Genomic DNA, 72,089 nt, shown 5'->3' with positions numbered 1-72,089 from the left:
CATCATAAATTATTAGACTTTCTCTTCATGTACATTATAATCATAGCACATCAATTTACATTAATAATTAATAATGAAAAATAATGTAATGAAGAGAAGAATCTAATTCTATGTAGTGGGAGTGGGACAATTTCAAATGATTAATGGCATTGGTGTGTAATGGACATGACAAGCTTATTGATTGTTATAATAAAAACAATTCCATAACCACACTATATTCTGTTGTTGAAAATTAAACCCCACCCCTTTGTTTTAATTATTTATATATATTATATGGGCTCAAGTCTTTTGGGTTCGAATAAGTTCAAACCCTCACCCACCCAGCCATTCAACCTTATACATCCACATACATATGTATATAATATGCTACAAAATTAAGTGGAGTAGGTGCTCTAACAATTTCATATATGTGATATATAACAAAGGCGATACTCCAACCAACAGAATGTTATTATTTAATTTGTTATTTGACGACTCCTCATCAACCTAAGTAGAAGCACTGTCGCATCTTCAACAGCAACAACAATGACAGCACCACTCATTTTTTTTATGAAAGGAAGAATCTCACCTACTCTCTTGACTTGAGATTATCTCACGGTTCGGCGACTACCCTTTAAATTGATTCGAGCAACTACAATGAAATCTAAAGTATATGACACTAATTTACCTATTTTAATGGAGATATTTAATTATGAGTTTAAGCATGAATTTGGATTTTGTATGATCAAAATGGTTTACAGTTTAAGTTTTTCATATATGTAAAGAAGAATTTCCTTACTTTGATTATAATATTTTTTTAATATATATATTTTTTCAGTCATACAGAAAAAAATAATAATAATAAAACCCTCATTCTGTATAGTTTAGTTTAATATTTTGTTGTTAAATATATATGAATGTACTGCTTAACGGATGGAATTCTTTTATGTTGTTATATATTCAACTCCAATACCTTGTCAATTTTTTCAATGAGTTGAATATCGAGTTACTTCTATGTGTGGCAGATTTAAGTTCAAATGATTCATTTTTTACTTTTGACAAGAAGAAATTGATTCATCTTGCTCAATTTTGTTCAAGTGGCTTATCAATGGAGCTTCTTATGTTATATATAAACAATCAATTGTGTGATGATTTGACACATGATTTTCATGTCATATCAGTTGGGTTAAAAATTAATTCTTTGTATCTGTTCTTAACTCACCGTTTTCAAGAATTTGAACTGAAGAACTCTATTTGAAACATCTGAAAGCAGGTTGTTACATGTACGACTTTGCAAGGATGTGCACAGGAGGAAAAGCAAAAACTCGGGAGCACTTCAAACCAGTTGGAGTAGAGAGAATAAGACCGGCTAGCTCAAAGCTAAGAGAGAATGATTGTATTAAAGGTAGTATTAGGTATTTTTTGTATATATACTCTTGGGCTAAGAGGGATGGTATGAGAGTGATTTTGAGAGACATTAGTTAGAAAGAAAATCAACTATGAAATCGAATGGAAGATCAATTGTTGAGCGATTGTCTTATTCCATATATTAAGAGAGATATATTTGATATTATTATAAAGGTTAAATGACTATTTCTCAACCAAAGTTTGACGTAAACTCAATTTCTCATTAGTTAATTATCAAAAATCTAAATATCTATCCGTATATTAAATTTTGTTATCATTATCAAGAGTGAAATTATTATTTATCAAAATATTTAAAAAAACTAAAAATTTGTTATATTTTTCTCCCTAAATTGAAAAATCAAATAAATTTTTACTTATTTAAAGTTTGAAAAATCAATATTTCTCTTTAAGGTTTTTTCAACCACTATTACTGACGACTGGAGATGGCAACATTCTCCCTCTCTCCCAACTTCTCCCTCAGTCTCATTTTATGTTTGACCACACCAACCAACGAAACCAGTCAACTAAGACAACTCAGTGCGTGTACACACACACACACACACACTCTTTTGATAAAAATGAAATTTATTAAAATGTTTTAGTGTCAGGATAAAAGCCATTTTTTATTTTATTTGATCATCAAATAAAAGTTAGACCTAAAATATTCAAATCAATTAAAATTGGATTATGAGACTTTTAGTGGGCAATGTCATTATTCTATCTAATAGATTTTACTTTATGAATAAATTTCAAAATTATTCTATTATCTTCATCTCCATAAGGTCTCACAAAAAAAAAAAAAAAGAATTTTTAATTATGACATGAAAGAAACTCGAATGGCCATCATAAATTCAATTTAAAGAACCACCTGTGCCCGTGTTGTTGAGAAGAGAGGTTTCTTTCTTTGGTTGATAAGCCGAAAGGGCCCAAAATGATGTAATTAGATTATGTCCAATGTATGTAGGCCTAGGCATGGATCAAATTGCCTAATGCTCATTCATAAACTATTATGCAAATGAAATCATGCTTAAACCTTATAAAATTATAATTAATTAATTGCTATATAAAAATTAAAAAATATAAATATATAACATAAAATCTTTGAATGGTTTAGATTGGATCAATAAAGTAGTCGGGAACAATTACCACCCTATGATCAATGATTGTTAAAACGCACCCGCTTCATCAAAATATTCAGAGTGATGAATCAGGAAAAGGCAGCTGGACCAGTTTTATCCTATCGGATACATGCATGCATTATTATTGTTTTTTAATTTTTCGACCTCCCGAATTCCTCATACCATCAGACAACTGTAAAAGAAAGAGAATGGCTATCCTTTTGACAATCTTTGACATTCAAAGCATCAAGTCTCTTCTTTTTCAATTTGTTTCTTTCTCCACAAGCACAAGCATGTACCTCTGTTGCCATGGAATTAATGCATATGTGATGGTCCTCTGCGTATACATCACCTTCATATAAATTCAACAAATCTTTCCTTGACCTCATTTTATTTTAAGTTTTTTTTTTTTTCCGGTATAAGTGGAGCATGGGAAAAGTATACATTAATAGCTAAGAATTGTGTATCATCTATGGGTTTTTTTTAAATAGAGGAATCTCACATTGAGTAAGTTAAATTTCAAGTTCAGTGGTCAATTTCATAACGGTCATTTAAGAGTTTAATATTGAAATATCGTTAGATAAAACTTGCACTTATACTCTCTAATAGATAAAATATATATTGATATTTTTTTTAATTAAGAAATCTCATATCAAATAGGTTAAATCTTAAGTTTAACGATTGATTTTATCATAATTATTAAGTTTAATAAGTTAAAAGTTTAATATTAAAATATTATTAAAAAAAACTTAAACTTATACCTTTTTATACAAGAAACTGCTTTTAAGAGTTATCTATGTGTTTTTTGGCATTCATATATGGCCAGAAATGGAAAAGGCGAAGAAAGTGGAGCTGAAAGGACTGGAATAAAAGAGCATCTTCTCTTTTGTTGACGGAGTTGATAAATTTATGGTTCCTTTGAAATGAAGAGTGATGGCGTGAGAGTGTGTGAGAAGAGCAATCTTTGTCATATTAAAATGCCTTGGTTTGACTTGTTAACAAAGACGGGTGACCTTGGATATTTGATCTGGCAGTGGACCAACAATAGAAAGGAATTGGGCATCTTCAAAGCGAGAAATGCGAACCTACTGGGTACCTTTTTGGAGTCAAAAGTGAGTCTTCCTGAATCCTCCAACCTTCTGTGGTCAAACCTTTCTGCTTCGTCTTGTTGTTTTCTTTGCTATATGACTGCATCCAGCTCCTGTAGAGAGACATTCCTCACCGAGGTTCAGAAAATCCTTATCTGCAACTTTATATTCCTTTGCCGAAAGTAAAGCATGAGGATTAACATTAATTTTCATGAATTAACGATGAGATGAAAGCTCTACAAATATTAATCATCTCGCTAACCCCACATGCACATGCTTGACCCCTGAATATGTAGTCTAAATTTATTACCCATCTTGGCCTGATGATTGACACTTTCAGGAAAGTTAAGGTTATTTCCCTGATCAGAACTTTTTTAGAGGAATCGTGTAAACATGGGGAAGGGAAGTTTAGTAGATTCAAAGAAAAAATAACTAACATTAAAATCTTTGACTGGATATTGAGATAAAAAACGAGAGATAAGGTTCATCTTACAACTGGTTCATGATTCCAGCCGATGTAAGCGCTTGGTCCTTTACAGTACCAAAAAGAATCTGCAAATAATCGATGAAGATTAGCCACTGTTTTACTAGTATTGTTCAGCTGCACTGTGTTGCTTGAGTAATGATTCCAACGCCAAGGTAGCGTAAAGAAGGTTATTTAATGTTACGGATCAACCAAGTTTAAGAAATAACAAAGGCAGAAGGTAACAGACTGCTACTTACCAATTATTTGTATCGGCAGCATCTCTCAGTCTATTCCGGATGAATTAGGTAACACTTTTTAAGTCATGGCATAGAGTATCCTGGAATCTCAATGCACATCAATTACAGACTGGAAAATGACAAAGTTCTCAAGTTGACTAACTGAGTGGCATTCCCAATCCTAGCATGTTTCATATTTGCTCAATCTTCACCAATCACTGAGCAAAATTGTTCTTCACCATTAGAGATATCTGGGAAATTAAGGCTTTGATGCAGGAATCTTGACATTTATCATGGTGTGATATCCTATGTAACACAAAAACCTACTAACAGAAAATTAAGAGCTAGCATCAGCAGCAGGAGAAATATTCTGGCGGAACCGTGGACCCCCAAGCATCTGGATTACTACGAATGTAGTATATATGTTTGGATGATGGAGCCAGGTTCATACAAACTCAATTAATGGTCTCAAGGAATCAATCCTTCTTAAAGCTGGAGGCAATAATAATTAATTCCTTCTCCTTACTCTATAAATACTTACCACAATAACCCTAACTTCACCAGTATCTCTTCTCTTCTAGCTATTACCTGCATCTTGAGTGATAGTGTACTATCTTAAACTTAAGGTGATCAGCTCTCAATCTCAGTCATGGCCGACAGAATGGAGTCTTCAGAAACCCTCAGGTAAGGCAATCTTCTTTTGTTTTGACAAGAGTTTTAGGCAAATTTTCTCCCCTTTTAAGGCCTTGTCTTACCAAAATTAAGCAGGAACAAGTGTGCAGCATGCTTTAAACAATTTAACCGAATGGAACACCTTGTGGAGCACATGAGAACTTCATTTCACTCGGTTCATGAACCCATGTGTGCAATTTGTAAGAAACATTGCAGATCCTTTGAATCTCTAAGGGAACATCTTACAGGTAATCAAGCTTCAAATAATTCTCCATTTATAGAAGCAACTTCTCTCTCGTTAACTCTCAGGGCTCGATCTTTATACAGTTCATTCATATATATAACAGGGCCATTGCCTAAACTGGAGTGCAACAATATATTTAACGTCCGAGGATGTAGATTCTGCTTAGCCATCCTTGAGAGCCCACATGCTCGTAGGATTCACCAAGAAGGATGCCAACTCTCTAATGTAAATACTTTGCTCTTAATTACTGTTTATCTTTCAACTAATTTTTATTCTTCCGTCAGTAATTTTTACCATCAATTTCTTGTTTCAGGTACTTACCACTCGCTTAGCAAATTTAGGAACTGTGGATAACACTTACTCAAGAAATCCACATATAGTTGCGCTAGCTTGCAAAATGGTTGGTGCGGGCACTGATGGCTCTCTAGATTATTGTGGAAGGCTTTGCATCATTGATGAACGTGAAAACATTATCTTCCATGCTTATGTTAAACCACCAGTTCAAGTCACAAACTATAGGTATGAGACAACAGGCATTCGCCCAGAACAGCTGAGGGACGCAATCCCACTAAGGCAAGTGCAAAGGAGGATTCAAGATTTCCTCTGCAATGGTGAACCGATGTGGAGAATTCGAGCAAGAGGTGGGAATGCCAGGATTCTTGTGGGTCATGGTTTGGACCATGATCTTGATCGTTTGCAAGTTGAATATCCACCAACCATGATCAGGTAAATTAAAGTTCTTTCAATCTTATCACAAATTCACAATCCACTTGTGCACCAAAGCTATATATGAATGACGCAAGTCTTTTACCTATCAACTTTTCATCAGGGATACAGCCCAATATCCTCCATTGATGAAAAGTAGCAAGCTCAGCAACTCACTGAAATACTTAACCCAAGCATATCTAGGGTAAGTAACCCGGAAACAACATTATTTTATGGTCCTTCTTAACCAATATAAATGGTTTAAGTTTAATATGTATAATAATAATCCAAATTCTATATATATTTTATAGATACGATATTCAAACTGGTGTGCAAGATCCATACGAGGATTGCGTTGCAACAATGAGATTGTACATGAGAATGAGATCCCAAGTGCATAAAAGCGAGGAGTATCCACTTTCTTCTGACCCACAAAACCGAAACATTTTTGCAACAGCGCCATGGAGGCAGAACGAGCTCGAGAGGATGAGCCCAGAAGAACTGCTGGCAATCTCCAGGTCAGATTATTATTGTTGGTGCTTGGACTCATCTGCTTAAACAATGAAGGGCATAAATAACATCCCAGAGAAGGGGGTGAGGGCTTTTAAAGTATTATTCGTATTAATTACTAGAAATTAATTAAAATAAATAGGATGGAAGCATGGGATGATAAATTCCGCCATAAACTGAAATCTTATATTATGATAATGAAAGCATGAAGTTGTATTATGTACAATTATGCATTGTCGAATAAAAGATTGAGTTGATTCGGAAGAAATTAAATCGGTCACCTGTGTTGGCCATTAGAAACAGACATATAATTTAGTTCGACAATTATTTGAGCAACTTTTTTCTTTCTAGTGGTTTAACGGTGTTGATTAATTAATAATTTAGTTTTTCTTTGACTCAGACGGAGTCTTTAATTTTCATAAATTCGTATAAAGTTATTTTTAGCCACTGGAACACATAACTGAAGAAAACATAAACTACTATCAATCAGTTTTTGATTGATGATGAATCTGACTTGAAGATTGCTATAGGAAATTATAATTTAGAGACCCCATACAGAAGAAGTACGAGATCTTACAGATTTCGGTATATATATAAAAGTATGCATATGCATGGTTTCTCTCTCTCTCTCTCTTGGACATCATTGAGCTCAAATTAAGCTGGGAATTAATTAGAACTCTCTCTCTCTCTCTCTCTATATATATATATATATATGTATATATGCGAGGCCTAGATCCACATATTTAAACCAAAAACAGTGCAAAAGTCACCTAGAATAAAGTACCAAAACACAAAGAAATCATCAAGACTAAGAAAGAATAAAAAGAAAGCATTTGAAAACTTTAGGAACCCAATTTCACTGAATATACATCTTCATTGATTAAAAATTGAAAGAATACATTGGTTTATATGGTAGAAATCAGGCTCAATACAGTGGAAAACATGAAAAAAAAAAAAAACAATAGATCTGCACCATCAATCATCAATAAATTACAAATTTTCACCATTTATAAATAAGAGAATAAAATAAGTAAAATAACAGAGAAAATTAATACTAGCAAGCTGAACTTATCTAGATCTTTAGTCCTATGGCCATGTTGTCCATTTTTCTTCAACAGTGTAGCCCTAGCTCAACATTAGAAAGGTGTTATGGAGAAGAGACATTCGAGAAAGAGGTTAGAATTCTCTAGAATTCCTTTGATATTTTGTAAACAGGAAGTAGAATAAACGCCAAGAAACGCATCGTTTCGAAGCAAAGCTAAGTAACGTTTTCTTTTAACTCCGTTAGAGCTTACATTCTAACATCTCCTCTCAAACTAAAATGTGCAAATGTAAGTTTGATGGTTGTATACATCTCTTATTTTCTTCTAATAAAAACAATAGTCATTAAATTTTTTCTTTTAAATGAGTTTTCATAGCACCGTATCAACGAGAATCTTATCATAAAAAAAAAGGGGCCAAAAGACTTATTCCCACCCAAGATTTACTTTATTATTAAACTCTAATCTGCTAAGTTTCGAAAATCCAAATACCTATCCGTCAACTGTTAAAGTTAACAAAATCCATTAAAAATAAAAGTATAATTGTCATTTTACTAGTGACATTAAAAATTTTTTTACCTAATTTCTCCACCTTAGTTTTAAAAACTCGCAATTTTTTTTCAGCCTAAGTTTTGAAAAGGTACATTTTACCCCTCTCCCCCCATCTTCAGCCCAATCTCTTTCCCTGTGGATGTTGTCTCTCCCTTCTAGTATTGAGTGAAGCTTTCTCTCCCAGAAGATCAATTATCGTTGTCAACACATCTTTGTTTTCATCAAACGGGACAAAATTGAAGCTTCGATCCCTTCTTTAGAGACAAATCTCGAAAGATTGATCGAAGATCTATGCTATAACCTTCTACCTTTGGTAGATCTTCCGAGATTCATCTCTGAAGATGACTTTGACTTGACAAAAAAAGATGTATATCACGACGAAGATGACTGATCTTCTAGGAGAGAGAGCATCGCTCATCATCGGAGAGGGAGAGTGACTGGGTTGAAGACAGTGACTAGAGACAAAGACCATGGCTGGAAAATATAAAAAAGAAAAATAAATCCTAAAGAGAAAATGCCACTTTTCATAACTTAAACCCACGAAAAATTGTGAGTTTTTAAAATAATGTCATGGAGGATGAGCCCAGAAGAACTGCAGGCAATCTCCAGGTCAGATTACTATTGTTGGTGCTTGGACTCATCTGCTTAAACAATGAAGGGCATAAAATAACATCCCATCGAAGGGGGTGAAGGCTTTTAAAGTATTATTCATATTAATTACTAGAAATTAATTAAAATAAAAAAGATGGGAACATGGGATAATAAATTCCGCCATAAACTGAAATCTTATATTATGATAATGAAGGCATGAAGTTGTATTATGTATAATTATGCATTGCCGAATAAAAGATTGAGTTGATTTTGAAGAAATTAAATCGGTCATCTGTGTTGGCCATTAGAAACAGACATATAATTTAGTACGACAATTATCTGAGCAACTTTTCTCTTCTGGTGGTTTAACGGTGTTGATTAATTAATAATTTAGTTTTTCTTTGACTCAGACGGAGTCTTTAATTTTCATAACTTCGTATATAATTTATTTTTAGCCACTGAAACACATAACTGGAGAAAACATATATTTTTAGCCACAGTTACTACTGCAATTATGAGTCAACTACTATCAAACATTTTTGATTGATGACGAATCTGACTTGAAGATTCAGAGGCTATCTGGTTGTCTATATATATATATAGATATACATGTACATACACACACACACACACAACTAGTTAATTAGAGTGTACATGCGTGGTTTCTCTCTCTCTCTCTTGGACATCAGTACAAAAATCACATAAAAAAAAGTAGTAAAACACGAAGAAATCATTAAGAACAAAAAAGAATAACAAGAAAACAGTTCAAAACTTTGCAGACTTACTTTTACTGAATTTACATCTTCATAGCAGAAATCAAGCTCAATACACCAAAAAATATGGAAAAAAAAAACAGATTTACACCACCAATCATCAATAAATTATAAATTTTCACCATTCATGAATAACTTAATAAAAGAAGTAAAATAATAGTGAAAATTTTTTCAAGATGTACTTATCTAGATTTGGTGTCGTGTGGTTATATTGCCTGTTTTTCTTCAACAGTGTAACCCTAGCTCAACACAAGAAAGGTGTTATGGAAAGAAGTAGGGCTGGACTCGAACCCGAAACGAGTCAGCTCTATACGAGTTCAAGCTAATCGCTAAAATTTTTAATTAAAAATTTTGATTCAAAACAATGTTGTTTTGATTAATATGTATTAAAACGACGTTGTTTTGATCAATATGTATTAAAATAACGTCATTTTAATAACGAAAAATAAGTCGAATTGTATTCGAGCTGAATTCGAGCTTGGCTTTTACGAGTTCAAGCTCAAGTTCAGCTATATGTAAACTCAGCTGAACTCGAGCTCGGCTCAATTTAAATCCAACCTTAAAAAGAAGACATTCCAGAGAGAGGGTGGAATTCTCTAGAATTCCTTTGATATTTTGTAAATAGGGGGCAAAATAAACACCAAGAAGTGCATCATTTTAAAGAAAAGCCAACTAAACGTTTCTTTTAACTCTATTAATCTTCTATTAGAGCTTACATTCTAACATCTTCTCTCAAACTAAAATGTGTAACGTTTTAGTTTACCTTGAAAATATATGTTTGATTATTGTATACATCTCCTATTTTCTTCCTGTAAACACAATAAATATTAAACTTTTTCTTTTGCATGAGTTTTTATAACACTTTTTTTTTTTGTAACGAGGAACCTCATCCAAATCGTACTATTTCTTCCAATCAAAACCAGTCATACAGAGTAGGTCATACCCTAAGTCTAGTGGCTAGTTTTACAATCATTAAATCAACTAAGTTTCATAACACCGTATCAACTAGAATCCTATCACCTAAAAAAATTTTTTCCATCAACAACAATCACCATTTCAATCGAGAGCACAACATAACCACAACCACATTTAACAAACAAGTGGTACAACATACTTTTTAGATAACAAAAAAACAACAAGCATTTAAGCACAGCACATTCATTTTGCACTATTGTCTTTTTCTTTTCCCTCAACCAATAAACCAAAAACACTTAGTCAAGTCTACAAACTTCAATTTTTCTTTGAGCATATTAAACCTCACTGCTGACAAAGGCTTAGTTAGAATATCTGTTATTTGATACTCAGTGGATACATACTAAACTAGTTGATAACAACTTCGCTGCAATATGTTCTTTTACATAATACAAATCTAATTCAATATGTTTTGTTCTACTATAAGAAACAATCTTACAAGCAAGAGCATTAGCACTATGACTGTCACACCATACTACAATCATTTCAAAGGTAATCATTTCTATTTCAGAAAACAAGTTTCTGAATGATGACAATTTTGTTAACACTTGGCTTAAGACCTCATATTCTAATTCAGTTGAGGATAAGACTACACCTTTTTATTTCTTAGAGCTCTATTACACCAGGTTGCTCCCTAAATACACACAATAGCCACTGGTTGACTTCCTATCTTCAACACTTCTTGCCCAGTCAACATTTGTGTATGCTTCTAAGGTCAAGAACTTTACAGGTCCAAACCACAACCCATACTGAATTGTTTGTTTTATATACCTTAAAAGTCTTTTACATGCCTGCCATTGCAGTTTAGTGGGTGCTCTAAGGAATTGACTCAACCTATTAATTGTGAAACTTAGGTATGACAAGAGTTAAATAGTGAACTAATCCCATTACACTCCTATACAAAAAAGAATTCTCAAAAAAGTTCATTGTCCCAAACAAAAAAGTTTGCTCCAACAACCATAGGAGTTGAACAAGGATTGACATTGATCAGACTTGTTTAATTAGCAAGTCAGTGGCATACTTCTTCTGACACAAATGTAATCCTTCTGCTTTTCTATAGGCTTCCCAAAAAAAAACAGGTCAATTCTCCTAAATTTTTCGTGAGAATTCATTATTCAAATCACCAATCAATTCATGAATATACTTTTTGTCTATACCAGTATTTAAGATACCATCTACATAAATTAGAATATAGCTTGTTACATCCTCATTTTGCAATATAAAGAGACTTGTGCGTGATACAGAAATGACAAAACCTCTAGTTAATAGAGCTGTTCTAAGTTTGTCAAATCAAACTCTAGGAGTATGTTTCAATCCATGTAAAGTCTTGGTTAGCTTGCATACATGTGACACCTTTTTTGGATGCTTAAACCCTCCAGGTTGAGTCATGTACGCCTTCTCTTGCAAATTACCATTTAAGAATGTATTAATTATGTCTACTTGATGGATGACCCACCCAAAGGAGACAACCAAGGTAATGATTATTCTAATGGTTGTTGATTTTACCCTAGGGCTAAAGGTATCAGAATAGAGTATACCAAGATTTTGTTGAAAACCCTTTGCCACCAACATGGATTTTAGCTTATGAACAATCCCATTTGCATTGTGCTTAGTTCTAAAGACACATTTATCAACATTCATATCAAGGGTTTTTGGTACCAGTGTCTAGGTATGATTTTTAGTAAAAGTATTGTATTCTTCTTCCATTGATTTATACCAAAGAGGATTTCCATTTGATTTCTTAAAAAACTTTGGTTCATTCATTGCTACCAGTTCAGTTTGAGTGAGAAATATCCTAGGTTTGGATAAACTTCTTGTTTTTGACCTAGTAATTATCGGGAGTGTTGGTGCAATTAAAGGATGCTCTTCTATAGTTACTAGTTTGTCCTTTTCAATAAGAAAAATGACTTCCAAGTTTATTATGGAAAATGAATTAGTCTCTGTTTGTTTGAATTTGTTCTGTGTTTTGTGTTAAAGTGTGTTTGGATGAATTGTTTTGTTGATTAGGTTCTGCTAATTCTAATGGATGTTTGAGTTTGATTTAGAAAATAATTTTGGTAAGGCTATCCAAATTGACAGTCAATACAAAATGACAGTTTATTTAACTTGTAATCCAATCACAACATGATTTTAAGTACATTTGGCATAGCATTTGAACAAGGATGTCTTAATTTTTTATGCCAAGTAATTAAATCTATATTGTTTACATTAAAAACAAATCCTAAAACTTTATTTTCAACATTTTGTTTTCTAGAAACAGTAAAACAATTTTGATGCCAATCTTTTCCTACATGAGCAAGAAAAAATGGTTGTGAATTTAGTTGATATAGTACAACTCTAAATGTCTCTTGAAGAAAAGATCCATGTGTCATTGTCCTTGACAACACAAAAATGAAAAATGAATTTAACAATTACATTATTGCCCTTAGTGAATTTCAAAATACTAAGGAAATTGTTATTTTTGGTACACAAAGTATATTTTTAAAGTGCAGATATATGTTTGAATTAAATGAAGGAAAAGACGTGAAACTTATATGGGTTATACCTAGGCAACTTGCAATTGTTGTTTTCCACTGTACTCAGACTTGACAACAAGTTGTTGAAAATTTAAGGCCACATGATCTATGGTACCTGAATCTTAATACTAGTTGGGATCTTATAGAGTGTTTGGATTGGTTGTGTATGGGTTGTTATGGACAATGGGTGCCTTCACTGTGTTTGGGTTGGATGAGTTTGTGTTTTCAAAATTTGGTTCGAAGAAATAATAACCTATTTGAGCAGGAAAGGCTTGGTTTTCTCCTAAATTTGCTAGTTTATAATACCTAGAGTTTTCTACCTTAAATTGAAGAGGAGCATGTGACTCTAATCCATCTGAATAAAGTTACAAGTTTGTTATATTTTGTTGAAAATCATAAGAATCAATTAAGGTACTTCCAACCTTCAAAATGGATCTGTTATAGGTTATATCAAACCTATAATAGCAATTTAATGCTATATGACCATTTTTTGCACAAACTTGACACACTACTTTGGCCTACTCTACCTTGGCTAAACCTGAATTGCTCTGATTTTCATAAAAAACATCTACTTTGAAGTTATTCTCGCTCTATCTATCAAACATCAAATCAAAACTGTTAATACTCTATTAGTAAGCCCTCACATTATTTCTAGCCCCATCTTTACTTTGTCATATAAACTAGACTACCTTGAACTGAATATCCATAAAACTCACAAAATTTGTAACCAGTCTCTATTCATACTTTTGTAGAGCATATTTGGCCTACACCAAGGTTGTGTTCTTAGTGGAAAATTCTAGTTTTGCTGTAATATACACTTCTATGGGGTCAAACTTTGGTCTTACTCCATCAATTATGTATCTAATCAAATCATCTTTAGTAACAGACTACAATTCTTATTTTTAAATCTCTTTTATCTCTCAATTTTTATCTGTTTGACCACCATTGTAATTCCATCTCAAAATAAAACCCAATTTTTTAATATTATGTCAACTTGTTATTTTATTTATTTGTTTTTTAATTATAGTACTCTAACGTTATTATATTTCTTATTTTAAAGGCCAAAGAACTTATTCTCATCCAAGGTTTGGTGTATTTCTAAACTCCTATCCATGAGGTTTCAAAAATGAAAATACTTATCTTTTTATTAAAATTTTCTGTTATGATTAAGGGTAAAATTGTCATTTAACAAAAAATTTAAAAACTAAAATTTTATCTTATCCCCCCTCCCCCTCAGGTTAAAAAACTAACAATTTTTCCTCACATAATATTTGAAAAGTTATGATTTCACCTCAAGGTTTTTTCTTTTCTTTGGCCATCTCCTTTATCTTGGCCAACAACCAAAGCTTCCCACCTATCTTCCTACTCTAGTCGCTCAGAAAATGTTGTCAATAATTGAAGAAATGAAAGAAGACAATTCATCCAAGCATTGTCAAAGAAATAGACAAAGACACAAAACCCGTTGTCTTCATCAGCTTTTCCAAATTCGTAATCAACTCTAGATGAAGCTTCTGTCATGTGATTCGTCTTCTTCCAAAGCCAAATCAATGGAAAAAAAAGTCAATTCTTGTCATTCAGAGCTGGTTCAATGAAGACAAAAATGAATCTCTTCATCTTCGATTCGTTGCCTTTGTTCTTCATTGTCATTCTTCGATCTTCAGCTTTTGTTGTCTTCGTTCATCGAAGACAAAGAAAAAAGAGGAAGTCATGAGTTTAAACCCTAGTACTAAGGGAAAAAAGTCATTTTTTAAACCTAAAAAAGTTGAACTTGTGGTGAAATTGTTAATTTTTAAAACATTGAGAGAAAATGGAATTAAATTTTATTTATTTTAATATTATTGGTGAAATAACAGTTTTATCCTTACAACTAACAAAGAATTTTAACAGAAATTAAATGACAGATAAGTATTTGAGTTTTTAAAATCTTGTGAGTAAGAGTTCAAAAATACACTAAACTTTGGGTGAGAATAAGTCTTTTGACCTATTTTAAAATCTCATTGTCTCTCATTTTTGATATGATTGGATTCTTCTCAAATAAAACTCCATTTTTTAAATTTTATTTTAGTTTATTATTTTAGTTTTGTTTTTTTTAATGATAGTCTAATAGTATATATTGAAAAGGAAATTACTATAAAGTTTGGCATAAAATCCATCATTGATGGGTTTAATACTATAAAATCATGTCCATCAACGCAACTTATATACAAGAAGAAAGATTCAATCCTTTATATCCAATTTGAGATACAATATGCAATTTTTTTTACTTAAACTATACATCTATATATATGAATGATCTCATAACTAAGGAAGCACGAAGACTATCTATGTCTTGGTGAATTCAAAGTTAATTTTTACTCGTCTTCACAAGGCTTATCATCTTTTGTTTTTGGTCAAAAGACATTTTCCCATGCAAGGCTTAGTCTAGTGTGTAAGTCACAATAATTACATTCAAATAGAAATAATTAATCATGTCTGTTTTTCACATAGTTTGAAGATAAAAAAACATATATTGATCATTGTATTTTGAAACACACAAAACGTAAAGAGAATTCATTTCGATTTTAGAAGATGTTGGTTTCCTTCACTTGACCATTTGGTTTAATAATGAATAAAAAGAGCTTAAGTTTTTTCATCTATAAATTGTTACTCTTAGTGTATTGTAGCGTATTAGTGTAAGGGATAGAAAGAAAATTAACTCTTATTTATAGATGAAATTGTAACTTTTCATTAAAGGTTATATCCTTATAAAGTGACACATATTTTCTTTATAAAAAATCACATTTTACTATTAGCAAACAGTCACTTCTTTTTATCATAATGAATTACATTTTTTCATTATAATTTAATTTATTTACATTAAAATTTGACTACTTTGATGACTAACAAATCATCCTAATATAAATTTTGAATTATAATTAATTTCTTTTAATTCTTTCATATTTGCCATAACTAATATTTTATATGTCACTGTTAGAATAAAAACCGTTTATATATAAAAAAAAACCATAATGAAAAAAAAACTTTAATAACTAATAACAATAATCATTAGGAAACTATAATTCAAAAACTACAAAATGACATAAAACATTTTTCATTATTTTTCTTCAATGCAACAATTTGACTATGTGACTTTTCCTTTAGTATTGTGCAAATAGATGAGAAAATAATCTTACGACCTCAATGGAGACATTACTCAAAAAAATGTCTTTGGTCATGCATATATATGTCGTTTACATATGTCTTCAAATCTAAATATACTTTATTTATTTGTCCTGTTTAATAAATATATATACACTAATACACAATTCTCACAAAACAATTATAATGCATTTATTTGTGAAGTGTGATATACATTTTATGTATTCTTCAGAAAAGAAAAGGTGAAAAATATGTCATATTTGTCTATGTAATACCAAGACTTATTCTTTGTATTTACACACAAATTAATATTGTTATTTTTATATGCAACAACAAGCTTTAAGGGATAAACAATAGTTTTTAAACCATGCTTTGATATCATGTGTAAGTCATAATAATTACATTTAAATGGAAATAATTAAACATTAAACTATCAATCATGTAAATCATAATTACATTATATTCATAGAAAAAATTATTATGCCCATAATATAAATCAGTATTATATTCATAAAAAAAACAATTAATTATGTCTATGATGTAAGTCATTATTACATTCAAGGAGAAACAATTAAACATTAAACTATTATGTCTATAAATCTTAAATTTCATGTTTTTTACATAGTTTGAAATAGAAAACGTACCTTGATCATCATATTTTGAAATTGTTGGAATATTTAAACAGGATCAAACTGGCATAACCGAAATCTGTTCTAAGCAGATTTGATGATGATGTGATGTCTGACGATCATAATTTTACAACACAATTTGATTCTTAATATACTGTAATATTCTATGTTTATTTTCTTCTGTAAAATTGAAGTATAGAGAGCAAAAGAAAAAAGAGTTTAGTGTTTTTTTAAATTCTTTGTGTAAAATACTACATTCAAAGAGTTATGTGACAGTTTTTGATCTTTTAAATTAAAGTAACTGCTCTTAGCTTTCCACAACTGCCATAGGCAGCATTATAAATTGATATCATATTGGGCATGAGTCAAGTTAACCTACTATGAGTGGATCAAACCCAATATTTTTCACTCACACCTGATAGGTGATATGAACCAAAAAACTCATACACAGAAATTGCATATGACAGTACATTTCATGCTTATAAATATGTTGTACAATCTTACGAGCAACCTACACTTAGAAGCTAATTACTATACATATGTTAGGAATAACATAATCATTTCAATTTGAATAAAGATATATAATAAAATGTTAGTCTCGCAGTACCTTAGACTTGATAATACTAGCTCTCTTTAACCCCTCAAATATTATTGTGTTATTTTCTTAGGTATTCATAATCAAGTCATATCTCACATATGATTGATAAGATTGGTCTGTCAATGGATACACATAATATATAAGTTTTCCTACTATACTTGAAATTCTTAATTTAAATTTAATTACTTTCTAAGTCATGTTTCATAGATCAAATTGTGTGTAATCATAGATGTTAAGTTAAGATAACAAACACTAAGAATAAATATCAAATAATAATAAAAGCCTAAGGGTACTAACACGAGGCAAACCTAAAAAAGTCTCACACAGTGAGAAAACAAGAATTCATTCACTTATTACTTTTATTGGTTGATTAACTTATGCACATATGGTATGAAACATATGTTACAGTGAATATTCTCCACAAATGTCATTACATCAACACTATACAGATCTTAGTTCAGTCGCTACACTCAGTGCATAACTTGAGTTCTTAAACATTTCCAAACTTGTAGGTATTCATTTAGAATTTACAACTGACATTCACAAATTATTTACACATGGAGAATCCAAACTAGTCATTATTGAATGTATTTACCATGACCTCATCTTGATTGATCATCAAGGCAACATTTTTTACTCTAAAAATTATTTTCTCAAGAAACATATCTCTTCTTTGCGCACACTCTCAATGCCACTTTTCTTAAGAAATATGTCTCATCGTTGTACGCTCTCTTAGCACCAAAAGTGATTACTCATGTGAGTGAGCTAATCTCTAACTTGTGTGACATTATAATCTTATTGAGTTTCCAAATAAAATGATGTATATATATTGAAACACTAAGAATTCAGACATGCAAATTCAAAAATAAAATAAACTTGAATTTCATGGTTTTCAATGGTGTGTTACAGTACAATATGTATGCTCAAGAACTCATCTATCCTAGTCAACCCAAATTTAGAGATTTAACATGTGCAAGATATACATATCTCAGAATTGGTTTGGTTAAAGGATCAACAACCATGTGATGCATAGAAATATATTATACACTCACTTCCTTTCTTTAAAATGATGTCTCTCACGAAATTGTATCTAGTGTTGATATGTTTTGGTCTATTATAAATTTGAGATCTTTTGTAAAAGTTATCGTAGCTTGATTATCATAATGGACAACTATTGGACCAACGATATCATCCTACATGCCCAAATTCATAAAAAACTCTTCTTAACCAAACCGTTTCTTACACAATCGCTAAACAATTTACAAACTCGATCTCTATTATGGATTAGAATATGCACGTCTATTCCTTACGCAAATAATACACAATCGATATCTGAATAGCTAATAATACGCAAATCTAATCTTTGATAACATAAACAGTAATCCACAATGTCTTTCATATATCTTAGTATCTTTTTGATAGCCTTCTAGTATTCCTTTTCAAGGTTTGATTGATATCGATTAACTAACTTGAAAACAAAACAAATTTCGGGACATGTACACATTAAGCATATAAGAGTCTTCTAACTATATTCAAATAAAGTACTAAGGACATTTCATTTTTCTCATTTTGAGTCTTGGGACACATTTCATTTCACAAAAGATATAATGACATTTTATTTCAGTTTTATATTTAGTTTGGAGACATCTTTTGTATGTTTCTAGTTATATTTTTATGACAAGGGTATTTTTATCCTTTTAATTATTAATAAATGATGTTTGTTCAAAAATTTTTTTATAAAAATTTATTTATGAAGTTTTAAATGTTTTGAAAAGTCAAATATACTCAAATAGTTAAATAGGTGATATCTCCCTCCTGAGGGCAGTATCTCTAAAGAGAAGCATTACATCATATCCATAAAAATAGACAAAAAATAAATTACACATACATAACAGTACAAACAAACATATGCTCACATGTTATGTAACAAAATATAATTTAAAACATATCTTGGAAACACCATTACGTGTTTGTTTAAGATTAAAAAAGGTCATACAAGCTTTTACATGCAATGGGACCCACTAGATTTGAGTTACGCACCCATCTGAGTAAGAACACACTACCATGTGTCGGTGGGAAGGGTCCATATGTACTCACATGCTAGAACAGTGTTACATGCATTGAAAAAAGGCTATTCACTTGGTGCTACATGCCAAGACATGCCATTATGCACCAATACCAAATTTTGACTAGTGATCAATCAATCATTGACTATTGATTGGTTAACTAACCCCCAAGTGTTGACCCAAGTTAGGTCATTTGACTGACTAAGTGGGTTGATCTATTGACTGATGGTTTTGAACAACCCATTGACCAATGTGTTGGACAATTGGGGTTTTTCCAACTTAACTACAACCTACATGCCATATGGACCCTAATCTCTTGACTAATTCAATTAGCCATCTTTCAACCATCCAATGTCGATATAAGTTTAGGGCTTTTGAGGTGATCTGACTAGCGATCCTATTCAAACTAATATCTAGTTGAAACTCATCGAAATTCAACAAAATGAGAGCAATAACAGTAATAGTTTTCCAATGCATTTTGGTCTCTGATTTCATCAATTCATGGTTCAATTTAACATAATTCAACATGCAAATCATGTAAAAGGTATTCAAGATTCATCCTAACATGATTTTGGGCACCATTTCATCTAATTGTATCAATTTAATATAAACCCTAAATTCCATCATTAATAAAACTGAGCAAAAAATTAACATAACACAGATTCAATTTCACATAAATAAATAGGCATGATTTTAATTCAATCATAAACCTAATTTTCAAGCTCTAATACTAATGTTAGAATATTTAAATAGGATCAAATTGGTGTACCCGAAATCTATTTTGAGCAGATTTGATGATAATGTAATGTTTGATGATTATAATCCCACAACACAATTTGCTTCTTGATATAATGTAATATTTTGTGTTTATTTTCTTTAAATGAAGTACAAAGAGCAAAAGAGAAGAGTTGTGGTCTTTTTTGGTTCTTTGCATTATGCTGCATTTTAAGAGTCATGCAACAGTTTTTAGTCTTTTAAATTAAGGTAACTGTTTTTAACTTCCCACAACTACCATGGTCATAGATCAAGTTAAGTCATCATAGGTGAAACAAACCCAATAGAAATATATAAAACATAAAGAGAATTCATTATTAATTTAGAGGATATTAATTTCTCTCACTTAATCCTTTGACTTAATAACAGGTAAAAAACACTTAAGTTTCTCTATTTGTCTGTTATTCTTCTTAGTGTGTTGTAGTGTATTGGTGTAAAAGATAAAGAAATGATCAACTCTTATTTATAGAATTAATTGTAACTTTTTATTAAAAGTTATATTCTTATATAGTGACATACTTTTTCATTATAAAGAGTCACCATACCATTAGCAAAAAATCTTTTTTTTCAATTGTAGAGAAGTACATCTTTATATTAACTAATATAATTTAGATATAGAAAATTTTATTAATTATCAATTATTTTTAATATCATATGAGTCATAAATCTTACACATCGATGATTTTCATTCGTTAATTTTGGAAAAAGAATTCAAGTATATACTTATCATCTAATTCTTTTATTGTTTTTTGTTAATATAATTTTAAAATACTAATTTACCCTTTTTTTTCATCTTCATGAATAATCTAAATGCATCAGCCTCTATGCATCATTTTATCAAACAGTTCAGTGTGTGTTGAGTTTTACCGCTTTTAGACAATCCATCAATCAAAATGCTAAACGTTGTTCTAATAGATGTACAATTTAGTTTCAACATCTGATTATAAACAGTATAAAACTTATGCTTTTGGATTTGCCTACTTTTTATCACATATTGTCATGGGAATTATCACGAAGGAGATAATAATTATACAGGCCAAATGAGTTACTTCCACCCAAGGTCTGGTGTAAAGCCATTAAAGAAACTTTAAATATTCACTTATTTATTAAAATTCTTTATTAAAATTAAAATTAGTATTTATAAAAAAATTTAACAAATTAAAATTTTTCACATTTTCATCTCATAGTTTTAAAAAATAACAGTTTCCTTGAAATTTAAGTTTTAAAAAATTATCATTTTCCCCTAAAACCCTACACTCAAAAATCAACCCATTTTTCGGAGACGAATCCACTCTGACCACCTTTTCTAAGATCGATGACCTATCTCTGATTCTCTCTATCACCCCTAACGATGGAAGGATTAGAGGAATCGATCTAATCTCAACAAATTTTATTCATTCTAACAAAAGATCTTGTTTGACCGAATCTCCAAATTTGTGAATCAACTCTAGATCTCATTCATTCCGATAGAAGATAGGATAAAGACAATTCTCTCAATGTCGATCTTTAGTTGGACGAAAACAATTCTTCTTCATCAATCGTCTTCGTCCAATGAAAGTGTTCACTAATCTTTGTGCATTAGCCAGAGAAGAAGATAGTAGGGTTTTCGACCAGAGTGGATTTTATCACCAAAAAATTGATTGGTTTTTGAGTTTAAGATTTTAGAGAGAAAATGGTAACTTTTTAAAACTTATGTTTTGGGGGGAACTGTTTTTTTTTTAAAACTGAGGAGGTGAAAATAAGATGAAATTTTAGTTTGTTAAATATTTTTTTATAAATAACAATTTTACCCTTAATTCTAATAAAATATTTTAGCAGAATAGTAGATATTTGAGTTTTCAAAACTTAACAAGTGGGAGTTAAAGGTTACACTAAACCTTGGGTGGGAAAAAGTCTATTGGCCTTATTATACATGTAGCATTGCCTTTTCATCAATGTCAAGTGCATAACTTTCTGTTTTTATTTGATATATAATCTACAAATGTGCAATTTAATTTACAATAAAAGCTTTTTGGTACATTTTCTGAAAACTTTCTAATTCATCTCAAGGAAGGTGAAATTATATATGAAAACACTAATGTTCCCATTCATCTACTGGAAGAAATGAAAATAAATTCGAGTGACAACTCTTGCATGCCTTTTGATGCTGAATGAGATATAACTAAAACATTAATAAGCAAATAACAAATAAAAAATGAATGAAAAATGATGAAGGAGATTGTGTTAATTCTTATAAAGCTAAAATGTAATAACACACATGATAATTATATTATTACAAATTATATTAACTGTTTCAAACAAATTTAAACAAAATGTTATATGAACATCTGATAAATTTATTGTTTCAAACAAACTGATTGCAGCTGATAATTGATTGTTACTTTGATAAATTGTTTCAAACAAATTAGCTTGATTGTTTTAAGTGAATTGATTGCATTTCACAAGATGTCGTCTTTGTCTAAGATGAAGTCATCCAATGAAGATGGCAAGGCTAGAATGGAGGGAGACTAAGAGGAAGAGAAAAGCTAGGAAAGAGAGAGAATGCAGCCAAAGATGGTGACGGCAGCTGGTAGTGGTGACGGATAAAAATTCTACGGGGAATGATTGTTTTTCAAACTTTATGTAAGGGGAAATTGTTATATTTTAAACCTACAAGAAAAATATAATAAATTTTTATTTTTTAAATCTTTTTAACTAAATGAGAATTTTGCGCTTAACTCTACTAGTGAATTTTAATAAAAAAAAATAGATATATGAGTTTTTTTAAAGCAAATAAGTATGAGTTTAAGATTTCATCAAACATTAGGTGAGAATAGGTCTTTTGATGTATAATTAATAAATAAAAATAAGGCGAATGTAAATATATAACATAAAATCTTTGAATGGTTTAGATTGGATTAATAAAGCAGTTGGGAACAATTTGCACCCTACGATCAATGACTGTTATAACGCACCCTCATCAACATGGAGAGAAGGAATTGGAAAAAGGCATGCATTATTATTTTTATTTTTCATTTTTTTGATCTTCTGAAGTCCTCATGCAGACAAAGGAGTGTAAAAGAAAGAGAATGGCAAACCTTTTGACCATCTGTGACGTTCAAAGCATCAAATTTTTTATATTTCAGTTTTTTTCTTTCTCCACAAACATAAACATATATCTCTGCTGTCATAGAATTCATGAATATGTGATGGCCCTTTGCGTAATCATCAAATTCAGAAAATCATTCCTTTACCTCGTTAATTCTTTAAAGTTTTTTTTTTTCCTGGTATGAGTGGAGCATGGGAAAAGTATACATTATTAGCTAAGAATTGTGTATCATCTATCAGCATTCTTTCTTTTTTTAAATGAAGAATCCCACATTGAACAAATCAAATCTCGAGTCCAATGACAAATTCCACAAAGGTAAGTCAAGAGTTTGATTTTGAAATATTATCTCACACTTGTTATACATTGTTGAGTTGTAGATGAGTTGTATAAACTATATTAGGATTAGAATCAAAACTATATTATTATTAGGATCTATAAAATAGGAAATTAGTTTATTGTATTTTCAATTATAGTTTATTGTAACAACATATATAGATGTATCCTATTCACTATCAATATATACAAAAATTATTCAATTCAATATTTTACATGGTATCAGAGCTAGAAAATCAGAAACCCTAACTGTGCATTTTTTAGTAACATTTTCTAGTAAAGCTCAAATTGTCCTCCTGCCAATATAGGATCAAAAATTTGACAACACCGGTCTACTCATCTCTCCCTCACTAGAAAAACCCTAGAAACACATCACCATTTGTCGTCACATGCGCCTCCACATGCTATTCCATTCTCTGACAACTTCATTCATTGATCTCTGTCTCCTGTGAGCGTGACACCTTCTTGTCGGCACCAATGGACTCATATGACATTAGCGAGCAAAACCCTAGAGCCTTATTGTCATTTATTATCAGACGTGTCATCATTGCCACTGAAAAAGTAAATCTCGCTAGATTTTCTTCCTTGTTTGGATTTTGATCTTCTCTAAGTCAACAAGAGCACTTTTCAGACTTATTGATTTTGATTTTTCTCAAGTTCATGTACTATCACGACTTAACCATTTCTTTTGAGGGATTCAACTCTAAATCAAGTTTTTTTTTCTTTTTTTTTCTCTTCATGCAATCACAACAGATAAATTAATAGGGAGTGCAAAATATACCTCATAGGTCACCTATGTCAAATTATGATGCATTTTATAAAGCCTTAAGGATCACTTGACCACTAAGGCTGAAGATATAAAAACAGATAAGACTACATGGGCTAAAACTGATGCGTTGTTATGTAGTTTATTATGGCAAACAATTGACTCTCAACTTCATCCTATTTATAAAACTTATAAAACCTGTGTTGAGATAAAAAGTTAGGAAAATTTGCTTTATACTAATGATATTCAATGGCTATATTATATTGTATTAAATCTAGTTCATCTAAAACAATAGGGTATGAGCATGTCAGAATTTCTTAGTAGAATAGTCTCTTAAGGCAGAATTTAACTTATTATTACCCATAATTAGTCTGCAACAAAAGATTTGGCACAACGACATAAGTTCTTCATAGTTCTAACCCTTGCCATTGTAAGCCCTGATTTTACTCCGATATGAGATCAAATTCTGGCTAGTGCTACTATGCCTTCTCTCCATGAAGTGTTTACTTGATTACTTTATGTTTCCTCCCTTAGTGTTATGACAAGATCTCCCATTATTGACTCTTCTGTTTTGGCTTCTTAATCTCAAAACTAGAAGAGAGCAAAGAGATCACGGTGGCAAGGGAAGTTGACCCAAGTGTAGTCATTGTCATCAGTGAGGGCATACTAGTGAGAAATGCTATAAATTGCATGGACGACCTACTCAGGTTATCAATGTTGTTTATATTGATCACTCTGATCTTTGTTCTGAATCATCTGACAAATACACTTAGCCATCCTTGACTCTTATAGGTGATGATTATAAAGAATATCTTAAGTATTAGACAAATAAACAGTTTTTCTCATATGTTGTTGCTTTCATTACTTACACAGATAATTTAGTTGTATATCTTACTCAGTCCTTTCTTCTAGGGCCTTGTGTCCTTTTATTATAGTGTTTTTGATCATATTTCTGATAACCCTCGTTTGCTTTCTCATTTTATGAATGCTTCAATTTTCTTATTAGTCACTTTAGCTAATGGGTCCAAAATAGACGTTAAAGAAGTGGGTCATGTGCATCTATTTCCTTCCTTTTCTTTAGACTCTATTATTTATATTCCCCATTGTCCTTTTAATCTTGTGTCCATTAGTAAACTTACACATTTTTTTAAATTGTTCTATCACTTTTACTAATGAATATGTTGTAATTTAGGATCGAGGCATGAGATTGATGATTAGCGCAAGTCATGAGTCATAGGGCCTTTATTATCTCAATTTATCTTGTACTCCTATATAGCATTGTCTCTAGGTCTCTAGCTATCCTTCATAATCATTTGTGTTATCCCAATTTATTGAAGCTTTAAAAGATTGTTTTAGGTCTATCGAATTTAGAGTCTTTAAGTTATGAGTTAGGTCAACTTGAAAAACATTCTCATAGTTGATTTCCAAAATATGTCAATAAACAAGTTGTGTCCCTTTTTGAGTTGGTTCATTCAAATGTGTGAGGTCTTATTGTGTCTCTTCTATATTGGTTTTCAATACTTTGTCATATTTATTGATGATTATTCTCATTGCACTTGTTTATTTTTAATGAAATCTCGCTCAGAATCATATTTCATATTTGAATCATTTTGTGATGAAATTAAAACACTATTTAAATTGTTATTTGTGTGTTGCAAGGTGATAACACTTGTGAATATTTTTCTTCTCCCATTATTAAATTCATATCTTCCCACGAAATCATTCATCAATCCTCTTGTGCTTATACCCCATAATAAAATGGGGTTGTTAAGCGTAAGAATAAATATCTCATTAAAACTGCCCACATTCTACTTTTGCATAATTAAGTCCCTCTTTAGTTTTGGGTATACGTTGTGCTAACTGCTTGTCTCTTGATTAATCAAATGCCTTCTTCAATCCTAAAAAGCAAGGTACCTTATTTTATTTTGTTCTCTGATCAACAGTTATACTCTCTTCCTCTAAGGGTTTTTGGTTGCACTTGTTTTGTTCATATTTGTTCCTCTAATCAAGATAAATTATCTACCAAGTCTATTAAGTGTATTTCTCTATGATACTTGCATCTTCAAAAAATGTATAAGTGTTATTCTCCAACAACACATCGATATTTTATATCTACTGATATTACATTTTTTTTAATCTAATTTATTCCTCTTTTCATCTCCACTAGAAAGCAACTCTATAACCAAAGTCCTTATTGTCCCTTACATTGCTTCTCTTCCTGAGTTTGTACCTATACCATAGTCTCCCTCTCTTGTAGGAGATTTTCCTTCTCTTATAGATTATGTTTATGCTCCTTTTACAAGAACTAACATTGTTCCTGATAATGTTCTTAAGGCTTTTATTGATACATTTCCTACTCCAAATTTCTCGCCTGTTGCAGTCTTGCCTCCTGATAATAAGTTTTCTATTGTCATTCATAAAGGTATGTGGTCCACTTGCAACCCTCATCTAGACATATCAACTAGGTCAAGTCAAATGGAGGCCTACTCAAAGCCCAAAAATAAGACCCATTCAAACAGGGTTGACCCAATACTATAATGTGTCGGGCTCAACCCATGGGCCTTCTGAGCTAGGATATGAGCTTAGTATTAGGCTTATGGGTCGACCTAGCCCATTACAATTGAAATATAAAAAAAAATTATATTCTACACTATGTAGTTACTTCTGCCATAAGCAAAAGCCAATAACCTTTGCCACACAGTTAGAAGTTGTTTAGCCAGTAGCCATTGTTTTAATTTTTTTTTTAATTTTTTTCTATATAAACAACCCAAATATTCTGCATTTTCTAATTTTATTTACAAATTTTTTAATCTCAATTCTTTCATTATATTTTTAATGTTATTTTCTCTTATTAACTTTCTTATGAAAACTGTCTGAATTCGCTAATAATAATTCTATGTATTTATAATTTCATTTTCATTTTAATTTTATTATTACAAATGAATCCAATGTCAAATGAATTCAATTTATTTGAATATTATTATGTTGACGTTGATGATATTATTGATGATGCAAAAGATAGAATAGGTGGACCACTAATAGATGAAAGTGGTACAAGCACTGCTTCACATTCATCAGAGAGAAAAAAAAAACAAATGTCAATAGTGTGGGAGCAATTCGATCAAATAGAGGAAACAATCAAAGAAAAATTAATTTGTCAAGTAAAATGTAAACACTGTGGTTCTTGTTTGACATATGCAAGTATGAATGGCACGAGACATATTCTGCAACATCCCTCCCTAGAAGTACTACCCATCAAAGGAAAAATGTTACGAATTAATATCTGGAGCATTTATTTTTTTCTTTGAAAATACTTTAACATGAACGCAACACTAAAAGTGTTTAGAAATTATTCTAAGAAAACTGAAAACTAAAAGTGAATAAAATATGTATATACTCATATGAAAACTCATCTGACAGTATCTGAATACATGGAGTAATCATATACAGTTATACTATCATCTCAAAAAGGTCAAAAGTCGACAAGAACATGTCACTGTATGCATGTAATATAAACTAGAGATAACCTGCTCTAGTCGGATCTACCTACGCTAACCTGACCTTGTCTCGCAGCTATCTCGATCACCTATACCTGCAATCATGAAAGAAAAGGAAGTGAAAGATAAGAACACTCAGTAAGGGGAAAGAATTAAGTAAACTATCTACACTCAGTAAGGGGAAAGAATTAAGTAAACTATCTCATCTCCTGTTCTAATTCACTCTCGAGACTCAACCTCATTCATAACCTCCATAAGAAATCGAAGAGATAATCTAGTTCATTCTTTACTATTTGGGTCATACTTTGTCTCATCTGATGTCTATTTGATACTTTTTGGAAGCTCGAGATAGTTATGACTCTAATAAACATATTAGAGTCATTAAATATTAGAGTCATTAAAGACAGTCACAGACCATTATTCAAGTATGTATTATTCAACTATTTGTTTAATAATATATAGTATGATAAAAATAAGTGATCTTTTTAAAGAACATGGGTTTCATGGCTCTGATCATATTTTTCAGAATATATCTACGCAAATGGAACAAAAATTTAAAAAATATTGAAGTGAAATTTTTTACTTTACTCTGCAGCTACTGGTTTAAATTCTAGGGTAAAAACTAATGAACTACAAAATTTATTTGATGTTATTAATGAAAATTTATCACTTAATAGCAATGTTGATTCTAGTGAATATGTTCAAGATTTTTTACTTGAAATGTATAGTATTTATGAACAAAAATATGAAAGGATTGGACAAAGTTTTGTATCAGAGCTAAGTTCTGGTAGTTAAGGCAAAAAAAAGTCACGCATATGATCGCTCTTGCATAAAGGTAAAAAGCTTGTCAGTCAAAGTACAAATTATGATCAATTTTATAATTATATCAATACTGACCATTATTAAAAAATTGTTCAAAGATATAATATTAAAAAAATGAACGTTTTGGCATGGTGGAAAGATAAGGCAGAAACTTTTCTCGTGTTTGCTACTATGACCTTAGATCTACTAATATCTTTGGTATCAACTGTAGCATCGAAATCCACTTTTAGTGTATGTGGATACTCGTTGGATGATAGATGATTTAATTTACACTTAAACATAGGCGAGACAATCATGTATATAAAGGATTGGGTCAAAACTTATTTTAAATTACAGAATCGGGTAACAAAAGATATCTCTAAAAAATTCATAAATTTAAACATTGAAGACACGTAGATAAATGGTATAATATATATATTTTGTTTATGTTTGTAATTATATAGTATATAAATTAATTTATTTGTACTATGTTATATTATTTTTTATTATGTAACCACAGTATTCTTTAACCACAAATGAGAGATTATTAATAAAATATTCTGGGTACTGTTCTCAGTTTTAATAATTCAAAAATAATTTGTGTTTAAATTTTTAATTAACATTTTTTTTAAATCTGTTTAAATAGGCCAGCCTGACATGACCCTATATATATAGGGCTAGGTCGTGGGCCTTAAAAATTCTATAGGCTGGCCTGACCCATAAACACCTTTACACTCATCCAATTTATAATTTCCTTAATTATCATTGATTATCTCCATCACATTATGCTATTGTGTCCATAATTTTTTTTGTTTCAATCCCTCCAATATTCATGAGACTCTATCTAATCTCGAGTGGTGTTAGGCATTGGTTGAAGAAATAATTGTTTTACATAATAATAACACTTGGAAATTAGTTTCGTTGCCTCCAGGCTAGTCAACTGTTGATTATTGCTAGATTTATACTATTAAAGTTGGTTCAAATGGTCATATTGATCAATTAAAGACACGTTTGGTGGTAAAAGAGTACACTCATACTTATAGGTTGGATTATTATGACATTTTTTCCTTTGTGGTTAAGACGTCTTCCATCCATTTGCTCTTATCACTAGTTGTTATTAGACAATGGCCTTTGCACCAATTAGACATTAAAAATGTATTTCTTCATGGTGAGCTTCAATAAGAAATCTATATAGAGTAGTTGTCGGGCTCTGTTGCTCAGGGGGAGTGTAGCTTAGTATGTAAACTTTATCACTCTTTGTATGGCTTGAAGTAGTTATCCAAGAGTTTGGACATTTTAGTACTGTCTTCCAAGAGTTTTGTATGGTTCAATAAAAGTCTGATCATTTTGTTTTCTATAGATATATATCACCAAACAAATGTATCTATATGGTTATTTTTATCAATGATATTGTCATTATATGAAGTGATCAAGATGGTATTACACAATTGAAGAAACATTTGTTTAACCACTTTCAGAACAAAGATTAGATATTGTTGAGGTACTTCCTTAGTATAAAGGTTGTTCAATCCAATTCTGGTATTGTTTTCTCTTAGAAAAAGTATGCATTGGATATTATGAAAAAAAAAGCAAGGATGTCAGACGGTAAATCTATGGACTCTCTTATGATTCTAATTCCAAGCTCTTTCCTTGATAAGGGGAACCTCTTGTAGACCTTGGAAGATACTAAGGACTGGTTAGTAAGCTTAATTACCTTACCATCATATGGTTTGATATCTCTTTCTCTGTCAGTGACGTTAGTCAGTTTCTATAGTCTCCATGTGAAAGCCATTGGGATGTCATTGTTTGAATTTTGAGGTATATCAAAGGTTGACCAAGCAAAAGGTTGTTATATAAAAACATGAGTCATACACAAATTGTCAGATATTCTAATGTTGATTGGGTAGACACTCCATCTGATAGATGTTTCACTTCAAGTTCTTGTGTTTTTGTTGAAGAAAACCTAATAGCTAGGAAAAGTAAGAAGCAAAATGTTGTTGTCAAATCAAGTGTATAAACAAAATATCGTGTAATGGCCATAGCAACTTGTAAGCTTATTTGGTTGAAGCAACTGATCCAAAAATTGAAATTTGTAGAAGTATCACAAATGAAGCTATTATGTGATTGATAATCAAGTTGTCTTCCATCTTGCCTCCAACCTAGTACTTTACAAGACTAAATATATAAAAATTGATTGTCATTTTATTCGAAAAAAAGTTCAGTCCGATTGTAGTACTACCAGTTACGTCAGCTCAAACGATCAGCTAGCAAATAGTCTTACTAAATATCTCAAGGGTCCACATATTGGTTTTATTTATGGCAAGTTTGATGTATATAATTTATATGTCTCAACTTGAGAGGGAGTGTTGAGTTGTATATAAGTTATACAAACTATATTAGGATTAAGATCTATAAAAAAGAAAATTAGTTTATTGTATTTTCAATTATAGTTTATTGTAATATTATATATAGTTGTATCCTATTCATTATAAATATATATAAAAATTATTCAATTCAACAATTTACATACATGAAGTATATATCAATATATATTTTTTAGAATGAAGAATCCCATATCAAACTTTGAGTCTAATGACTGATTCTATAATTACTAAACCAAATAAATTAAAAGTTTAATCTTGAAATGTCGTCAAAACAAACTTAAACTCATACTTTTTTATATATAAAGGCATTCAAAGTACTCCTTTTAAGGGTTATCTGTGGGTATCCTTTGGCATTCATATATGGCCAGTAATTAAAAAGAAGAAGAGAGTGAAACTGAAAGGACTGAAATAAAAGAGCATCTTCTCTTCTGTTGACGGAGTTGATAAATTTATGGTTCCTTTGAAATGAAGAGTGATGGCGCGCGTGTGAGGAGGGCAATCTTTGTCGTATAAAAATGCCTTGGTTTGACTTGTTAACAGAGACAAATGTGACCATGGATATATGATCTAGTAGTGGACCGAGAATAGAAAGGAATAAGATGTTCTTTTTCCTTTCAAAGTTTTGGTATCTTCAAAGAGAGAAATGCGAATCTACTGGCTAACTTTTCGGAGTCAAAAGTGAGTCTTTCTGAATCCTCCAACCTTCTAAAGTCAAACCTTTCTGCTTCGTCTTCTTGTTGTCTTTTCCATATAACTGCATCCACTTCCTGTAGAGAGACATTCCGCACCGAGGTTCAAAAAAACCTGATCTCCAACTTTATTTTCCTTTGCCGAAAGTAAAGCATCAGGATTAACATTAATTTTCATGAATTAACCATGAGATGAAAGCTCTACAAACATTAATTATCTCGCTAACCCCACATGCACATGCTTGAGCTGAATATTTAGTCTAAAATTTATCACCCATCTTGGTCTGATGCTTGACACTTTCGGGAAAGTTAACGTCAATTCCCTAATCAGAACCTTTTTAGAGGAATCGTGTAAAAGAGGGAAGGGAAGTTTAGTTGATTCAAAGAAAAAGTAACCAACAATAAAATCTTTGATTGGCAATTGAGATAAAAAACGAGAGATAACGTTCATCTTACAACTGGTTCATGATTCCAGCCGATGCAAGCGCTTGGTCCTTTACAGTACCAAAAAGCATCTGCAAATAATTGATGAAGATTAGCCACTCTTTTAATAGTATTGTTCAAATGCATTGGCAATTCCTGTGCACTGTGTTGCTTCAGTAATGATTCCAACGCCAAGGTTGCGTAAAGAAGCTTATTTAATCTTAAGGATCAACCATGTTTAAGAAATAACAAGGGGGGAAGGTGACAGACTGCTACTTACCAATTATTTGTATCGGCAGCATCTCTCAGTCTATTCCGGATGAATTAGTAACACTTTTAAGTCATGGCATAGAGTACCCTGGAATCTCAATGCACATCAACTACAGACTGGAAAATGACAAAATTCGCAAATTGACAAATTGAGTGGCATTCCTACTCCTAGCATGTTTCTTATTTGCTCAGTCTTCACCAATCACCGACCAGAATTGTTCTTCACCATTAGAGATATCTGGGAAATTAAGGCTTTGATGCAGAAGGAATCTTGACATTTGTTATGGTGTGACAGTATATGTAACACAAAAACATACTAACAGACAATTAAGAGCTAGCATTAGCAGCAGGAGAAATATTCTGATTGAACCGTGGACCCCCAAGCATCTGGATAACAACGAATGAGGTATATGGAGCCTGGTTCATACAAACTCAGTTAATGGTCTCAAGGAATCAATCCTTTTTAAAGCTGGAAGCAATAATAATTAATTCCTTCTCCTCACTATATAATTACTTAACCACACTGACCTTCTTCACCAGTATTCCTCTCTTCCAGCTATTACCTGCATCTTGAGAGATAAGAGTGCTAGCTTAAACTTAAGGTGATCAGCTCTCAATCTCAGTCATGGCCGACAGAATGGAGTCTTCAGAAACCCTCAGGTAAGGCAATCTTCTTTTGTTTTGACAAGAGTTTAGGCAATTTTTCTCCTCTTTACTTAAGGTCTTGTCTTACCATAATTTAGCAGGCACAAGTGTGCAGCATGCTTTAAACAATTTAACAGAATGGAACACCTTGTGGAGCACATGAGAACTTCATTTCACTCGGTTCATGAACCCATGTGTGCAATTTGTAAGAAACATTGCAGATCTTTTGAATCTCTGCGGGAACATCTTACAGGTGATCAACCTTTAAATAATTCTCCATTTATAGAAGCAACTTCTCTTTCGTTTAATCTCAGGGCTCGATCTTTATACTGTTCATTCATATACAAAACAGGGCCATTGCCTAAACTGGAGTGCAACAATATATTTAACGTCCGAGGATGTAGATTCTGCTTAGCCATCCTTGAGAGCCCACATGCTCGTAGGATTCACCAAGAAGGATGCCAACTCTCTAATGTAATTACTTTGCTCTTAATTACTGTTTACATTTCAACTAATTTTTATTCTTCCGGCAGTAATTTTTATCATCAATTTCTTGTTTCAGGCACTTACCACTCGCTTAGCAAATTTAGGAACTGTGGATAACACTTACTCAAGAAATCCACATATAGTTGCGCTAGCTTGCAAAATGGTTGGTGGGGGCACTGATGGTTCTCTAGATTATTGTGGAAGGCTTTGCATCATTGATGAACGTGAAAACATTATCTTCCATGCTTATGTTAAACCACCAGTTCAAGTCACAAACTATAGGTATGAAACAACAGGCATTCGCCCAGAACAGCTGAGGGACGCAATCCCACTAAGGCAAGTGCAGAGGAAGATTCAAGATTTCCTTTGCAATGGTGAACCGACGTGGAGGATTCGAGCAAGAGGTGGGAATGCCAGGATTCTTGTGGGTCATGGTTTGGACCATGATCTTGATCGTTTGCAAGTTGAATATCCACCAACCATGATCAGGTAAATTAAAGTTCTTTCAATCAAATCATTAAAAAAACTTATCACAAATTCACAATCCACTTGTGCACCAAAGCTATATATGAATGACTCAAATCTTTTACCTATCAACCTTTCATCAGGGATACAGCCAAATATCCTCCATTGATGAAAACTAGCAAGCTCAGCAACTCACTCAAATACTTAACCCAAGCATATCTAGGGTAAGTAACCCGGAAACAATATTATTTTATGTTACTTTTTAACCAATATAAATGGTTTAAGTTTAATATGTATAATAATAATGCAAATTCTATATATATTTTATAGATACGATATTCAAACTGGTGTGCAAGATCCATACGAGGATTGCGTTGCAACAATGAGATTGTACATGAGAATGAGATCCCAAGTGCATAAGAGCGAGGAGTATCCACTTGCTTCCGACCCACAAAACCGAAACATTTTTGCAACAGCGCCATGGAGGCAGAACGAGCTCGAGAGGATGAGCCCAGAAGAACTGCTGGCAATCTCCAGATCAGATTACTATTGTTGGTGCTTGGACTCATCTGCTTAAACAATGAAGGGCATAAAATAACATCCCATAGAAGGGGGTGAAGGCTTTTAAAGTATTATTCATATTAATTACTAGAAATTAATTAAAATAAATAAGATGGAAGCATGGGATAATAAATTCCGCCATAAACTGAAATCTTATATTATGATAATGAAAGCATGAAGTTGTATTTTGTATAATTATGCATTGCCGAATAAAAGATTGAGTTGATTGGGAAGAAATTAAATCGGTCACCTGTGATGGCCATTAGAAACCGACCTATAATTTAGTTCGACAATTATTTGAGCAACTTTTTTCTTTCTAGTGATCTAACGGTGTTGATTAATTAATAACTTAGTTTTTCTTTGACACAGACGGAGTCTTTAATTTTCATAAATTCGTATAAAGTTATTTTTAGCCACTGAAACACATAACCAATGTTTTGAAAATCAGATGGAACTAGTCAATTCAATCAGGAACCAACTTCAAGTCTAGTCCGGTTGATGTGAAAATACAGTTTGGTAAATAGCTTAGTTAAACCCGGTCAAAACATGTGAACCAAACGAACCGGTTAGAACCGGAAAAATTGGGTTTGACTTTAAAATTTTAATAAACATCATACGTTATTATTAATTCCAACAAATCAAGTTTTACTCCCTTGGCAGCTTGTGTCTTCCCCACCTGGATTACTTAATTAATAAAATATTATTATATTATTAATTTATTAATATAAAACAAAACCCTAAAAATTCCTAGTTCACAATTTCACTTAAAAAAAATATCTCTCAACAGGCGCAGCGTCTTTTTCTTTTTGCCGGTAAGTCCTCTTCTTCTTGATTTATTATTTATTTTCTTATTTGCTGAAATAGGTTTACATTAATATGTGGTCTCAATGCTTTTTTTCTGTTTGAAAGGGTGATGATCTTTGTTTTTGTTTATTGAAATCCATTTTATTATTGTTTCAATTTTAGTTTTTGGGTGTTGGGTAATTGATTAAATCATAGCATTGTTGATGCTTTGATATTGGTGTTTGAAATTGTTTAACAGACAAAAGAATCATTTTAGGTCATGTTAAAGAAATTATTTGTCCTAGAGCCACTTGTTCTACCACCAATTTTAGTACTTTGAAAAGTTTACATGATCATAAAGATGATTGACAAGCTCTTGTTATTGTTGCAAATAACAAAAAATTCTTGAAGATGCAAAAAGGTAAAGAGGTTAAACAAATTGTTCTTAATGGAAATTTTTTGAATAATTGTTTGATCACAATAAGGATTATGACTCTATTAATACGTCTTTTGTGTATTTGTGATTCTAATGAAAAACCTGTTTTAGGTTATATTTATAAAGGGTTGTATAAAGCACGCTTGGGTATTAAGAAGTTGTTCAAAAATAAGAAGCATTTGTATAAGCCCTATACCATCATTATAGATGCTAGATAGGATAAAATGTTGTGTCAAAGTCTTCATGTTGCAGCATATTGGTTAAACCCAGCTTTTCAATATGATCGAGACAATTTTTGCAAAAAACCAGAGATAATGAGTGGGTTGATGAATGTGATTGAAAAACAGATTATATGTGACAAGTCAAAACTGTTAGTTGAAACTAGTTTATACAAGATTGTTTGAAAAGTTTTTCTCTTTCATTAGCTTATACTAGTAGCAAGAATATTCAATTCGATAAGAATCAAAATTTATTTATATTTTAATGTTTATTATTTCTTTAATTTTATTTACTGTATTTTAGTGATTTGATCATTTAACTTGTTTTTTAATGAAAGATTAATGGTAGAGATTATTTGGTTATGATAATCCAAATCTACAAAAGTTAGCAATAAGACTTCTTAGCCAAACAACTTCTTCTTCTGGATATAAATGAAACTGGAATGTGTTTGAATGCATACACACAAGGAAAAGAAATAAGCTAGAGCATCAAAGGCTTAATGATCTTGTATATATTCATTACAATTTGCAATTGAAAGATAGGTATAAAAAAAATTAAATTTCTTTTCTCATGTGATTTTACATGTTCATATATATGTATATATTTTATATTAGGTTTACTAATGAGAATACTATTTTTATATCAATGTATAGGATTGGATCTTTCAAGAAGTCATATAATCTTATAGATTATGAATCAATTGATGAAACTGAGTTTTGGGTTGTGGATGAAGAGGAAGGAGAACTTGACTATGATGAATTAGAAAATATGCTTAATGAAGAATATCCAAAAGATATTGAGGAGTCATGTTCTCATGATCCTAAAGGTTGGTTTAAAATCAATGGGTCTTTTAAGTTCATGTATATTTAAAATTTACGTTAGATTATAACTTTATTATATTTTTATAGGTGATGAAGACGATGCAATGGTGATATTTGATGGCCATGATAATGATGAAGATTAATTGAAGCTTTTGCCATAGAGTGTGAATTATTTCAGTAAGATATTTAAAATTGTTTTGTTGTTTTGGTTTTTTTGAGTTTTCTGTCTTTGTTTCCATGAATTGAAATTTATGATTGAAATAAACAAATATACTTTGTTATCATCAATGTTACTGACTAACAAACTATTTTTAGTGTTATTGCAATTTTTGTATATTGTAGTAGGTTAATAATTAGATTATAAAGTCTTATGTGTTTATGAAATGGTTGTGCTGTGTTTTATATAGGTTATTAGGTTGTTAATTTCATATGGAATGAATTGTAGATAATTGAATGAGATTTTAGATTGTTTTTATGGTTAGTGGTAAAGAATTGTGTAATGTGAATCTAGTACGTTCCTAGTTCTTTTGTTAGTATTAATGGTTGTTGGATTGTGATGTTTAAGTTTTGGGAATAGTGAAATTTAATTAAGTAGTCTAACTTATATCACAAAAATAGTTGGTGATGTATTATTTTACTACACATATGCTTGCCTTTTAAAATTAAATGGTTATGTTATTTTTTAAACAGTGTTTAGATAGTTAATTATGAGTTAGATTGAACATTGTTTAATTGGTCATGAAATGTTGTATACAACATTTCTTATAATTTAATTACTTTCCGTGATTATATTGTATGTGTTAATTGTTGTTGGGATGATAATTTTTAAATTGTGTTACATAATAAAAGGACTTAGTGTCTGACTTGCTCTCTTTTTTATTATTTATATTTTATAGGTTAATTCGGCTGATTCAATTGATTGAATCATAACCTAATAATCTAATCAGTTCGATTACTAATCCGATTTTAAAAATATTGCACGTAACTAAAGAAAACATGTATGAATATGTGCTATATAACCTTTGAAAGCTGCAGTACCATGCAGATATGAGTTAAGTATATAAAAGTATGGATATACATGGTTTCTCTCTCTCTCTCTCTCTCTCTCGGACGTCATTGAGCTCAAATTAAGCTAGGAATTAATTAGAACTCTCTCTCTCTCTCTCTCTCTCTCTCTCTCTCTCTATATATATATATATAGGGATATTAATTAAAATAGGCAAAAAAATTTCCGCTTATATCTTTTTAGGCAAACACACAGTAGTTTTACTTTTATAAGTAAATTTTTTTGTAACTCCAAAAATACCCTCCCAGCCCTGTAGTTGTAGGCGCTGGAAGAAAGGTGTGGTGCACACGGTGCGCGCGGTGTGTACGCGGTGCGCGCGGTGCGTGCCCAGTGTGCAGTGCGTACAGAGTGCGCGTACCCTCATATAATATATATAAACAACTGCATGCACACTTTCTTATATATATATATATATATATATATATATATATATATATATATATATATATATATATATATATATATATATATATATATATATATATATATATATATATATATATATATATATATATATATATATATATATATATTAAATAATATAATATAATATTTAAAAAATATAATTAATAAATAAATATATATTAAATATTATAATATTTAATATAATATAGATAAATAATAATAATAATAATATTTTTTAAATATATATTATATTATTATATATATTTAAAAATTATTATTATTATTTATATATATTATATTAAATATTATAATATTTAATATATATATATATATAAAAGAGAAAGGGTGCGTACAGTGCGTACAGTGCGCGCACCCTTCCTCTTTTATATATATATAAGAAAGGGTGTGCGCAGTGCGTGTGCGCACCCTTTATATATATATATAATAAATATTATAATATTTAATATAATATATATAAATAATAATAATAATAATAATAATTTTTGAATATATATTATATTATTTAATATATATATATATATATATATATATATATAAGAAATGGTGCGCGCACTGCACGCACTGCACGCACCCCCACACTCTGTTTATATATATATATATGAGGGTATGCGCACTCTGCACACACCGCGCGCATTGCGTGCACTCCGCACGCACCGCGCGCACCACACCTTCCTTCCAACACCTACAGCTACAGGGCTGGAAGGGTATTTTTGGAGTTATAAAAAAATTTACTTATAAAAGTAAAACTACTGTGTGTTTACCTAAAAAAGTATAAGCGGAAAAATTTTTACCTATTTTAATTAATATCCCATATATATATATATATATCTGCCAGGCCTAGATCCGCGTATTTAAACCAAAAACAATACAAAAGTCACCTGGAATAAAGCAGCAAAACACAAAGAAATTATCAAGACTAGGAAAGAATAAGAAGAAAGCATTTGAAAACTTTAGGAACCCAATTTAACTGAATATACATCTTCATTGATTAAAAATTGAAAGAATACATTGGTTTATCTGGTAGAAATCAGGTTCAATACACCGAATAAAACATGGAAAAAAAACAATAGATCTATACCACCAACTATCAATAAATTACAAATTTTCACTATTTATGAATAAGAGAATAAAATGGATAAAACAATAGTGAAAGTTAATACGAACAAACTGAACTTATCTAGATCTTAAGTCTTGTGGTCATGTCATCCATTTTTCTTCAACAGTGGAGCCCTAGCTCAATATAAAAAAGGTGTTGTAGAGAGGAGACATTCGAGAGAGAGGTTAGAATTCTCTAGAATTCCTTTGATATTTTGTAAACAAGGAGTAGAACAAACATTAGGAAACACACGGTTTTGAAGCGAAATTAAGTAACATTTTCTTTTAACTCCGTTAGAGCTTACATTCTAACATCCTCTCTGAAACTAAAATGTGCAAATGTAAGTTTGATGGTTGTATACATCTCCTATTTTCTTCCAATAAACACAATAGTCATTAAGCTTTTTCTTTTGCATGAGTTTTCATAACCCCATACCAACTAAAATCTTATCACAAAAAAAAAAAAGGCCAAAAGACTTATTCTCACCCAAGGTTTAGTTTATAGTTAAACTCCAGCCTGCTAAGTTTTGAAAATCTAAATACTTATCTGTCAACTGTTAAAGTTAACAAAATCCATTAAATATAAGGGTATAATTGTCATTTTATCAGTGATATTAAAAATATAAAATTTTATCTCATTCTCCCACATTAATTTTAAAAACTCACAATTTTCTTCCAGCTTAGGTTTTGAAAAGGTACATTTTACCCTTCCCCCCCCCCCCAAAGGTATATTTTTCTTTCCCATAATTTTCAACCAATGTCTCCGTCTCCGACCACCTTCTTCAGTCTAGTCTGTTTCCCTCTCAATGCACTCTCTCCCTTCTAGCATTGAGCGAAGCTTTCTCTCCCAAAAGATCAACCATCTTTATCATAACACATCTTTGTCTTCGTCAAACGAGACAAAATTGGAGCATTAATCCCTTCTTTAGAGACGAATCTCAAAAGATTGGTCGAAGATCTATGCTAAAACCTTCTACCTTCAGTAGATCTTCCGTGATCCATCTTTGAAGATGACTTTGACGTGGCAAAAAAAGTTACGTATCGCAATGAAGACGATCGATCTTTTAGGAGAGAGAGCATCACTCATCATCGAGAGGGAGAGTGACTAGGTTGAAGACAACGACTAGAGACAGAGAACATGGCTAGAAAATATAGGAAAGAAAAATAAACTTTAGAGAGAAAATGTCACTTTTCAGAATTTAAGCTGAGGTAAAATTGTAAGTTTTTAAAACTAAAGTAGGGAAATGATATAAAATTTTATTTTTTTCAATATTACCTAGTAAAACAACAATTATACCCTTAAATTAAACAGATTTGGTTGATTTTAACAAGTTACAGGTAGGTTTTTAGATTTTTAAAACTTAATAGGTGAGAGTTTGATAATGGACTGAACATTGGGTGGGAATAAGTCTTTGGGCCAAAAAAAAATTCTTCCATCAAGAACAATCAACACTTCAATCTAAAGCATAACATAACCACAACCACATTTAATAAACAAGCAAAACAACATACTTCTCAGATACAATAAACAGAAAAACAACAGACATTTATGTACAACACATTCATTCGGCACTGCTGTCTTTTTCATTTCCTTCAACCAATAAAGCAGAACACTTAGCCAGGTCCACAACCTTCAATTTTTCTCTGACCAGATTAAACCTCACTATCGATAGAGGCTTAGTAAGAATATTTGTTGTTTGATACTCAGTGGATACATACTGAACTAGTTGATAACAACTTAGCTGTAATATGTTGTTTTACATAATGCACATCCAATTCAATATGGTTTGTTCTACTGTGAAAAACAAGATTACAAGTAAGAGAATTAGCATTTTGATTATCACACTACATCATTACCTTTTCAAAGGCAATAATTTTCTTTTTAGAAAACAAGTTTCCAGACGATGCCAATTCTATTAACACTTGGATTAAGGCCTTATATTCTGATTTGGTTGAGGATAAGACTACAACTTTTTATTTCTTAGAGCTCCATTAAATCAGCTTGCCCCTTAAATACACAAAATACTTCCTATCTTCAACACTTCGGCCTAATCAACATTTGTGTACGCTTCTAAGGTTAGGAACTTTGTATGTCTAAACCACAACCCATACTGAATTGTTCCTTTTATATACTTTAAATGTCTTTTACATGTCTGCCATTGTAGTTTGGTGGGTGCTCTAAGGAACTAACTCAACCTATTAACTATGAAACTAATGTCAGGTATGATGAGGGTTAAGCAGTGAAATGATCCTATTACACTCCTATACAAAGTAGAATCCACAAAAAGTTTACTATCCTAGAAAAAGTTTTTGCTCCAACAACCATAGGAGTTGAACAAGAATTGGCATTGATCATATTTGTTTAATTAGCAAGTCAGTGGCACACTTCTTTTGACACAAATGTAATCCCTCTGCAATTCTATAGGCTTCCCAAAAAAATAGGTCAACTCTCCTAAATCTTTCAGTGAGAATTGATGATTCAGATCATCAATGAACTCTTGAACATATTTTTTGTCTATACCAGTAATTAAGATAACATCTACACAAATTAGAATATGGGTTATTGCATCCTCATTTTGCAATATAAAGAGATTTGTGCCTAATACAGAACTAACAAATCCTCTAGTTAATGGAGTTGTCTTAGGTTCGATAACCAGGCTCTAGAAGTCTGTTTCATGCCATATAAAGTCTTGGTCAGCTTGCATACATGTCAAACCTTTCCTAGATGCTCAAACCCTTCAGGTTGAGTCATGTACACATTTTTTTGCAAATTACTGTTTATGAATGTGTTATTTATGTCTACTTGATGGATGGTCCACCTAAAGGGGACAACCAAGGTAATGACTATTCTAATGGTTGCTACTTTTATCACACAGCTAGAAGTATCAGAATAGTTTATACCAGGATTTTTTTGAAAACCCTCTGCCACCAACATAGATTTTAGCTTCTGAACAATCCCGTTTGTATTATGCTTAATTCTAAAGACACTCTTATCAACATTCATATTAGGGGTTTTTGGTGAGAGTATTGTATTCTTCTTCCATGGATTTATACCATAGTGGATTTTCGGTTGCCTTCTTAACATACTTTGGTTTGGTCACTACTAGCAATTCAATTTGAGTGAGAAATTATGTTTGGGCAAACTTCCTGTTTTTGACCTAGCAATCATGGGCTGTGTTGATGCAATTAAGGGATGTTCTTCTATAGTTTCTGGTTTATCCTTTTCAACGGGCAAAACAACTTCTAGGTTTATTATGGAAAATGAATCCGTGTTTGTTTGAAGTTGTTATGTGTTTTGTGTTTGGATGAATTATTTTGTTGATTGGGTTCTGCTAATTTTAATTGATTTTCTTTGATTTCAGCATCATGGTATGTTGGGGTTAATTTGAGATGGGTAGTGACAAGATTATTGCAAGGACTAGGATGCATTGGACTCTTCTTCTTAGTCATTTTAGATAGACTAAATGGTATTGTTTTGTCAAAAAATGTAGATGAAACTGGGATATAAAAACTGTTTGTTTTATTAAGAAACTTTTCAGTTACATTTTTTATTGCTTTGGATGGCTCAACAAAATTCACATTTTCCTTTAAGGGTAAAAACTTTTCATCAAAGGTGAAACTAACAACCGTATAAGCTTTTCCTTCTTCACTTAAGTATTTATAGCTTTTATGAAAATTGTTGTATCCTATAAAGACACACCTTTTGGTGTGAAAATATAACTTTTGCTTATTATAGGGTCTAAGATAAGGAAAACATGAATATCCAAAAACTTTCATAGATTTGTAATCAAGGTTCTGATTGAACAAGACCTAGAATGGCGATTTTAAGTCCAAAACTACTAAAGGCAATCCATTTATGAGATAGACAACAATTTAGAAAGTTGTCCACCAGTAAAATAATGGCATTTCAACTTGTGACAGTAGTGATAAATCTAACTCTGTGATGTATTTGTGTTTCCTTTTAGTTTTTCCATTTTGTCATTGAGTGTAAGGGCATGAGTTTCTAAACATTATACCTTGTTCTTGTAAGTAAGGTGTTAGAGATCTATATTCACCCCCAAAATCACTTCAAAAAATTTTCAGTTTTCTATCAAATTGCTTTTCAATATATTTGTGAAAAATATATAAACCTATCTTTTACTTTAACCTTTGTTCTTAATGGAAAAATCCATGTGCACCTAGTACAGTCATCTAAGAAATATACATAACACTTGAAACCTTCTATTAAGCACGTGTGATAGCTCGCATACATTACTGTGAACTAAATCTAAAGGAGCTGCAATTTTGAGTTTGATTTAGAAAATGAGTTTTGGTGAGCCTTTCCAAATTGACGATCAACACAAAATGACATTTTGTTTAATTTCTAATCTAACAACAACATGGTTTTAAGTACATTTGGCATAGTATTTGAATAAGGATGTCCTAATATTTTATGTCAAGTAATTAAATTTATGTTGTTTGCATTAAAAACATATCCTAAAACTTTATTTTCAACATTTTGTTTTCTAGAAATAGTAAAACAATTTTAATGTCAATTCTTTCTTGCATGAGCAAGAAAAGTTGGTTGTGAATTTAGTTGATATAGTCCATCTCAAAGTGTCCATTGAAGAAGACACACCTTGGTGTCATTGTCCTTAATAACACAAAAATCAGAAGTGAATTCAATAATTACATTATTGTCCTTAGTAAATTTTGAAATACTAAGGAGATTTTTTATTATTTTTGGTACACAAAGTATATTTTTAAGGTGTAGATATCTATTTGAATTAAAGGAAAGAAAGGATGTGAAACTTGTATGGGTTATACCTATGTATTCACCACTTCCAACCTATAGTTGTTGTTTTCCATTGTACTTAGACTTGACAACTTGTTAAAGATTTGAGGTTCCACGGTCCGTGGTACTTGAGTCTAAATACCAGTTGGGATCTTCTAAAGTGTTTCAATGGGTTGTCATGGACAATGGGTGTCTTCATTGTGTTTAGGTTGGATAAGTTTGTGTTTTCAAAATTTAGTTTGAAGAAGGGATAGATTGTTTGAGCAAAGAAGGCTAGATTTTCTTTTGAACTTGTTGGTTTATAGTACCTAGAGTTTTCTTACTTAAACTGAACAAGAGCATGTGACTCTAATCCATCTGAATAAGGTTACAGATTTGTTCTATTTTGTTGAAAATCATAAAAATTAGTGAAAGTTGTTCCACTATTTAGATTGGGTCTATTATAGGTTATATCAAACATATGATGGCAACTCAATGTTATATGACTATCTCCCCACAAGTTGACTAAAGTGAACTTGATCTGAACTACTCTAATTTTCATAAAAACATCTAGTTTTATGTTGTTCTCCCTTTGTCTATCAAACATCAAATCAAAACTATCAATATTCCCATAGTAAGCTCTAGCATCATTTCTAGCCCTAACTATACTTGTCACATTAACTAGACTGTCATGAACATCTATAAAACTCATAAAATTTGTAATCAACCTTTGTTCATACTATTGCAAAGCATATTTTGCCTCTACCAAGGCTATTTTCTTATTAGCAAAGTCTAATTTTGTCATAAAATACATTACTAATGGGTCAAACTTTGGTCCTACTCTATCAGTTATATATCTAATCAATTCATCTTTAGTAACAGTCCGACCACTAGAAGTTAATGCATCACCTACTTCTTTCATTTTCTTTACATAATCAGTTATTAACATCATTCCCTTTTGAAGAGTTTGAAGGGTAGTTTTTCAGCTATACCATCCTAATTATGGAATTTGGAATGAACTAATTTTGTAGGGTGACCCAAATTTTTGTGTAAGTCTCACATTTTGAAATATTGCTAAACATGGATCAGAGATCGAAAATATGAAACAACTTCTTAGAAATTTGTCTTTCCTTTTCTAGTATGTGTATTAAGGGTTCGTTTGTTTTAAGTAACAATTGTTGAAGTCATTTCTAACAAACATAAAAGGAGCACAAAGCAGTAATGATGGAGGCTTCGTTGTGCTTGTGGCTTGTTAGAACCCAAGGACAACTTTGTGGTGAAAGGGAGAGAAATATTCACTCAACGGCTAAGGTTATATAAAAATAAACACACTATGTATTTTTTTGCGAGAAGAGCACATATATAAACACAAATACATGTGCCACCCGAGACTTGAACATGTCTCAAACAGCTCCTCCATGTGTGCCTAGGACCAAAGAATGTCCCAGGCATGCACAGCTTGGATGGGAATTGTCCCACCCATACGCATGAATATATATTTAGTCAGTGCTTTTAATGCGTATAGATTTTTTATTTAATTTTTCCCATGATTCATGAGATTATTACTTTAGTAAAATTAGGATAAGATCTTACATCATCCTAATTTGATTTTCAAATTAAATTATGTGAATTTGAATTTCAAATTAAATGATGTGGATTTGAGTCAATCCAAATTCTCGCATACACTCTAACAACTCAAGATTATGACACTAATTTTCCAAAGTATAATAAAATACATTTCATGTCCCTTGGTCTTTCCAAGGCGTTACATTCTTCATCCGAAATTCATACCAAATCCAACTTGAACAATTCTTATGCCTTTAGAGTTCATCAACTTCTTTTGTGTGTGACTCATAGGCTCTTCACTAAGTCAGTAGTGACCAGATTCATATTGGGCTTTCAACCTAACATCCGTTTGGACACAAATCAAGATTAATCTTTAACAGGACATCATGATCACCTGATTAGTAGAGATTAGCACATGAAGTCTTTCAACCTGTCAATAATATGATTACTCATACAATTCAATCCTTTTGTCATATGATATCTCTTTAAAGCTAAGGTATAGATTAAGTGTCTCTTTCAGTGTTCTTTGAATTACATAGATTGACTTCTGTTAATGATCGAATAATATTAAATTGAACATCAACTCAATCTTATTGTGGCAACAGATTTAATTGGTCATTGATATCTGTCAAAAGACCTTAACTGAGATATCAACTCTCATGCTCAAAAATAACAAATCTTTTATTGATCCATCATAGTCTTCGTATAGATCTCGATATAGTCAATTACCACATTTCTAGCAATCCTCTGACTAGACTATGTTGAATTGATTTCAAACCATATCAATCCTTGTACAAGATGGTCTGATGATCTCAAGTCTAAGGATCGCATGTACCTCAATTAACTAAGAAGATATATTTCATAGATATTTGAGCAACTATTCATATGAAATCCTTTTAGCAGGTCAGTTCAGTGAATAGTCTACAACATGCACTCATGTATTGCACCAAGTCGTCAACGAACAACTTTAACACGTGAGAATTGTCATCATTTTTCAATAAGGTCGTTCAACACTATGATAACTCTATCTTTATTACCCATGCCCTTAGTCATGATAATATCAGAGTTATGGACGCTTTAAGAACAATCCCCTATTGTGCACATAGGGTTCTTTTGATCAGATATCGAGCACTGATCCTTTCGTCATAATTCAACTATTCTACAAGTATTTGTCTGAATATATATTAATATGTTCTACAGAGAAAAAAATATCATAAAAATTACAAATATGACAATGAACTTATATTGTCTTAGAGATTGGCTCTAGAACACTACCTCAATATAATCAAGACATAATTCTTATTTTAAAATCTCTTCACATCTCAATTTTGATCTGTTTGGCCACATTATAATTCCATCTTAAAATAAAACCCAATTTTTTAATATTATGTCAACTTGTTATTTTATTTGATTTTTTTTAATTATAGTCTAACAATATATAGTGAAAAAATGGCTATAAAGTTTAGCACAAAGTCCATCATTGATAAGTTTAATTCTATAATTTCATATCAAGCACAAGTTATATACAAGAAGATAAATTGATTGCTTTATGTCTAATTTGACACAAAATCCATTTTTTTTCCCTTAAATTTTACATATACATTCATGCATGAATTTTGATATTTGGTTGTCATATTTTATTTTTCTAATTTCATTATATAAAAGTTTAACTTTCTTCCTCGTAGAATTGAATCCTCTCTCTCTCTCTCTCTCTCACTAACTATATTTATTTATTTATTTATTTGCATGAAACGGATAGAACAAAGCAATGATTGATAATATTTTGAAAAGATTGATGTAATATATTAAAACATGAAATTAAAACATGATGCATTATCGAAAATAATATTAAAATTCAAACACTTATGACTTATAAATCCAAAATCTTTATAGAAACCTAAAATGAAAAATTTAGATAATTTTATTAAACTTCTCAAAAGACAGTTTGCTTCTCAATCGAGAACTTCAACCTATTTATAATACAAATTTTGAACTATTACAATTATTGAAATTTAACATAATTATTACAATTTTGACCTTTATAGGAAATAATGAAAATTTTGGCGGGGAATCTTTTGAATATTTTCTCACCTCTTAGCATCCTTTTCAGTTTTGTAGAAATCACTTTTGAATATCAGCATCTTGTGGTAAGGAATCTTAGAAATAATACAAAACTTTGACAGTGTTTGTATTTTTGTAAGAAACACTTTTGAATATTAGCAACTTGTTACAAGGAATTGTGGAGATAATGCAAAACTTTGGTAACATTTGTATTCTTGTAAGAAACACTTTTAAATTTTAGCACCATCTTGCAGCCTTGCAAGAAACATGTGAGAAGCATTTTTTTTATTTTTTAACTTTGTTTAGGGAATTTTTGTAATCTTTGGTCATATTTTAATTTTATCTCTCATGCTTTTGTCTGTAAGACAGTCAGGAGGATGTAATCTTTTTCAATTAATTTTGGAATTGATCTTGATCCAATAGATAACATTTGGATGAGTTCAAATGGTGAGGAATTTTTGCAAAATTCTTTCCAAACCAAATATTCATCAAATCTTTCAGAATCCACTAAAATTCGAAATTTGATATCTTGTTTGAGAAATGTTTTGCACCATCTTCTTAAGCTATTGACCTTTTGAGTAATTTGTCTTGATTGGATCATATTAAAGAGATTAGAGGATCCGGAAGCAATCATCCTCATTACTTTGGGTATAATTGACTAATGAGTTTGATCCTTCATTGTTTGATTCTCTGTCATCTTGTAGTTAGGATAATAAATTTTTCAATTGAAGTTTCAATTCTTCTTTTGATTAGGCTCCAACAAGGGAAGATGAAGTCATTGATTTACTTCGTAAAAACTTTGCAATTTCAGGAGTAATTGCTTTTTTTCAATTGAGGAGTATTTGATAAATATGATTAGACCTTTTCCTTAGTAACATAGGAATGGTCTTAGTTTTCCCCATTTGACTTTGAATTTTCTTATTAATTGAGGGATTTGGGAATTTGAACCAATAATTTCATATTCCCATGAATATAGCCATGACAAATGAAATCTGGATAATAAATGAAAGGTTGATGGAAAATGGGATTCTCTTAAGAGACATTTGAAGTTTGATTTGAAGAAATTGTAAGACTCTTAGACAAATTGTGGGAAATTTTTTGGTATAAGACCGTATAATCTCCACCATTTGACAAACCAATATGAGAATTTGAAAATCATTTTGACAAAGCAAGACATGAAATCAGCCATTTTGATAATCCCAATAAGTATAACCATGAGGGTTAAACATTTGAGAAAATTTTTTTGGTTTGATAGATCCTTGCCCCAATCAGAACGACTGAAAACTTTCATAATATGTAAACATGAATGGATGATAAAATCAGGGTTTTCTTTACTTTGATCATGTTTGAATTCACAAGAATCAGAATCTACTAAGATGAAATCATAAAATTTTGAGTTTTTTCTCAAATCATTTGGAATATAATGGAATCCTTGTAGAAAAACATGTTTTATTAAAATTTTTGGATCTTTAATTTGAAATTCATCTTCTATGATTAGAAAGTTTATTGATGTTTCTTTTGAAAAATATTTTTATCCTAGTAATAGAGTTTTAAAGGAATTATAGAATTTCTTTATTTTTTTGAAAGGGCAATTTTTGTCGTTTTTTTTAAATCTTTAAAAGAATTTTTTTCCATATTTGCAAAAGTAATTTTTTCAAACTGGTATCTTTTCCTTTTTGCCTTTAGTCTTCTTTGTTCTAAAAATGGCTAAAGCCACTTCTAGAGTTTGTTTGAAGGATTCTATCCATAATTGGATTCTTTGATCTTTGGAGCTAGGGGAAGAGTTTGTTAAGACAATGTCTTTTTGCTTTTGGTCTCTTTTTTGCACTAAACAATTTCAAACCAAGTTTTGGTATTTTGGAAATTATGGGCATAAGATGTCTTATTTTTGGGTCGTGGTGGATTTGGGTGGTATAGTTACCTCCCTTGAAGAAATTCTTTAACGAGAAAATTAGACAGAGAATTAGCTTCTCCTTTAATATGTTTAATTTCAAAGTAAAAAACACATAAAATTGCTTGTTATTGTGCAAAAATTTGTTTTGATACAATTTTTTATAGAACATTTTTTTATAGCTTTACAATTAATTTGTAAAAGAAATTTTTTATTTAATAAATCACTTTAAAATTTTGAAATGCATAATACAATGGATAAAAATCTCTTTTTTGATAGTCAAATATTTTTATTGGGTTAGATTTCAAGCCTTTATCAATTATTTGATCAAAGGATTTATTTTCGAATTCAATAGATCTTTTGATAGGTATGATTATGCCATTATGTATGTTGTGTCCTAAAAATTTTATTCTTGTTTGAATAAGACTTATTTTGGTTTTTGAGAATACTAATCTATTTTGCTTAATTACACTAACGAATGTTTTAATGTGTTTGAAATGTTGGTCTATGTTGAATAAATATATTAAAACATCGACTATGTATACTATTAAAAATTTAGAATAAGGATTAAAAATTTCGTTCATTGTTCTTCGAAATTCTAATTGTGCATTTTTTTAATCTAAATGGCATTACATTCCATTGAAATTGTCCAAATGGCATAGTGAATGCAATTTTATATCTATCTTTTTTAGCCATTTGTATTTGTCAGAAGTCAGATTTTATGTCAAATTTTGAGCATATTTATCCGTTATATAATTTTTTAAATAAATCTCTTTTGTTTGATATGGGATATCTTATCCATTTGAAATTCTTATTTAAAGGGTTATAACTTATTACTAATCTTGAAACTTCTCTTTCTAATTCAGTATTTTTCTAGACATAGAAAGCTAAACAACTCAATGGAGACTTTTTCTAAATTGTATTAGTTATATATATAAAAATCAAATACTCAAATTTATATGTTATTGCCTAAACTTATATCTTCTACTTGTGCTTTTAAAAAACTTATGTCTTCTTCATAAAAATTTCTGTCATTAATAATTATACATGTTTATAAGAAATCCGTTGCATTCTTATTGGGGGCAGTTAAAGTACAAAAGTGACCTCCGATGCTAAAATCAAGTGCGGTCAGACACTGTACTGATGAAGCAACATTGTTTGTGTATCTTCTCCTTGTGGGCCTTTTAGGGCCACCTAACAACCTCAAGTCCACGTTGCCCCTGCCAACCATCTACCAGTTGCCATAAGTATGCTGTCATTTGGTTGTCTTGTAGCTCAATGTTTGATTGAAAACACTATTGATAAAGCAGGTTTGTAAAAAGTAAAGGCACATCGCTTGGGGTTTCCAACTTTTTTTCATCTTCATTTTTCATTTATTTAAGTTGTGCAATATGACTGATATGTGGGTGACTGAGGCAGCTTTACGACTATAAAGACTTGAGAGTATAAACTTTATAACCAGATATGAGAGAGCTTAAAGCTAAGGCTACGAAAGCAACGAAAGATAATGCCACAGACGCCCTTGCCATATCTGGGAAGGGGTCTTTGCCCCAGTTGGATTCCCAGTCATCTACTCGCACAGCAGCTGAAGATGATGCAGATATGAGAAGATAAGTAATCACCTGCCATGAAAAACAACAAGTTTAGCATCTCAATCCAGTAAATAGTAAAAAAGGCTTGTAAAATCATCTCTTTGTAAAGCATGAAACAAGCCTTATGGCCTCTTCACTGCCATTCTTCACTCCTGTTACAGTAATTTCAGGGCCTAGTCTCTGAATCCAACGTGGTGGTATTGACAACTATGATGTATGAACCATCGATTATGATTAAGGTCTACTTTATCAAATGACTGAAACCGGTATAAGAGATCAAGAATAAGAGCCAACCAAAGTAAAGTGAAAAAGCACATGATTCATAACACAGAATATCTTATTAAGATTGACCTAAACATCCCCCACCCCACCCCAGATAAGGCAATTTATTCATGTACTTTAGCCTGAGTAGCTCTTAACTATAAATTATTATTTCTCTTAACACCGAAAACTTGTATGCTTAACAAGTTTAATTCTATCTAGTTATAGATCATCATTATGTTTCCTATGCTCACTTAATTACACGTTCACTCATGACATATGATGTGCCAACCAGCCTTCCAAATGGAGATTTTGTCCGTTGCTTTTATGCTCTAGACTTTTTGATAGATCTTGCTTCAACTTTAAGCATTTTGACACTCAAAAGGTGATGCCAAGTAGTCTCCAACTCATAATCTATGAAAAGCAGTAGAAGGAACTTTCTTCCGAGGCACAATAGTAATCAAGAAAAAGTTTAAGTAAAAAGAAGCATCATCATAAAGAAAAAGAAGAAAAAAAGGTGAGAAAAAGTTGTCAAAGAGCTAGATGGTCCAACACATTAAAAACTTCTGATGTAAGCAAAGCAAATCCGTGTGCAACAGCAGCCCAAAAAGGCCCCATAAAAACTCAATATTATCCACTAATTGTGAGTCTTCCTAAACATTACTACCAATCTCCATCTACCATTGGCATTATGCACCGCCTTCAAAGGAAGTGGCCCCTTTAACGTCGCAAGATTGGCAACTAGATATTGAAGTGTGTAGTTAAACATGGCCTAGGTTAGGTATGAAGTTAACATTAAGATTAAAAAAATAAAATTAATCCATTAATCCTAATCTATAAAACTGTATGCATAAACCATGAACAATGAGATGTCACCGTGTGATCATGCAAATTAAAGATAAAATAATATTCAATCATACGATAATATATCATTGATTGTGTACAAGTTTGTGTGCATTATTTCTACACATACTGCTACTCAATCCCAATAAAACACAGATTCGGTCACCTGATCTAAAGAAAAATCCATATAGTGGCGGACGGGTTGCTTCTCTTTGTTTTTTCCGGAGGTTAATTTATAGATTAGATCGTAAGCCTGAAACCCAGAATATACAAAGGCTATCACGTTGACAGCCAAACAGTACCTGTTATTCAATTTTAAGGAGAGTAGTATTAGATAACAAAAAACAAAATCAATATTGACACAAATAGAAATAAATCAACTAATAAAACTGAAGAAGAAATTGAAATATTTGATGCGTAGAACGAAATCTAGATTGAAATGAGATATCATAAGTAGGAAGCAACAAACGAACCTGAACTCTTTGTAACGGTAGAAAGAATCAATAGCCCAACCACGATCTTTATCAGCGGCCAAAACAGAGAAAGAAACCAAACTGAAAACAAACCCAGAAATCCTAGAAACAATCAAAGCTCTGTTCATCATATTATCCCTCTTCGCTTTCTTCAAGATCGACATCTTGTTCTTCAAAAATTTCCTCCTACTCCCAGTATTAACAAAACCATCGTCGCGTCCACGCCCATCAACACCACCACCAAGCCCACTTTCTTCATCTTGGACTTCTTGGGGTGTGGGTTCCACCCTGGTCTCAACCGCCGCCGTCGCAACAGCAGGAGGAAGAGGTAGTATTGACGGAGGCTTTCTGTCTTCCTCTTCTTCATCATCATCTTTACCTAAGGGCGGTGATTTTGGTGTGGAGTTGTGATAGGGTAGACGCGGCGGAGAAAGTTGTCGTAGTTCTGGCTCACGCGGCGGAGAGTTGAGTTTTGGTGGTGGGTCTGGGTTTGGATTTGTGTGCAGTATTTCATGTTCATTTGATTGGTCTTGTTCTTCCTTGTGTACTTGTTCTTGTTCTTCTCTGTGTTCAGGTCCTTGTTCTACTTTGTGTTCAGGTTCTTGTGTGTGCTTTTGTTCTTGTTTTTCCATGGTTTAGAGAAGAGAAAGAAAAGAGAATCTGAGAGTGAGGGAAGTCTTGAGAAAGTGGTGTTTTTCAGCAGCGGTTAAGGATACGGAGCCAGTCAGGCAATTTCTTCCGTCCTGAATGAATAATACAGTAACGCGTACCTTTCTCTTCTTTCACAATTAATGCCTGCCCATGAACCGTTTCCCGATTCGACAATGGAAAAGTTAGATCGGACCGAACCGAACGTTGCTTATCTATTAAAAAGAGCAAAGACCAATCACAAATTTTCATGCAGGAAAAAGGAACATAAGTGCAAGTGCTAACTCTATGTTTATTCACTTCTTTGTTGTAGATTTGGTGCAAATATTTGAAATTTGACTAATAATAAATCAATAAAATCGTTTATACAATTTTATATATATATAATAATTTATTATTATATAATTAAATATTATTTAATTTTTAATTTTTACTCATTTAATTATTTAATAATATATTATTCTTTATGTATATAATACTTACTGTTCATAATAAATAACACGCTTAAATTAACTTCAGTTTGGTTAGGTTTTGAATCTTTTTACAACCCAATCATTCGAGGCATTTGCCTTGAAACGCTTCAAAACCTTATTAAAAAAAAAAAATTAACATTCAAGGCAGGTAAGAGAGAATAATTTCACATGCCAAAACCAAAAAGAAAATACAGACGAATGGCAGAGAAGTAAAGACGTCAACCAGAGGGCTTACAGCTGCTGAAAGAAGGAATTTCTGTACCTCTTTCCCTTTCGGGAATTTCTGCGCCTCTGTTTCCCTTCCAGGAATCTGTGTCTCTCTTCCCCACCCCTAAAAGCTCCACTTAAATTATTCTTTCAACACTTTTCCCGGTTTGGTTTTCATGCTCAATGGCATTGCTTTCCAACATTTATAACTCAATCCAATATCATATCTACTTGACACATCACAGAAGCAAACTCCCAAGTGTTTTTTAGCATCCAATGGAGCCGCTCCATTGGTTCAATGTGCTAGTGTTCTTTTTTGTTTTGATCTATAAAACAAGGAATCAGAAATCCAGAAAACGGGATAAATAATAAAGTTTAAAATACACACTATCATTATTCACTAATACAAACTATCTTTTTTTTTTTGCAATCATATACAACAGAAGGTCAGATATTGCGAATTTGCATCACATATCAGGAAACGACAAAAACTTGTTAAGAAGATTCCCATTAGGACCGACAGAAAAATTCATGAGCTACACAATATCGATCCAAGACAACATTGAAGATGGGATGAATAGGTTCCAAAAGATTAGAATGTGGACCTAAGACAGCTCTGGGCAATGGTGAAGCATCTTCATCTTTCAACCAGCTATACTGACAGACTGCTAGACCACTTAAACAATAACAGGTGTGATAATAGTCTCTAGATTTTTTAGGTTTGTCCTTGAGTCCACCTCCAGGGTCCTGCAACAATAACATCTATCAAAACAGCAACAGAAGGTATAAATCACGTTGAGAGAAGAAGAAAATTTATCTACCTATGGCTAACATGTCAGGTACAACTTTGCAGCTAGTACACAGAAGACAAAATAATAGCTTGAAAAAGGTCCAGGTAATTAATTTAAACCAAAACACAAATAAGCTTAACCAAGACAAATTATGAGTTTATAAAGATGATCTCCATAAGTTTTTCTTCTGAATTCATTTTGGTTTTTTCATTTTTAAAATAGCACAAATGAAAGCACAACTCTTCTTCACTCAAAAATCAAGTAATCAATATGTAGAATTATCTTTCAAAACCAAACCTGTGAGCATAAAAGTATATATCTCTGCAAGGCAATGCTGTGAAATAGAGGCACCCTTTCTGCATGCCCCTCAGACGAGACAAATCCAACATTGTCAGAGTTAACTGGACAGGATGCATTCTGTGAGTCTGTAAATGATTAAAAAATAAAACTAATAAATTTCTCATGAATTCAAGGCAATGGCAGACATAAGGAGCTGAGGTGGCCTTACCTAATGGCTACCTTGAAAAGTAGGCGTATATAATACACATAGGGAAAAATGATTTTCTTATACATGACCCTCTTAAATAAATACAAGTTTCAATTCTTTTGTTTGGATAGCATGAAAAGTTTTGTAAAATATCCTCTATATCTCTTAAAACCCACTATTCTATCCTCTCTATACACACTGGCTTCCTCTAATATGCAAATTTTATGTCTTACAGTGGATTTTCAAGGAAAAAAATAATTTATTATCTTTTTGATATCCTGTTTTATGTAAGATTGAAAAATAATAATAATAAGATTGTATTTTCTTAACTTGATTAAAAATTTCACCTTATTTGTATTTAAGGTTCGTTCTTGTAGTATTACTTTATAATTAAACTTCAATAACATTTCATTTTAACACCTCATTTTAACTCCAATGGCAAGGTTGAATCCTAAAAATTGTATTTGTATTTTCCTTTTACATCAAAGGGAAAAGGAAAAAGAAATTTTGCACATCTGTGTTTACTAAACTTAAAAAATTATAAATCTATATTCAGCCGTAACCATGTTAAAAGGCATGAAGAGGAGAAGACTTGATATTTAAAAGAAATAAAATCATGTTATTCACTTCAAGCGAACCTACCTCCCCGTTGAAAATGGCAAGCTTCATCACCTTCTGAGGAATTACAATCTGAACTTTCTTTCCCCTCTGATATATCTGATTCTGGAGTAGCTTCTGGACTATCAATATGGTGCTTTGCTTCTCCAGTACCTGACTGTGTCAGTCTTTCTCCAATAATCGAATGAAACCTTTGTAATAATGCAAATACACCTCCCTGATCACTTTTCTTTGTTTTAGTCCACTGTATATAAAATACTAAGGAACACCAACAAATTAATAGAAAAAAGTAGTCACCTGCCAGAAAGAATAGCAACCATCAACAAGTTTATTGGTTCTCCCTTGAAATCCACCTTCCACTCCTTGTCGAAATACAACACAATCCTATACAATCGGATCACACCACAAGAGCATTTACATTCAGTTCCGTGAGAATTATCAAAAGGAATCACCGAAATGAAAGTTAGATCTAACAGAAAGCATAAATAATAGTGAAAAAAGGAAACACTGTCTTACAATTAAGGAAGCCAAATCCAATCGATTAACCTCATTGATCAGAATCATTGTAGCCAAACCACAAAATGTATAGCTGACCATCAAATTATCAAATCCATTAATAGCTTTGCTAACACGTTCAAACAGACATTAGTATATACATAAACCAAAAAGGAAAAGAAAAGGAACACATGACAATGGCATTAGCTAAACCAACCACAGAAATGAAGAAAAGAGAGGACACAGAGTGAAACATACCCACCATGAGCTTCAGAACCAGGTTCCCCAGCAATACCACCTTCATAGGTCTGACAGCTGCACAGATATGCCATAGAGTACAAACTTTTATTTTACTTTCATCAATAAGCCAACTGATAAACCAGAATCAGATGGATTTACTGGCAATTTAAATTAAAGTCTGCTTGAAACCAACCTTAAGATGTAATTTCCAACATCACGAACAAGGTCATCATCCAAAATGTTCAGCATACTTGCAACCTGGTAAAAATGAGAGATTAGTCATTCAAAAAGAGTGAAAACTTAAAAATACAAAAATAAAGTTGAATAATAGTTTTGGAACTGGAACCATAGAAAATATATGGAAACCATAAGGGAAGGCATAAATTTTGGTCCAACAGTCAAGATGAATAGTGAAACATCTTACCGATTCTCACGTAAGGGCAAATCCAAAACTAAAAACAGGTAAAAAAATTAATTTTCAGGTGGCTCTTTCTCCAGTAAAACAAACAACTATGTATTGGGAGGATTTAATGATGGGATCAGTTAAGAACAAACAACAATGTATCGACAACACTATTTATGAAATAGTAAAAAATCGTAGTAATTTGATGTTGGCCTGAGAACCATACTATTTTTTTGAAGCCACTATCAATTAATGTTGGACTCGGTGAACAAATATAATTTATGTTATAAGCATGTCCTTACTTCGATATTCGAGCCAGAATTAGCTAGTGTAAATATAAGCGAGGCTTAGGGAAATGCTCTTCTACATAGTAAAATGTGTCTGCATATATGCAGAGAGAGAGAGAGCTAACTTACTGAAATAGCAGTGTAGCACGCCCGAACATCAATTTCTCCTTCATCATGCATCCTAAGAAAAACCAAATGGTGATTCTAAGTGGAAGCCATAGAATACAAAAGCAATATTCACGAAATCTATATTAAGTTGTTTCTCAATTATATTTTTATAAGAAACACTCACAAACCTGAAGGCCCCACTTGGGTCTTTCATGCGCTTCAAAAACGTGTACATTTTGCCCCTACAAATTATTCCCAAGAGAAAATTTCAAATAATTTCCAAAAGGCTTAATAGCATATTGAGGCAAAAGACTGACCTCACAGAAGCGTCAACTCACCTATCAATTGACAGTAAAGATTTATCACTACCCAAAGTAATCAATGCATTCACCGCAGCATAAGTTGTGGCAAGATGAGGCATCTGATAGAGCATATACATAGAGTTGAGAAACAACTGTGAACATTATTTTTCAAAATAGAAATTAAAAAGAAACAATAAGATCAATTGTATGAGCCAAATCTTCCTAAGACTCATCCTGAAAAAAAGCAGGACCCTGAAATTTAGGCAGGTTTGCTTAAGAGATCAGTGGCAAGAATCTTCAACTAAAAGAATGCACCACTTTAGAAAATAAAAGATGACCAAGATAAAGAGATTGACTTCATATAAAAACTACAGTAGATTGACTTCACATAAAAACTACAGCCTCTCAGATACAACAAAATTAAGAATGTTAAAAACCACTGGAGTGGATTTCAACTTTGTCCCTTTTGTTTATCTTTTTCCAAAAACATTTGGTCTTCTCATCATGTGAAAAATTCATAAGATAGCAACAGAACAACCACTAAGGGGAATGCAAATGAAAGAAAGGTTTCACTATTAAAGTTTGAACAAGGATCCCTTCAACTTATTGCAAATTTTGTTGGTTGTAACTAGGACAGTGTCCATCAACAATAACCAAGTAATCATGCCAACCAGTGGATCATATACTTGCCTGTCCAGGTCCACCAGCATATCCACCATCTAGGTCCTGCAAACATGAGAAAACAAGATGATATCAAAAGCTGAAGTTGCAACATTTGCATTTTTACCTTAAGGACCAACAAACATAGTGGGCATCTAAAAATGGTAAACTGAATGTGTTAATTATAAACATAGATCACTAAGCATGAGGCACCAAACATATGTGATTTGTTTGCTCTGACATCCTAATGATTTGACTGGCTACTTAATACTTCAAAGGCATCAAGGTTCAAACATTTTATATGAGGACAAAAAAGAATAGATTGCCCTTTTCAGATGCTGTCAGATGAATGTGTTCGTTCCAAGCAATACTATTTTAAAAAATTTCTGATGCGCTAGAAATACAAAACGATAATTACAGAATGAAACGAGATTAGAGATCAATAACTTGTTCAAATTCTATTCATCAGCATAGTCATCAATATATACACAGGAGAACCTTATAATCACTAGGATTCCCTAACAAAAAAATAAATATTCCAAATATAAAACCTAATAATCACTAGGATTTCCTAATAATAAAGATAAATATAAAACTACTAAAAAACACAATCATAATGTTGTCTAAAATAAGAAACAATTAAGGATTCTAAATTTCTAATCATAATAAAGAGGGATAACGGTCTTAAATCCCTAACAAACAAGGATTCTTTTAGAATTTCCAACACTCCCCCTCAAACTGGTGAATGGATATTCTTCATTCCTAGCTCGGATACAATGATTTGATTAGGCCAAGGTTTAAATCTTGCGACTCAAGTCTTACAATAACAAACCTTAAGGTGTGTATAGTTTGAGTAATCTTTTATTACCAAAAATGAAATATTACCACAAAGATAAATTGCTTAGAAAATACTTGGTGTTAATTATTATTATGTTTGGAAAAATTGGAATGCATAACTAATCATTGTGTTTGATTGACAATTTTAAAAGAAAATGAAGATATTACATTATTTAAATGCCCTTAAAAAATTATTAGATATAAATTAGCATTGTGTTTGGTTAAACTAACATGTCTTATGTCAAAATATTTGTTATTTGTACTTTCTAAAATATTCTCCATGTTAAAAATATATTAAGAAATTTTCATGTTGTTAAACTGTGAAATTAATTAATTTAATTATTTTTTTCAAGTTTTCATCTTATTGCCATTATTTTTTCTCTAACATATTCTCTACGTTACTTGTTATTTAAATGGACAACGAGGTTATTTTTGTCTTAAAAATTTTAATAAGGACAAAAATGCAACAAAAGCAAGATTATCTTAGTAATCTTCTAATACCTAAGATAGAGATGGTAATCAAATTAACCTCTATATTACCTGTCACGACAACTTTGTAGCTGAAAATTATCAGAATCTTTTATTATCTAATAAACTAAATAAGTTAATACAAGTAATAAAAAATGGATTACTAACGTAATTTTTATCCCGAACCAAAAGCCCCCTTAAAGTGAAACACTCAAATTCCCACTGTATGATGGCAATAACTCGTGAGAAACCTTTTTCCTTTTTTTTTTTAATGAGAAAACCAACTTTTCGGTTTTTTTATTGCAATAAGAAGCCTTACATGTTGGTGTTGATTCTTATCCAAAATGACAAATATGGTCGGTGATATTCAATCTGGTGAGAGAAACTCATCTTCCCATATATAGGTTACAATGTAAGTTTTGTTGATATGGTGAGAAACTCATCTTTTCACATGTCAATGACGGTGTCAATTTTACCGATCTAGTGAGAAACTTTACTATCCATATGTAGATGACAATGTGAGTTTGTCAAACGAATGATGTTGTCGACTTTATGGCCAAAAAATCATGCCAGCAGGAATGTTCAACTCTTATATTATATTAGAAATCTTGATCCCTTTAAACTTGAAAGACATGGATAAACATTTTTATTAATTATGGGCTTTGACATGTTTTAACTTCCAATTGTTAAAATAACTTAAGTCAATATAACTTGGATACCCATTAGATTATATACCCTTTCATTTTTACTTTTCTTCCTAATATGGAGCTTATATATTCCAACATGTTGAAAAGTCTAGAAGAATCATTATTTGTTAGGGATTTGAGATCCATATCCTCTTTACTAAAGATTTAGGATCCCTATTTATTAGGAATTTACAATTCTTAATTGTTTCTAATTTTAAACAACTTTATGATTGTGTCTCTTAGTAGTTTTATATCTATCTTTATTGTTAGGAAATCCTAGTTATTAGGTTTTATATTTGGAATATTTCCTTTTCTTGTTAGAGAATCCTAGTGATTATTAAGGTTCTGTTCTCCCTCTGTATATATTGATGGCTATGCCAATGAGAAAATTTTGAAAAAGTTATTTATCTCAAATCTCATTTCATGGTATTAGAGCCCATTGATTTAGGACTCACTTAAGCATGATGGGCTAAGATGAATGAAGCCAAACCCTTGGGTTGAAAACCAAAATGGATCCATGAGCTAGCCAAGATGAACTAGACTCTATTTCAAAATGAGCCAAGAATAGCCAAACTCAAGTTTAAATGATTTCTTTTTGTGTGTTATTGTTGGACTATTACAATAACCTTTATGTGGGATGAGCTTATGGGCACATTATTTTGTATTACTGTATAACTGTTGCAGTACAATTTGATGATATTTTGAATTAGAATATAGTTAATTTCTTGTAGTGTTATGTTTTTAATATTAATTTATATTTTAACATGTTATGATATGATATACAAATTACCATCCACTAAAGTTAGAGTAACTCAATTTATTCAAACTCAAGCTTGAAATCGACTTCATAAGTCTAAAATAAGCTCGAGCTCAAACTTTAGGAATATTCAAACTGACAAGCTCACGAGTCTGAAAATTTTAATACGAATCAACTAAAACAACGTCATTTTGACTAATATGTATCAAAATAACATAGTTAATTTTAGCTATTTTTGCTTAGTTACAATATCAAGTTGAGCTCAAAACTAGATTCGAGTTTGAACAAGCTCGAATCTAGCCCTCACTAAAGTGTCATGTAGTAAAAAATCAATATTTATTACTATAAATTTAATTTAAAATAGAATGCAAATGTCTTCTAGTGTAGAAAGGATGGACCATGCATTGTTAATCATATATGCATAAAATTATGAAAGAAAAGACAAGAGACATTGTCATTAATAAAAATATAAGCACTACATTAATGGGAAACATAGGCACTAGCCTGATGCTCTCAATATGCAAATAAATGATAAAATAATATTATTTTAATCTCACTTTATGAATAATTAATTTGTGTAATATTGTTTATTAATTTAAGATGCTCAACAATGAGGATGAAGTTGGTCCCTGTAATCCACTTTCTTCTATTTAATGTGCTTTGGACTGTTTATTTTGCTTAGGTTCCATTCCCTAACCTTCACCACCTATCTTTGATGCCATTCTATTCTACTCTTTTTCATATATTAATTTTAATTATATATTCATTCCATAATACAAACATGATTAAGCATTTATTTTGTATAATTTAAATTAAATGATCAACTGGTTATTGTTTTTTAATACACATATAAAGAATTTTTGAGTGTCAAGATTTGAGAATTTTCATATAATTATATATTTTTATTGAAATACAAATCACTCCATAGTATAAAAATCAAATATATGGTTAACCTCTTTACAGTTATACTCTATATATAGTTATGCTCCATATAGGAATAACCTTTATGTAGTCATAAAAAAACTCTAATTATAACTTGGACTAGTTATAAATAAGAATATATTAGTTTTAATTTTACATTACATTAAAGGTTTAAGAAAAAATTAAATATTTATCTAAAGTTGTTTGACATAATGATTTTTTTCTTTGGAATTGTTACTACATCTTTGACTTTGCAGATATGAAATAACTGGCCAACTTGTACACTTTGTTAAAACTAAATATTTCTAGCTTTTCAAGCATGTTTAGAGCTCCTTGACACAAAACTTTTTTTTTTATATTTTCGTAGTATCATCCTCAAGATTATCTCTTTCCTTTTCTTATATAACTGCAATAATAATTACTTTTTTAGTTAAAGCATACATGACTTGTTGCTCATTTGGAAAATTAAAGAAGATATTAACATACATTTGATTAGTATAGTGAGGTTATTCTCTCAATTCTGTAATGACTTTAAAATATATGAAAGAGGAATAGAGCCTTCAAGAAATTATGAGTAGAATTTGTGATGTAGAGTAGTGACGGAAATCCACCTAAAGTCTCCCAATGAAATTTCAAATAAACGAAGAAGCATGCTACTTCCTCTACTGATTTTATACTTAGTTCATATTAAAAAAAAAAAATTGAGAGAGAGAGCATTACAGACGATAAGAAAATTGAGAATACACATAATTCAAAGCAAACTATACTATGAAAATTAATTTAAACCTGATACCTGACAACGGCTAAGAAAGTCAATGGTCCTGTCTTCCAATGCAACATCAATAGACTGTCCAAGTAAAGCAATTGAATGCAGGATCCAGTAGCAAATCCAAGGTCGACTAGATAAGACAACAATCACACAAAGAAATAAAAATAAGAATGCATTGTAATGTTTATGCAACACATGACACAACCAAACATCGTCAAGAAAAAACACCAAACATGCTCAAAGATGTCTTGCAAGTCAAGGATACAAAATTTTTTTTCACTAAATAAACTTCCACTTATATGAAAGTGTGGATGTGACATTTGGATAAGAAAATCTTCAAAAACTAGTAAATGGAAACTGATCATTCTTTTCACTGCCACTCTACACCACTTAAAACCATTTTATTCAATAACCAAGCAGTCTTACAGGCCAAATCGGTTGTTCATTTAAAAATATTTATTCATTTGTGCTTTTGTGTTTGTATATGTTTCTTTTTCATGCAGTGTTAGGAGATGAAAGCTTCCATTCCTATTAAAAACCTTAAACAATATTTCAGAGTTGAACAATCAGCCTCCTTTTGGCTATTTTGAAGAGAAAAGGGAAAGATTTATACTTAGAAGAAAAAATTTATTTTAAAGCAATTTTCAGAATGAATTTTGTCTTTCCCTAGTTCTCTAAGAATCCATAGGGAGTCTCTAAGTATCTAAACCATCTAATGAGGTACAAGAATATATCTCAATATACAATAACTTAATAACAGATGAACTAAATGTATAACTCTTATTTTACATAACTTCAACTAACTCTTCAGTTTAAACATGAGTTGTGACCATGAAACAGTATAGCCATGGTGTAGTTCAACAACCCGGTTTAATCAAAAGTTAATTTGTATGACTGTGTTTCTCTGAACTGAAACTGAATGTGTCTATCTAATATAACATGAAAATGGATTCCCTGAGATGTGAGTTTCCTTGCACCATTCATTCTTTCATTTTTTAATCTAAAATTCATTATCCTTACTGGCTTTCTATTAGCTATATACAATCAAAAAAGATGTCTTTAGAAAATACCTTGAATTTTTTTATAGTTTCCTTCCTTTACCATATTACAATTTCACTAGTAGGACTAATGTTTTCTTATATTCAATCTAAACTTTGTCTCTGGATATCATTAATAAAAATTAATTAGATTATATAAATCCATGAAATACACAATTGTGTTACATTTTCCAAACTTAACACATTATATCCTTCCAAATATGAACAAAGTAGCCACCTTTTATTACCAATCCCATATACACATTATACTAAAATGAAACGACAAATAATTATTAGCTCTAGTCAATTAATAAACCGAAGAACTAAAAGAGACTCAAAACTAAACCAGAACCTAAAATTCAAAAGAGAGGCGCATACTTAGCATCCAAGACGCAAAAGGAAGGGCCAAGTTGTTGGAGGCCTCTCAGCAAGTACTCCATATGATTGTCACGCTGAAGCTCCATCCTGTACGCCAAATATCAAATCAATGAATAATCAGAAATCCATAATTCACGAAACATGAAATTGAAACCTAATATTTTAATGTGAAGGATGTTAGCTTACATCAAACGCTGAGTTTTAGGGGGAACATCGGCGTAGATCTCGTAGATCATTTTAACGTCGTTCATAACCATTGATTGCTCTCGCTGCGTCACCGTTATTCTCGAAGATGACTCCATTGACTGACTAGTGCAGTGGCAACAGTACTGCTTCGTGTTTGGATTTGGCTGTGTAGGCAAAGAGTTTCGTCAACTTTTCTTGCTGACCGAAAGTGATGAATTACCAGTCCAGGTTACCCGATACTTGTTTCTTCGATTAATTAATGGGTCGGGGCGAGAAAACCATATTAGAAAAAACCAATCCCAAATCAAGTTCATTCAACCTGACCAATTATGTCTAAATGACTAAAAACTCCTTGGCATTATTGTCAGAGCAATACTACATATATATATATATATATATATATATATATATATTGAAAACATAAAATAAGTTTATAAATAATATATCATTATATAAATAGATACTTATTTTATGTATATTATCTTTAATTAATAATTACACAACCATATAATTATAGATCATCTATATACATATTTTGACAGCATATTATAATGTATGATGGTGGAAATTCAAAAAATAATGTTACACATCTTTTTTTGATATTGGAAGTATATTTGGCTAATTAATTCATTTATCATAGGCCGAAAGACTTATTCCTACCTAAGATTTAGCCAAATCCCAAGCTCTCATCTTTAAAATTTCAAAAATCTAAATATGCATCTATAAATTATTAAAATTAACAAAATTCATTAGTTTTAAAGTAAAATTATCATTTATTCAATGATTAAAAAAGCGTAAAACACTATCTTATTTTTCTCCTTATTTTAGAAAACTAACAAATTTTTTCAAACTTAAGTTTTAAAAAATTATATTTTCACCCCTCGGTTTATTTTCTCTAGCTCTCTCTCTCTAAAGATCAGAGTTGTGCAAAGGAGAATCACTTCCAAAGATTTCCCCTAGGCTTGCTAGCATCTAGTGAGATGAAGATTACGGTCTCTTCGTCTTCGTCTGCTTTGTCCAGACTCCAATCACCAAAGGGAGAGAGAGCCGGAGAAAATAAATCCAAGGAAAAATATAATTTTTCAAAATTTAAGTCTAAAAGGAAATTATTAATTTTTCAAATTAAAGAAAAAAATAAGATAAATTTTTTTTTAATATTATTGATTAAATGATAATTTTATTTATAAAACTAACTAATTTTATTAACTTTAATAATTTATAAATAAATTTTTAAATTTTTAAAACTTTATAAACAAAAGTTCTAAAACTTAGTGTGAATAAGTCTTTTTGCCTTTATCGTATGATCTCATTATTGAGTAAATGTAGTCCAAATTACTGTCACATGGATTCAGATACGAATCAGTCTATCAAGTAATGTTTTCTTTTGAGCAGTCCGACTCACAGTTGGTCAAAAAAATTTTTTTAAGAAATTCAAATAGCTCTAGCCAAAAGCTCAAAATTAACCAAATGATAATTTACATCCGATTTCATACCACTTATCATGGGTTAAATGGCTGTCAATTACCCAAATAAAAGACTGAACGAAAGCTCATCATTTATAGAACATAACAATATGTAACATTATTGATGCGTGAAAAATTATACAATTATATCTTTTGATATAGTTCGTGTCCAAAAAAAAGAAAAACAAATTTTCTTTCAAGTATATAAATATATCAAATGTGTATAAAAATAATTTAGATCCCCTTCGCAAAAGCTAACAAATTTCAATACAACATATTTATTAAACATGACAAAATATGTGAAAAGATCATGTTAGATTTGAAGTTTTTTTTATATAAAATTTAGTTTTGATCCTCGATACGATTTAAAACAATATGGGTTTATATTTGGATTGACATGAGACTACTCTAAATTACTAACTAATTCAAATGTTTGAAAAAATGTTATTATAGTAGAAATTGTTTGGAGTGGACTAAAAAAATGTTAAAGGAGAAAGTAGTAATAACACTTGAAATCCTTACCTATTATATATAATTGTATCCCCATATAGTTATACTTATTTCAATTAATTTTTATTTTTATTTAAAATTATATTTTATTTGTGTATGAGCATGGGACTTGATTAATAAGATCATTGATGTCTTTTAAATGGTATTTGTAGGTTTTTTTTTTTTTTGGTCATCCGTAAACAAGGCTAAATGTTATGTTTGTGTTTTAATATTAGTTGATTGAGATATTTTGAGAAAAAAATTAAAATATTAAAAACACTTAAAAAGAGTGAAAAATATTGTAGCACTCATAAGTATGTTTTAGAGGTAAATTAGTTATTGTAATATGATCCGAGTCTTTCGAGAGGTTTGAGTATATTAAAATTTTAAAGTCAAGGAAAAATCAAACCTGTGGGATGTTCGTCCCTATTTCTAGGACACCTATCCTTATGAGCTGGCAAATTTGAATTGTGACTAGCACGATTTTCATGGTACGTATCTTGGAAACACCCATCCCCTTAGTAACGACAATCATTCCAAGTGTGATCTCAAGCGGTTATTAAACTCTTCATCACATTCTAATAAGGTTAACCCTGCTTTTCACTACACAAAGAGGAGGGAGACGATTAGAGAGCATTGGAGAGCCACCAAAGACAGTGGACGCCATGAGATTCTTGCCACGCAAAGACTTGAGCAATGCCAGAGGAGAGGTAGAAGCACTTTCCTTTCTCTTCATATTTTATGTCATGATTTAGGTGTTATTTGATAGTCCTTATATTTAGGTTGTCGTGTTTTGCAAAAGATTGACATATGATCTTAAGTAAGAAAACTATGGTAGGGTATTAAGGTTGTGTAACTCATTTTTTATTCATCATGTTTTGCATTGATTCTTGTGTATGTTGATATATTGGTGCAAATCTATTTAATTAACACTTGTAATGGAGTCTTAGGATGAATCTGGGTAGTCTGATGGACAAGTCGTCGTAAAAAATGATGTGGTTTTGCAAGTTGCAATGGCGAGGGATGCTCGTCCTTGTCTGAGAGGAATGGTCATTCATCACAATGAAGAAGATGAAGTTTCACAACATGTGCAGAGGTAGTTTGGTAATTATCTTGGGTTAAGATGCTAGGATGCATGTAAATTAGGTCAGAGAAGGAATGATCGTCCTATATCCTGAAACGATTGTCCTTTACCAAAAGGAGAAACAGTCGTTTGATAGCCTGAAGTGGTCATCCCCCACATGTGAAGAGGAACAGTTTTGCCTCACCAAAAGTTAGCACCCATGCTGAGGGTTGGGAATGAGTTAAGGGTATGAGGCATCTGGGATGTTCGTTTTAGGGATGTAAGAGATGTTCGAAATGTCCATTCCAATTAAGTTAAGGGTACAGGGTATTTGCGACATCTATTTTATTAGTGTATGGGTTATAAAAGATATTCAGGATGCCCATCCTGATTCTCCATTAGGTGTAAAAGGGGTCTAGGATGTCCTACCCGTGAACATTATGAGCAAGGGGTTTTTGTTGTAAAAGACATATGAGACATTCACTTAGCAAGTGTCCAAGACGTTAAATCATATAATTAGGGAGACAGTTAGACTGTCAAGTATCATTCAAAAAATGCATAAATATTTGTATATTTATTGAGTGTTTTTGTCACTCATGTGTTTCTAATTTGTTTGTAGAAAGATATGATGACAGGATATGTAGGGAGGCTAACAGATGCGTTCATTGATCGTATGGCTACTATAGCAGACAACTCCACTACCTGATTTTATATTATTTTGAGTTTTATTTTGGGTTATATTATACACACTAATTTTTTTCAGAATTTAAGAATTTTGAAAAAAATCGTGGACTAATGCTTTTTGGAAGAAAATCAAGGACTTTGCCCATTTGAAATGATGTAGCCAATAAAACCTAGACACCTGGAGACTCTATCGTCATTTAGCCAGGATAATAGAAAAATCTGCAGGGAAAAAAATTTATATTCATTTACTAACAAATGAAAAAGCGCCACGTGTATGAATGATAAACGAAAATTAAAAACAAAAAGAAAGCAAGTGTGTTAAGTTTGTTGGTTTTTCATTTTCCTTCTTATGAAAGACCACCTTTAATTTTAATTTTAAGACACACCTTTAATTTTAAGGGAAAAGGATTATTTCTCCCTCAAATTTTAGCCCAATTTCAAACTGAGAGATGAAAAGTTCAAATTCTCACCCATAACCAAACTATCATCCAAATTTTTAGTTAGAGATAGAGATAAAATAATCATTTTACCTATAAACTTTAAAATTTTATTATTTCTCCGCTCCAGGTTTTAAAAAATAACACCTTAACCTATTTTCAAAGTTTAAAAAGTTTAGATTTCACCCATACAGTTTGCTTCCTTCTTTGGCCACCATCGCGACGTATTCTATCGATCTCTCATATTCGGCTACAAAGGATGATGAAAGACGACTAGAGGTGTCGATAGGTCGAGCCAGGCTGGCTAAGGCTCGGCCCATCGGACTAATGGGTCGGGCCTAAAGCCCAAACATTGATGGGCTTTCGGATCGAACTGACCCATTAATATATAAAGGCCCAAGGCCCAGCCCATATAAAAATGGGCCGATTGGGCCGGGCTTTAAATATTTTTAAAAAAATTATTTAAAATTTTTAAACATGAATCATTTTTCAAATTATAAAACATAAAAAAACATATACTATGATAATATTCAAATGGATTGAATTCATTTGATACTTGATCTATTTGTAATATTTTGTAATGATAAAATTAAAATAAAAATAAAATTATAAACACAAAGAATTATTATTTATGAATTCATATATCTTCTTAAAGATAATTAATGAGATTAAAAATATAATAAAATAATTGAGATTAGAGATTTGTAAATGAAAGTGAAAATGAAGAAAAATTAAATAGGTTTATATAAAAAAAATAAATTAATTAAAAAATTGTAAAAAAAATAAAGGTCAAGGCTTCTGCTACAAGGTAGAAACCTTGTTTCCCTCTGTCTAACAAGGCTTCTACCTTTTGCCAGTAAAAATTTTTTTTAAAAAAATATCTAGATAGTATCGGGCCAGCCCATGGGCTTAATATTAAAGTCCGATGCCCGACCCAATAGGCACATAGGCCTAACCCGGCACGCTACAGTACCAGGCCGGGCTTTCTCGTGTCGAGATTTTTTTCGTGCTTCGTGTCGGGCCTCCATTCAACCCGACCCAATTGACATGTCTAAAGATGCCCTTCATCGCTCAAATCTGGATGATGAAACGTCGTCCAGATCTGGAAAAATAGATGAAGGATGACACTTCATCGTCTAGACGACATAACGAGTGACAAAAGACGAAAAAGCGTTGTCTTTTGTCATCTGGGTGGTGCAATGAAGAGAGATCTCTTCGTTGTGTCATGCGACGAAGAGATTTTCGTCTCTTCATCGCACTGTGTGACGAGGAGATGAAGATCTCCTTATCGCACCACCATCATCACACCAGGAGAAGGAGGAGGTCGGAGACGATGTCAAAGACCACGTCGGAAAATGAAGTTAAAGAGTGGGAATAAAATTGCTTATTTTGAAAGTTATGGGGGACTACTGAGTTTTAAAAAATATAGAAACCCTAGGTTTATGGGTGAAAATATTACTTTTCAAAGTTTAAAAACTTTAAGTAAAGACAAAATGTTAGTTTCTAAAACTTGGGGGTAGGGAATAATAAATTTTATAATTTTTTAATATAAATAGTAAAATGACTATTTTATTTCTTCTTTTAATAGAAAAAATTAACAGAAGTTTGACTATAGATGAAAGTTGAAACTTTTTATCTTTTATAAGTGTGAGTTTGAAAATAGACTAAAATTTGGACGAAAAATAATCCTTTTCCCCTTAATTTTAATTTAATGACAGGTGGATACAATCGAATTGTGAATAGGTTAAGAATTACACAAGAATGTGTTAATGGCACACCTCTCTAACAAAAATAAACACCATGAATTTTGTGCCGACAGGTTTGACCAAAACTACCGTTATTCCTATTTTGACCTCACTGACTTAGCACTATCCAAATGTACGCCGCGCCCCGAATCCGGAGCCCCGGACCCACACCCAGACAACACAGTCACTGTGAGGAGCGTGATGCTTCCTGCGGGCCGCTCTCTTTCTTATCTTCAACCTACAAGATTCTTTCTCTTTTTTAAATGTTTTACTGCCACTCTCTGTCCGGCGCCGTTTTTCTTCTTCGGCTCCAGAAATCCAGCTCGGCTTCACTTCCATTTTCAGATTTTTCCTTTTTCCTCCCACTTTCTCTATTATTTCCTCCAATTGTATCATGGTTAAATACAAATCAAACCGATCCCTAGCATCAATTATTTAAATTTCACTTAAATAAAAAATAATTTAATTTGAGTTTGATTTAAATTTATTAAATTAAAATTAAAAATAATCAGAAACGATAAATCTTTATAAAAAAAGAAAAAAATCTAAATAACAATAGCACTACAATAATAACAACAATAATAATGACAATAACATCTTAGACTACGTAAAAGAACTTTTTAATGTGATTCATTCGCTCTGTGGCCATATTTTAAACTCGAAATTAAATTTTAACTTTTCTGTAATTTAAATTGATTATACTCACTTTACATTTCTTTCTCTAATCCGCTCTAATAACACAAAATTTAAGGGTATTTTGGTCTTTTAGTTGATAAAGTAAAATAATCATTATAAGTGGAAGAGATTATGGTCATTTTAATAAATAAAAGGTAAAATAATTATTTAAACTATAAACTAATAAAAAGGATTAATTTTAATATCTGATAAATGATAAATGATAATTTTAATATCCAATAAGGGAATAAGTCTTTGGCCTATATTATATATATAAAAAAAAATGTTTATAGTTTTGTTGCATCAATTTATTTTAAAAACAAGATGAATTAGTAAAAAATTGACTTTGGGGTTTTTAATATTATATAACAAATTAGATTACTTACCCACCTTTACATTAACTTTAAAATAACATTTTACCCGTCCCAACTGAACAACTGTGTCCCACAAATTCCTCAATCTTATCCGGACCCAAACTATTGTTTGTCGTTTTGTAAACAATATTAAGGAAATAAATTAATTTTTTTAATTTGGTTTTTTTAAATTTACTTAAATATTTTTTAAGACTTGATGAAAAATATAAAATTTAAGATTTATAAATATGATAGTACAATATTTTTTTTTTAATGGACAAAAGGCTTATTCCCATTTAAGGTAAGGTAAAATATCGAACTGTCTTCCTCTAACTTTAAAAAACTCAAACACTTATTTATAATTAAATTTTTATTAAAAATTTCAGTTAAAATTAGAGATAAAACTATCATTTATTAAAAAAATTAAAGTTTTATTATATTTTTTTACTATATTTAAAAATCTTATATTTTCCTCAAATTTAAAGTTTGAAAAGTAACAAAAACTCTCTAGGGTTTATTCTTCTTCCTTCAACACTGATTTCTCTTTTTTGACCATCGATCATCCTCCCTCCCCTTTTATCTCTCCCTCTAGTCTCTCTCTTTTGTCTCTCTGGCCGTCTTCAATCAAAGACAAAGATGAACGGTCTTCGTATT

At 31.2% G+C, this 72,089-nt stretch overlaps 4 protein-coding genes across 5 annotated transcripts; 2 read left to right on the top strand and 2 right to left on the bottom strand.

Moving 5' to 3' along the window:
• Positions 1–4,891: 4,891 nt before the first annotated feature.
• LOC123206011 (RNA exonuclease 4-like) lies at positions 4,892–6,659 on the top strand. Its single transcript, XM_044623102.1, has 6 exons — positions 4,892–4,978; positions 5,063–5,214; positions 5,314–5,459; positions 5,524–5,936; positions 6,040–6,120; positions 6,227–6,659. The coding sequence occupies exons 1-6, from the start codon at positions 4,944–4,946 to the stop codon at positions 6,471–6,473; spliced, it is 1,074 nt and encodes a 357-aa protein (XP_044479037.1). The 5' UTR covers positions 4,892–4,943; the 3' UTR covers positions 6,474–6,659.
• A 26,215-nt stretch (positions 6,660–32,874) lies between these two features.
• On the top strand, positions 32,875–34,713 carry LOC123206057 (RNA exonuclease 4-like). Of its 2 annotated transcripts, none has more exons than XM_044623155.1 (6): positions 32,875–32,985; positions 33,072–33,223; positions 33,323–33,444; positions 33,533–33,945; positions 34,065–34,145; positions 34,252–34,713. In XM_044623155.1, exons 1-6 carry the CDS (start codon positions 32,951–32,953, stop codon positions 34,496–34,498), a joined length of 1,050 nt encoding a protein of 349 aa, XP_044479090.1. In that variant the 5' UTR covers positions 32,875–32,950; the 3' UTR covers positions 34,499–34,713. The 2 variants fall into 2 exon arrangements, with proteins under 2 accessions (XP_044479090.1, XP_044479089.1); XM_044623154.1 differs by having other exon boundaries at positions 32,878–32,985; positions 33,069–33,223.
• Positions 34,714–50,611: 15,898 nt separating this feature from the next.
• On the bottom strand, positions 50,612–53,596 carry LOC123206012 (CASP-like protein 4A1). Its single transcript, XM_044623103.1, has 3 exons — positions 52,769–53,596; positions 52,462–52,597; positions 50,612–51,221 (listed from the first exon to the last, which is right to left on the bottom strand). Exons 1-3 carry the CDS (start codon positions 53,398–53,400, stop codon positions 51,027–51,029), a joined length of 963 nt encoding a protein of 320 aa, XP_044479038.1. The 5' UTR covers positions 53,401–53,596; the 3' UTR covers positions 50,612–51,026.
• Positions 53,597–54,444: 848 nt separating this feature from the next.
• On the bottom strand, positions 54,445–64,756 carry LOC123206025 (protein farnesyltransferase subunit beta-like). The gene is made up of 14 exons (XM_044623112.1): positions 64,527–64,756; positions 64,341–64,427; positions 62,950–63,055; positions 58,518–58,553; positions 57,864–57,946; positions 57,714–57,767; positions 57,547–57,598; positions 56,921–56,985; positions 56,746–56,802; positions 56,509–56,581; positions 56,290–56,376; positions 56,017–56,209; positions 55,185–55,312; positions 54,445–54,843 (listed from the first exon to the last, which is right to left on the bottom strand). The coding sequence occupies exons 1-14, from the start codon at positions 64,640–64,642 to the stop codon at positions 54,607–54,609; spliced, it is 1,374 nt and encodes a 457-aa protein (XP_044479047.1). The 5' UTR covers positions 64,643–64,756; the 3' UTR covers positions 54,445–54,606.
• Positions 64,757–72,089: the final 7,333 nt, after the last annotated feature.

Source organism: Mangifera indica, unplaced genomic scaffold (genome assembly GCF_011075055.1).
Source record: "Mangifera indica cultivar Alphonso unplaced genomic scaffold, CATAS_Mindica_2.1 Un_0022, whole genome shotgun sequence".
Taxonomy (NCBI): Eukaryota; Viridiplantae; Streptophyta; class Magnoliopsida; order Sapindales; family Anacardiaceae; genus Mangifera; species Mangifera indica.
The sequence above is the reverse complement of the archived record's forward strand: the minus strand, read 5'-3'. Positions and strand labels throughout refer to the sequence as shown.

Coding starts and splice junctions, on each gene's coding strand:
- LOC123206011 (XM_044623102.1), top strand. CDS start 4,944: ATGGCCGACAGAATGGAGTCTTCAGAAACCCTCAG. Junction 5,460..5,523: donor ATACTTTGCTCTTAATTACT/GTTTATCTTTCA, acceptor TTCTTGTTTCAG/GTACTTACCACTCGCTTAGC. Junction 5,937..6,039: donor TATCCACCAACCATGATCAG/GTAAATTAAAGT, acceptor ACTTTTCATCAG/GGATACAGCCCAATATCCTC.
- LOC123206057 (XM_044623154.1), top strand. CDS start 32,951: ATGGCCGACAGAATGGAGTCTTCAGAAACCCTCAG. Junction 32,986..33,068: donor GAGTCTTCAGAAACCCTCAG/GTAAGGCAATCT, acceptor ACCATAATTTAG/CAGGCACAAGTGTGCAGCAT. Junction 33,946..34,064: donor TATCCACCAACCATGATCAG/GTAAATTAAAGT, acceptor ACCTTTCATCAG/GGATACAGCCAAATATCCTC.
- LOC123206012 (XM_044623103.1), bottom strand. CDS start 53,400: ATGGAAAAACAAGAACAAAAGCACACACAAGAACCTGAACACAAAGTA. Junction 52,598..52,768: donor TACCGTTACAAAGAGTTCAG/GTTCGTTTGTTG, acceptor ATTGAATAACAG/GTACTGTTTGGCTGTCAACG. Junction 51,222..52,461: donor TGGATTTTTCTTTAGATCAG/GTGACCGAATCT, acceptor TTTTCATGGCAG/GTGATTACTTATCTTCTCAT.
- LOC123206025 (XM_044623112.1), bottom strand. CDS start 64,642: ATGGAGTCATCTTCGAGAATAACGGTGACGCAGCGAGAGCAATCAATG. Junction 58,554..62,949: donor ACTTTCTTAGCCGTTGTCAG/GTATCAGGTTTA, acceptor TCATGTTTGCAG/GACCTAGATGGTGGATATGC. Junction 57,947..58,517: donor ATGCTGGTGGACCTGGACAG/GCAAGTATATGA, acceptor ATGCTCTATCAG/ATGCCTCATCTTGCCACAAC.